The 72,089-nt window shown below is 42.8% G+C and overlaps 1 protein-coding gene across 1 annotated transcript; it reads right to left on the bottom strand.

Annotated features, from left to right (window-relative positions):
* Window positions 1-23,444: 23,444 nt before the first annotated feature.
* On the bottom strand, window positions 23,445-66,487 carry LOC130361492 (calcium-binding protein 39). Its single transcript, XM_056564550.1, has 10 exons — window positions 66,130-66,487; window positions 52,247-52,321; window positions 42,935-43,086; window positions 33,092-33,256; window positions 32,639-32,757; window positions 31,652-31,820; window positions 29,833-29,892; window positions 27,832-27,897; window positions 26,066-26,209; window positions 23,445-25,409 (listed from the first exon to the last, which is right to left on the bottom strand). The coding sequence occupies exons 3-10, from the start codon at window positions 43,046-43,048 to the stop codon at window positions 25,221-25,223; spliced, it is 1,026 nt and encodes a 341-aa protein (XP_056420525.1). The 5' UTR covers window positions 43,049-43,086; window positions 52,247-52,321; window positions 66,130-66,487; the 3' UTR covers window positions 23,445-25,220.
* Window positions 66,488-72,089: the final 5,602 nt, after the last annotated feature.

Below are 72,089 nucleotides of genomic sequence, written 5' to 3'. Positions count from 1 at the left end.
CCTTGGCTTTCCTATCCAGGATCGTACGGATGTGGCCACAATCGGTGTACATGTTGTACGGTGATGCATGTGACCAAAACTTTTACATCTTATGCTAACAATAACAGTTCCTTGATAAAACAATATATCAATTGTAATACCACCTATGTGGTTTATCTGGTCTCATGCACCTCCTGCCGATTACAGTATGTGGGCTGTACGACTAACCCCCTGAAGGTGAGGTTACGCAAACACCTCTCTGATATTGCCCATTTTTCTACAAAAAAATGACTCTGCAGTTTCCAAACACTGTGCAGAAAAACATCAAGGTATTTTTGCTTCTCTTCAATTTTCTGCTATTGAGAGAGTTAATCCATCTAAAAGGGGAGGTGATCACAGACGTAAACTCTTGAACCGAGAAATATTTTGGATCTTGAAACTTTCTACACGTATACCTTCTGGTCTTAATAGAAGACAAGATGTCATATTACACTACTGATAATCATGGATTTATGTGTCAGGGTACAGACCTATTGTGATTTGGTCATTTATATTAATAGTATTTATATTTATCTTACTTATTTATCATGTACCTTGACACATATTCCCTACATATTCATATTATTTCAGTCTAGTTTTTGATATCCTTCTATACATATATTGGGATATGCTTTTTCCAACTTGTATTTTTTGTCTTGCATCCCCTATAATACATATATATTTATTCTATTTTGTATGTACATATCTATTTAGTATTCAAGGGTATGCTGATATGTCTCCATATTTGTTCTGTTTTTATATTTATTTTACTTTATTCTTTCACATTTTCTGGCTTTTTATGTGTCAGTTTAGTATGCTTTTTATACCACCTTATGTTGTGAAAACATATAAGGGGTTAATCCCACCTGACCATAGCACCTGTGCTTGAGTGGGATTGCTTCACCTTTATATACCTGTGTTTTCCCTGTACTTGTTGTATGACTAAGAGCGATTGGCGCTTGAAACGCGTAAACTCTGCTGTTCCTCGTATGTCCTTTGAATAAAGACGGTTTTATTGCTATTGAAGCTGGATCCAACTCTGCATTCTTTTCTATATTCTCGGTGTTGTCCAGCACCTGGATGCGTGCTACGGTTGTCCAGGCGGGGTGAGCTGGTTGGACTTTTCTTCACACCTACTTAGTCTGAACATTGTGATAAACTTATAGAATATTAAATACACATTGTCACCTGTAACCTTATCTATTGAGCCTATTTAGATAAAGGATATCCGCACACTTCTATAAAGAACAGACCGTGCAAAATTCTCTAAGTGCCTTATCCTAATGAAAGACCAATATCTCTTATAAGTTCCCAACCATATTCATGTGACCCATATAATATATATTCCAAACCTATGTATAAGGTAAGAGACATAGTATCCAAACATATAAATAAGGTAAGGAACACAGTATCCAATATAGATATAATCACAAATAAATATATCAAATGCCTATCTGTCCATTTCGCGTCAGTATCCTAGGGAACTATAGTCACCACCTGCATTCCTATCCAATCCACATCAGTTATTTTATACACATTGACAGGGGATCTCTTGAGGGGCCACAAAAACAATGAACTTTAGGAAAGCAAAGTTTGATCAACTCAGAGAAGTCCTTAACAATATAAAATGGGATAATGTCAACAAGAATACTGACACTAAATGGGAGACTTTTAAAAATATCTTAAACCCTCACAGTAAGATGTATATACCTTATGGGAATAAAAGGGTCAGAAATAAAAGAAAACCAATATGGATGAATAAAAACGTTAAGGGGGCAATAAATGACAAAAATAAAGCATTTAAAGTACTAAATGAGGACGGAAGTGAAGAAGCATTAAAAAGCTATAGAGAAAAATTTTAAATATGTAAAAAAAAACAGATAAAAGCCGCAAAAATAGGCACAAAAAGACTCATTGCCAAAGAGAGTAAAACTAACCCCAAAATGTTCTTTAACTATATAAATAGCAAAAAGGTAAAAAATGAAAGTGTAGGCCCTTTAAAAAACGATAAAGAAGAAATTATAAACGGGGATCAGGAAAAAGCAAATAAATTAAACAAATTCTTCTCCACTGCATTCACCGAGGAAAATGAAATGCCAGGTGAAATACAGCGAGATAAGGTAAACTCCCCAGTACAGGTCACCTGTCTAACCCAGGAAGAAGTACAGCACCGCCTACAAAAAATCTAAATAGACAAATCATCAGGTCCAGAGGGCATTCACCCCCGCGTTCTAAAGGAATTAAGTAATGTAATAGACAGACCCCTATTTTTAATATTCATGGACTCTATAGTGACAGGGACTGTTCCCCAGGACTGGTACATGGCAAATGTGGTACCAATATTTAATAAGGGGACAAAAGGTGACCCTAGGAATTATAGGCCTGTTAGTTTAACCGCTGTTGTATGTAAATTGTTTGAGGGTTTTCTCAGAGATGCTATTTTGGAATATCTTTATAAAAATAGATGTATGACACCATATCAGCATCGCTTTATGAGGGATCGGTCCTGTCATACCAACCTGATCAGGTTTTATGAGGTGAGCTCTAGACTGGACCAGGGGGAATCGCTGGATGTCACATATATGGATTTTTCCAAAGCATTTGATACATTGCCACATAAACGGTTGGAAATGAAGTTAAAATTTAACTTTTATTATTTCTTTTTTTTAAAGTGTATTTTTACTTATTAGCCACAAGGTGGCAGTGGTGCTTTAAAATTACTCAGCACTGTGCACAATATGTTTCATGTATTGAAACATGTTTTAGCGTCTGCATCCAGACTACGTATTGTACAGTTATGATAGTCTCTGGTGCTTTACTGCAGCTCAACAACAGGAACGCTCTAACTACATGGAACTGTAGCACAGTGTGAAATTAAAACATTTCACCTCTCCTCTTTAACGTTTCGCCATATTAAAATGGCTTTCTCAAAAAATGAGGCATGTCAGTATCGCAGGCTTGTTGAATATTTATAGACTTATTCATTTAATTGAAGGATTGCTTGGAGTGCTTTACAGCCAATGGGCTGTCGTAGTTGGTATAACGTCATTTCCCTTCATGAGATGGCTCCTCCACCTATCAGCTTCCAAGTACAGCGCATGTACTTGGACTTTGTGCATTCCGACACTTCAGCTGGCTGGTGCGCATGCGCCCGATATCGCACAAGTCTCTGTATTCAGACCCTTCATCTAGCTGGTGCGCATGCGTCCGATACTGCGCAGGTCAGTGAACTTAAAAGAATACCGGCATCCCTCATCTCTACCGCGCATGTGTCCAATTCATGCGTAGATTCAAGTCCTGTTTCATATACCTCCTGCTTCCAAGGTATGTGTGCACCGAGTGGAGAACCTTGAATTAGGGATATATTAGGTTTTATTTACGTATGTCCAAAAGAAAGCTGCGTATATCTTTATACTTGAGATTTAGTGTTTATCGTTTACAACCTTGGGACTAATACATAGTTATACTCATATAGGTCTAGATGGGGAATTAACATATTCTAGGATTTTATTTTATTTATTTTACTTTGTTATTGCTATAGGCAGCACATAAGTACATAATCTATGAAATATAATATTATGTCACGCATAAATACATAATTCATTAATTTTGATATTATACATATCTAATATACATGTGTCTTGGTTCATACTTACACTGTACGATCCTTATGTGCATATTTGATGTGTGCCTCCTGTCATTATATTATAGATTACATCCCTTTCCATACCACATCAGATAATCCAGGACTCACTTCACTTGGTAAGTATTTTTTTTTTTTTATATATTTTCATTTTTATTTATTATTTGTCATAGTAACCCCCTGTTTACTGCAAGTAACTGTGATTAATCCAACTAGAAGGCCTTAGCACGTTAGTGATTAGCAATTATCTTAGCACTAGGAGTAGGCACTTTAATAGGCACAATTCCTTTGTTATCCAGCTATTATTATTTGTACTTACACACAATTACTTTTTGTTCCGTGGCACCTTTTATCACCAGGTAAAAGGGACTGCCATGGGTACGATTTGTGCACCCACGTATGCTAACCTTTTTTTGGGGGGGTGGGAGAGCACTATTGTTTTTGGTGAGGTTTTGAGTTTGTTCACTAAGCACATTTTATTTTGGGGAAGGTACATAGATGACATTTTAATTTTTTTGGACGGGTCACTTTCTTTGTTTTCTGAATTTGTCAATAGGTTGAATGACAACACAGTTGCCATGAAATTTACATCTGAAATTGGTAGTAGGACATTGATTTTTTTAGATATCACCAAATACATAGACGCAAGCAATAAAATCCAGACTAATATATATCGGAAGCCAACAACAACTAACAATTTTTTACATTGGGAGAGCTGGAATCCAGCAGCTCTCCGTAGGAACATTCCAGTCAGACAATAACTCTGAGCACGTCGAAACTGCTCTGAGGAGTCTAAATTCACTGCAGAAAGTAACAATCTGATGTCAAAATTTAAACAGAGAGGGTACCCCGCAAATATATGCGACAGGCATTTAATAGAGCAAAGAGCACTAACCGAGTTGACCTGCTGGCCAGAGAGGGTACCCCCCCGAAATATATGCGACAGGCATTTAAGAGAGCAAAGAGCACTAACCGAGTTGACCTGCTGGCCAGCAGACAAGTCGTACATACAAAGAGGGATAATACAATCAGATGTATAGGGACATTCGATGCATGCTCAGCTAACATCTATGAGATATTAAAGAAGCATTGGAATGTCCTAATGTTGGATCCTGAAATTAAAGATAAGGTAGGTCCAAGACTAAGCCTTACTTATCGTAGGGGACAAAATTTATGTGATTTACTCATAGATAGCCACCAGAAAAGTGACGTGAGAAGCTCTACAACATGGCTCCCCTCTCAACCACAGGGTTCATACCCCTGTGGGAGGTGTACGAACTGTAGATTTTTGCCAAAAAACTGAGATTTTGTACATCCCAGTGATCATAAAAAATATGAGATCTGGGATTTTGTGAATTGTGGGTCAAAAAACGTTACATATGCTGCTCAATGTCCCTGCCCTAAACTATATGTTGGGAAAATGATTCAAGAATTTCGGAAAAGGGTGAGCAAGCATATAAGTACTATACATACGGGAGCCGATACTCCATTGGCAAAACATATGCGAACTAGACACACGGAAAATCCATTTGCCATAAAATTCTGGGGGCTCAGAAAGATGAAAATCAGTGAAAGAAAAGGAAATTTTGATAAAATGTTATTGAAGGAAGAAAGGCGATGGATCTACAGGCTGGCTAGCCGTAGCCCAAATGGATTAAACAAAGATTTTTCTTTTTCAGCATTCTTAGTGACAATATTATTCTTAGTAATGGACACTTAGTTAAAAATAGGCAGTGGACCTATGATCAGTACGAGCAGGCTTTAATAATTATTAGTATCAGGCATCTAGTAATTTGAAAATAATATTCTTTATTATCATGTATATTTAGAATTGCTAGGTGTATTAGTTAAGTGGAAATCGGATAGTCAGTTGGACTTATAGTGAACATTGGTGAAACACGGGTATATAAATAAGAAGTTGTATTAATCGCAGTTACTTGCAGTAAACAGGGGGTTACTATGACAAATAATAAATAAAAATGAAAATATATAAAAATAATAAAAAATAAAAATACTAACCAAGTGAAGTGAGTCCTTGATTATCTGACGTGGAATGGAAAGCGATGTAATCCCAGAATATGTTAATTCCCCATTTAGATCTATGTAAGTATAACTATGTAACTATATATTAAAATTAATAAACTGTGTACTCGTGTACTGCCAATAGTAATAATAAAGTTAATTCCCCATCTAGACCTATATGAGTATAACTATGTATTAGTCCCAAGGTTGTAAATGATAAACACTAAATCTCAAGTATAAAGATATACGCAGCTTTCTTTTGGACATACGTAAATAAAACCTAATATATTCCTAATTCAAGGTTCTCCACTTGGTGCGCACATACCTTGGAAGCAGGAGGTATATGAAACAGGACCTGAATCTAAGTATGAATTGAACACATGCGGTAGAGATGAGGGATGCCGGTATTCTTTTAAGTTCACTGACCTGCGCAGTATCGGACGCATGCGCACCAGCTAGATGAAGGGTCTGAATACACAGAGACTTGTGCAATATCGGGCACATGCGCACCAGCCAGATGAAGTGCCGGAATGCACAGAGTCCAAGTACATGCGCTGTACTTGGAAGCTGATAGGTGGAGGAGCCATCACATGAAGGGAAATGACGTTATACCAACTACGACAAGTTCAATTCCTATAGGTCACCTAAGTGACCCAAAAGTAACCCAATTTCCCATATATTCCCAAAACTTTATTATTAATTCTTAATTAAGCACACATTTAATTTAAAAGATACAGTGTTTTTCCGCTCCTAAGGTATTAGCTGCTATATAGCACTCTCCGTATTTATGATCGGTGTGCAGTGTGTACAACCAATATAGGAGCTAACACTGATGTTTAAAATCAAAGATCAGCCCCCCTCAACATGTTTCGCTGCTGGACGCAGCTTTGTCAAGAGGTTAATGGGCACTGAGGTTAGCACGCCATAGTCAGGGTTTATAAAAACTCCCCTTGATGACATCATTGAATTAGAAGCTAGTTGCTGATTGATTGACACGCCATCAGTCCTATCCGCTTGCTGTCATGTTGTTTGACAGCCCTTTCATCCTATAGTTATGATCGTTCATCAGCAAATCAAATTCCCTGATGCAATGTCCACTTGTGAATGGTTAATTCCTTTATGACGTATGTGCGCAGAGAATCCTGCGCCGACACATAGCGCACAGGCGCTCAGAGATTCATTACCTGCGCACTAGATCCTGCGCGAATACTTTGTAAGTTTTTCATGCCGGCATTCCGTCACATATGTATCACTGCGCACAAGAAACTGCGCGAACACTTAGTCATACACATGTCGCGCCATCATACATATCACTGCGCACAAGGAGCTGCGCGAACACTTGTTCATATGCATATCACCCCACTACATGTGAATTTCTGTGCACAGAGGCTGCGCGAACACTTAGTTCTTATCCGTTGTGTCTAGACAATTCTTACAGGTAAGTATAGTGCATCACTTCTTATTAGGATACTAGGACATACCCCAATTTAAATTTATTAATAGGTGATAGGAATCATAATCTTCAGTTTATTCATATACTAGAGGACATAATGATGATAGTATATGTGACCATAATATCGCAGATAGATATAACAGATGGTTTGTCTAGGTATATTATTAATACTGATGTCAATATATCTGCTATTATATGGAGATAGCCTGTAACCCCATCCTCCAGATAATAATCAGATTCACTTAATTGAGTTATATAGATTGCTGTTCGATCCAATATTCTGAGAATTATCTATATTCAATGTGCCCTATCTAATTACCATCTTCTCCTTTTACAGTTCTCTAGGATGCCATGTTTACTGTAATCATATGAGGTAAGTATCCTATCTAGTAACATAAAGGTCCTCTCTTTCTTATTGTCTAGTTGTCCATCTTATTAATATGGTTCAGTTATACTATATCACTTATTATATGTCTGTAGTTACTGACTAATAGGTGAATAAGACTATTTATTGTCCATCACAATTTAATGCAGTACATCGGTATGTAAACATGTAGAATAGCTTCTATTTCATGTCCATCTTAGATTGGCCATGTGCTTCCAAGTTTAGAACAATATATTATTTTATGGTATTGCAGGTAATATCATATAAAAGGTGCGAAGGTAAATCCTTCATTTAGTCCTAATGGGCTCAAGCTTTTCAAGCGCTGAATCCATTTCGCTTCCTCTCTTAGTAACTTTTTATCCAGGTTCCCTCTTCTAGGGCCTAAGGTCACTTTCATCAATCCCCAGAATTTGAGGGTAGTGACCTCCCCACCATGACAGTCGCGGATGTGTCTAGCTAACGGTGTGTCCTCTCCAGTGCGGATTGTGCTTAGATGTTTGGATATTCGTCTTCTAAGCTGTTGTGTGGTTTTTCCCACATATATCTTAGTACATCCGCACTGAGCTATATACACTATCCCAGCCGTTTGTCAGTTGATAAAATCCCTAATTACATATCTGCGACTGTCAATCGGATTTATAAATTCTTTAACTCCACAAAAAGAACAATTGCCACATGGGTATGATCCCTTTATAGTGGACCGTAGCCACGTTCCCTCCCGTTTGTCCTGATACAGACTGTGAACCAGATGTTCACATATGTTTCTCCCCCTCCTATATGTGACAGCTGGATATGGAGGGATCACCTCCTTAAGATCATTATCAGCTAAAAGTATTGGCCAAAATTGGCGTAATACAGCCATCACTTGTCTGTTGTTGCCATCATATGTTGCAATACATCTCACTGTTTTTGTTTGTGAGGTTGAAGGGATTTTATCTCTCAATAGTTCCTGTCGAGGGGTGTCTCTTGCCCTAGCGAATGCCCGGTGAAGTACTTTTTTAGGGTACCCCCTCCTAATAAATCGCTGATATAATAATCGGCTTTCTTGTAGGAATGTTTCATCATCAGAACAATTCCATTTGGCCCTGAGATATTGTCCAACAGGTATTCCTCTTTTTAATGGGGTTGGATCATAGCTACCCCATTCGAGGAAGCTGTTGGTGGAGGTGGGTTTCCTATATATCCGGGTTTTGACACTACCTCCAAGGTCCAGGGCAATTTCCAAATCCAAAAAGTTAATAGTGTTTTCATGTATTTCATAGGTAAACATCATCCCTATAGTGTTCTTGTTTAGAGTTGAGACAAATTCGTGAAAAACTGCAATAGTACCATCCCAAAATAATAAAACATCATCTATAAAACACTGTATCTTTTAAATTAAATGTGTGCTTAATTAAGAATTAATAATAAAGTTTTGGGAACATATGGGAAATTGGGTTACTTTTGGGTCACTTAGGTGACCTATAGGAATTGAACTTGAGTATCAACCCGCCATATATTGGTCTACATATGGCCAATACCAACTACGACAGCCCATTGGCTGTTAAGCACGCCAAGCAATCCTACAATTAAATTAATAAGTCCATAAATATTCAGCAAGCCTGCGGTACTGACATGCCTCATTTTTTGAGAAAGCCATTTTAATATGGCGAAACGTTAAAAAGGAGAGGTGAAATGTTTTAATTTCACACTGTGCTACAGTTCCATGTAGTTAGAGCGTTCCTGTTGCTGAGCTGCAGTAAAGCACCAGAGACTATCATAACTGTTCAATACGTAGTCTGGATGCAGACACTAAAACATGTTTCAATACATGGAACATATTGTGCACAGTGCTGAGTAATTTTAAAGCACCAGTGCCACCTTGTGGCTAACAAGTAAAAATACATTAAAAAAAAAAAAAGAAATAATAAAAGTTACATTTTAACTTAATTTTTACAGGGGTTCTTTAGTCAGGGTTTCCCTGAGGGGATTTATTCTCCACTTGGTTGTTGTATATTGAGTTGGCCCAGAGACCCCTGGGGGAGTTTTTTTGTGGTATACATAAACGAGAAGGATTGGGCTGGGGGAGAATGTGTGTAAGTGGGTAAGTAACTGGCTCAGTGATAGAAAACAGAGGGTGGTTATTAATGGTACTTATTCTGATTGGGTGACTGTTACTTGTGGGGTACCACAGGGGTCAGTCTTGGGTCCTGTTCTATTTAATATATTCATTAATGACCTTGTAGAGGGGTTGAAAAGTAAAGTAGCAATCTTTGCAGATGATACTAAACTCTGTAAAGCGGTAAACACAATAGAGGACAGGGCACTGTTACGAATGGATCTGGATAGGTTGGAGGCTTGCGCTGGGAAGTGGCAGATGAGGTTCAACATTGATAAATGTAAGGTAATGCACATGGGGAGGAAAAATCCAGGCTGGGATTATGTATTAAATGGGAGCACACTTGGGACAACTGACGTGGAAAAGGACTTAGGAGTCTTAGTTAACAGTAAATTTAGCTGTAGTGACCAGTGTTGGGCAGCTGCTGCCAAGGCAAATAAAATCATGGGGTGCATCAATAGGGGCATAGATGCCCACGACAAGGAAATAATTCTACTGCTGTACAAATCACTGTGTACAATACAATACTGTGTACAGTACTGGGCACCAGTGTACAAGAACGATATAGTGGAGCTGGAGAGGGTTCAAAGACGGGCAACCAGGGAAATACGGGCAATGGGAGAACTACAGTACAAAGAAAGATTATCAGAAATAGGATTATTTAGTTTAGAAAAAAGAAGGCTTAGGGGAGACCTAATAACTATGTATAAATATATCAGGGGGCAGTACAGAGATCTCTCCCATGATTTATTTATACCCAGGACTGTATCTATAACAAGGGGGCATCCTCAACGTTTAGAAGAAAGAAAGATTCTACACAAGCACAGACGGGGGTTCTTTACTGTAAGAGCAGTGAGACTGTGGAATTCTCTCCCGGAGGATTAACTCAGTAGGGAATCATTAAGGTTATAGGGTGAACTTGATGGACTCTGGTCTTTTTTCAACCTTATGAACTATGTTACTATATATGGTCACAATTGCCTTACAGGTGCCGATATAAATATATCACCATATTATCTTATCTTATCCATACTATAATTGTCACAAAATACTTATACCACCATCTTATTGAGATTCCCAAAGGTGATCGGCACCTTGTGTCCTTAACCTTATAACTATATATATATACATATTAGCTTAGCTTATCTTATCGTATTCTCACCACCTTAAAGTCGTACTCTCATAGCCATAGATATAAGCCTAATATGCCACCATAAGAATACATATTGAACCTTAATACTCCCATAATCCACATTAAAGTGCATATACAACCTAATTACGCCCTTGATCCTCATTAAAGTGGATATTCACATAGAACGTAAGCCCCAATACATATATCCCAATGATACCGTGTGTTAGCCATACCCACAGATCGTATTAATTCATAACTTAATAACCAAGGCCACACACGTGTGGTCAAATAGGTTATGTACATGTGGTGTCCAGGTACTGTATTGCATACCGTACCTTGGTTGGGGGGTCCCCAAAGTCAGAGTTCCTAGGAACTGTGGGGGTCCACTTCCCTAGTCATCCCCTAGTCCCCCCCTCATCTAGTTAATATGGTGTTAATTTAAGTGTGTAAATACTGTATATAATATGTTATCACCTGCATAGCGTCGCAGGGCCTTCGGGTCATGTGACGGGGCTTCAGAACTCTATGGTAAGTAAAAGGACCTTTGGTGGTTCATGGGTCATGTGATTTCCCATAACACTTTGTAACGGTGAATGAAAGATGGTATGGATCAATCATAAAATGGCCAGCCCCTGCCCATATTAGGGAGCTGCGTCCAATAATCGCTCTTTTTCCTCATGGGCTGCTGATGAGAAAAGATCTGCGCATCTGTCATCGGCAATTACTGGGCCAAAGCCTGCCGGCCTCGGTCTGAATAAAACAGTGAGTTCTTACAAATTCCCCACAAATGCTTGCCGGATCACTGGACCTAAACAAACCCCTAAATCCAGCGGATCTGTGCTTACAAAATCATACTAAGCTAAAGAACTTACAAAAGTCCCAACCATACGTCAATCTCAGCTAAGCTGTATATAGACTTTGTTATAAGGACTGTTCCTGTTATCCCATGTTACAGAAAATCTTCAGTAAAGTTTCCGAAAGTTTTTAGCAAAGCTCTGGTTGTGGACATTCCGTTATACTACATCTCCCTATCGCTTTTAGGAAGGGTGGAGATAGGCCAAGCTATACAGTATTTAACCTCATCCCCTGGCGTCACGACTGACAAGAGTTAATTACACCCTTGATATACCGCATAGCAACACCCCAACCGCCATAATACACCACTTCCACCCCCCCCCCCCCCCCCCCAAGGCACCACAAAGCCTTTTTGGCGTCTCACGAACAGGATACAGGTGTGTGCCTGCTGCTGTTGTCACCAGTGAAAGTGTACTCCCCCCTATATGAGACTGTATTCATGTGCTGCAAACCACGTTTTCATGTACAAGAGCAGTGCGTGTGGTGAACGATACAAAGGGGCCACGTGAAAAGTAAGGGGGGAGGCGAAGAGTACAATGGAGCTGCAATCCGCATTGGAAACAGTTAAAACTAGCGCAGGGCCTTCCCACGCGTGGGATCCTGAAACTCTGCCAACCGAAGCCTTCGGTGCAGCAGCAGCCATTTTGCCGGAGCCCAAACCCAGGAACCTGCTACAGAACACAGTTCGCAGTGTGAAAAAACATAGAGTGCTACAGCGGACTGAAACTCTACGCACTCAAGTTCTAGATTAGAGAGCAACTGCACATCTCCTTGGGACCTGCGAACCCGAGATTCATTTAAAGGGCCAGCGCACCCAATAGAAGAATGTCAGAGCCTGCAGGACCATCATCGCCACCTGACCAACAGGATGGTGTTGTTCCTGTGACCCCACCAATGAGGTCCCCACCACAAGTCAGAAGGATGCTGCCACTTTCACCGATGCCACCTGCTCTACAAAGACAGGGTCTTCCTGTGTCCCTGGCAGGACCCTCACTACGGGTAAGACAGGATCTGCCTAGCCCGTCTCCAGTTTCTCCCTACATGGTTGAAGCCCCTGTTGCTGCACCTGTTTTTCTGGGAAACCCCGTTCTTCCCTTATAACAGTGATCCCTTCACATTGAGAGACTATAAGGAGAAGTTTTACAGGCTCTTCGGGCTCTTCCTCCTCATCAACAGGTACAGCTGCTCATGGGACAGCTCCAAGGGCCTGCCTTGGAGGAGCTCCGCACCTGGCTAGTGGACGACAAGGCCACCGTAGAAAAGATCTTCGAGGGGCTCTCTCAACTATTTGAGTCTCATTCCCCCTCTGAGGTACGCCTGAGACTGTATGAGCGACGTCAGAAACCAGGTGAGACTCTCTGGGCATATGCAGTAGCCTTGCAGAATGCATTAGAGGCAGTGCAGAAGTTGGATGGCATCACACCCGACCAGGGTAATAGAGTACTGATGGACCGGTTCATAGAGGGGGCACAGAATAAGTGGGACAAAACGCCCAACTTAGGATGCTAGCGGTGCAAAATCCCGATATGAATTTCCCAGCTTTTAAAAGACTAGCAGTTAAAGTTATTGAGTCGGGGTCCCAGGTAGAGGAAGCTAGTGCCCCTGCTGCAGAACCCTTAGGGGCCTCACCCCAGCCCTCGGCCCCTGCTCAGCCTGTCCTTGCTTCACAGCCTTCTAGTCCATGGACTGCTAATTTACAAGATATTAAACAGGACATTGAACAGCTAGCCAAGGCATTTAAAGAGCCAATAGCAGCGATCCTGGGGGGGGGGTGGCGAAATCGCCACCTCCCCATAGATACAGTGGGTCATAGGGGGTGTATCATACACCCCCGATCACCTTGTATCTCCGGGTCAGCGGGTCACACGTGACCCGCATCCCCGGAATAGCCGCAAATCGCATGTGTGAATTCACATGCGATTTGCAGCGATCGCCGACATGGGGGGGGGGGGTCTAATGACCCCCCCCTGGGCATTTGCACGGGATGCCTGCTGAATGATTTCAGCAGGCATCCCGGTCCGATCCCCGCCCAGCGCACGGCGGGGACCAGAACTGCCCATGACGTAACTGTACGTCCTTGGTCCTTAAGACCCAGGGTGTCGGGATGTAACGTTACATCATGGGTCCTGTAGGGGTTAAGTGGTTAACCCTTGACAAAGCCGTTTTTATGCAATAAAACTTCGGAGCGGTACTTTGTATACATTTTAAAAGTAGAATGTAGACCGTGGGTGAGTTATATAGGGAGACTAGTGGTTTAGATATGAGCTATAGGTAGGAAGTAAAGTGTGACCTGATGAACTGGGAATCTGGTGCCTTTCAGTCAAGTGTTCTACAAACACCCTTTTGTTTGAAACACAAGGGATATTTTAATTGGATTTAAATAAAAAATAGTGGGGTCCCTAAGTTCAAAAGGGATTTAGTCCTTTGGTGGGCTTTTTTGAATGTCTTACTTAACACAAGTCATGATGATAATAGAAAAAAAAAAAACAAGCAAAAATTCCAAGAGAATCAGAGAACCCAGCCTGTGAAGTCTAGTGACAGATGCCTAAAACTTTTAGGTGTCAAAATAATAGGTTCCGAATGGCTTTATTTACCATTAGAGCTTCTATAAACTGTGCAGTCCTAACAGGTCATGCCCTTGTCACTGCATTTATATGAAATAACCAGACAATGAAGTGTATTTACATTACTGTACAATATACTAAGAGTATAAAAGAGAGTCATGTTAAGTGTCAGCACACCCCTCATAATAATACTGTAAACATTACTAGTAGGCTGACTATAAAACTGAAAAGGTTCAAGAAGTCAAGATATACATGACTTCCACACACACTGCTGAGTTGGAATAGCTGTACCTTACTTACAAATATTTCTACCACATACAGTAAATTCCATAGTTAGATAAGTGCACTGAGCCAGGGAACCAGGGAATGCCACATTGCTTCTAGGTGATTGAATTTCAGAAGGCGGCCATATTAACACAGCAGAATGTCTGTGCGAAATTCCGCATGAATATTCCACACAGACATTCCGAAGCAGAATTCATTTCAACGGGATTCTGCTGCACAGTTCACACAGCAGAATTTCTGCACCAGGTGTTTCTGCTGCAGAAATTCTGATTCCAGCCTCCGCAGAAAGAATCGTCACGTCTATTCTTTCTGAAGAGTGCGCAAGGAAATGCATTACCGAATGGTAGGCATGTCCAGGCATGCTGGAAGTTGTAGTTTTGCAACACCTAGAGGCACCCTAGTTGGGAAACACTGGTCTATTGGCTCATTCATGTCTGTATTAGGAACTCTGTTAAAGAGTCCCTTCAGGGGTTAAAAAAAAAAACTGAGCTGAGCAGTCAGATGCATGACATACCCCAATGGGTCAGGCAAACTGGCAGTGCTCCTCCTTGCACAAAGGTGGCGGTAGCGGTCCTGCTGCTGGGTTGTTGGCCTCCTCCACGTCTCCAGATGTACTGGCCTGTCTCCTGGTAGTGCCTCCATGCTCTGGACACTATGCCAATAGACACAGCAAACCTTCTTGCCACAGCTCGCATTGATGTGCCATCCTGGATGAACTGCACTACCTGAGCCACTTGTGTGGGTTGTAGACTCCATCTCATGCTACCACTAGAGTGAAAGCACCGCCAGCATTCAAAAGTGAACAAAACATCAGCCAGGAAGCATAGTAACTGAGAAGTGGTCTGTGGTCACCACCTGCAGAACCACTCCTTTATTGGGGGTGTCTTTCTAATTGCCTATAATTTCCACCTGTTGTCTGTTCCATTTGCACAACAGCATGTGAAATTGATTGTCAATTAGTGTTGCTTTCTGAGTGGACACAGTGTGATTTCACAGAAGGGTGATTGACTTGGAGTTACATTGTGTTGTTTAAGTGTTCCCTTTATTTATTTTTGAGCAGTGTACATTTTCACAGCACCTTCATCGCCCAAACCTACATCGATCAGGGTGCGGATGCAGTGGAAGTCCCATGTAAGTCCCAGTAGTCTCAGGCTACAAAAGGTGCCATGAAAATGCAAACAGATATTCTGCCACTAGACCATGACTGCAGTTTCTCTTTCAATAGACCCAACTATTCCTGTATGGTGTCTCCATGAAGCCTATGTTCTAAGAAAAGAATAGCACTCTAATATCTTATTGGCTGGAACATGGCACTATTTTTTCGGATTCTATGCACCAAAAAAAATCAGATAGACATGGAAGCTATTTATGGGCACCGTATTATAGACACCTAATACAGCAACATTCAAGCACCATATAGAGTGTGTGTTGTGCTAAACAGTCATGAGAAATGATTAGAAGACATCTATTTGGTTGCTATGGGCAACTGCTACACTTTCCCTCTGCACAGCTTTCGATTAATCTCCCCCTCTGTCCATTTTAGGAACTGTCCAGAGCAGCATATGTTTGCTATGTGGATTTTCTCCTACTCTGGAAAGTTCCTAAAATGGACAGAGGTGTCAGCAGAGAGCACTGTGCTCGTGCTGTCAGCAGAGAGCTCTGTGTTCCAGAAAGAAAATAATCTTTCCAGTACTTATTAGCTGCTGAATACTACAGAGGAAATTAAGATTTTTTGGCAGAAGTAATTTACAAATCTCTAACTTTCTGGCACCAGTTGATTTAAAAAAAGAAAAAAAAAAAGTTTTCCACCAGAGTAACCCCCTTTAACCACTTAAGGAGCAAGGGCATACAGGTACGCCTTTGCTCCCTGGTACTTAACCCCTTAAGGACCACGGACGTATGAGTACGTCCCTGCGCCCTGGATCTTAAGGAGCAGGGACGTACTCATACGTCCGTGGGAATTCCAGCCCCTGCCGCGCGCCGGGCCGGGGTGACAGCTGATATCTATCAGCAGGCACCCCGCGCAAATGCCCAGGGGGGTCATCAGACCACGAACGAACGAACGCACGCGATTTGCGGCTATTCCGAGTCATACGGGTCTATAGTGACCCGGTGACCCAGAAAATAAAGGGGATCGCGGATGTCCTAGACACCCACGATCCCCTTGAAGCAATAGGAGTGAGGTGGCAGAGGTGCCACCCCTGCTATCTCTGCTATTGGTGGTCTAGACGCAACCACCAATAGCAGATCGGGGGCGGAGGGGTTTACTTTCGGTTTCCCCGTTCTGCCCTCCCACAATAGGCGGGGCAGGATGGGGCAACCAACAGGGACCGGCGCCGAAGATCCACTTACCCATCGGCGACGGCAGCAGGCGACGATCGGCGGAAGAAGAGGACGGCGACGCAGCTCCCTGGATCCAACGGAAGCTGGTGAATTACTTAGCAACATCTGGAGGGCTACAGTCTGAGACCACTATAGTGGTTTCTAAACTGTAACCCTCCAGATGTTGCAAAACTACAACTCCCAGCATGCTCAGAGAGCTGTTTAGGCATGCTGGGAGTTGCAGTTTTGCAACAGCTGGAGGTCTACAGTTTGAGACCACTGCACAATGATCTCTATACTGTGCACCTCCAGATCTTGCACAACTACAACTCCCAGCATGCCCACATAGCAGTTTGCTGTCTGGGCATGCTGGGAGTTGCAGTTTTGCAACATCTGGAGGTCCACAGTTTGGAGACCACTATGCAGTGGTCTCTAAACTATAGCTCTCCAGATGTTGAAAACTGCAACTCCCAGCATGCCTAAAAAGCAAACAGCTGTCTCTGCATGCTGGGAGTTGTAGTTGTGTACCTCCAGCTGTTGCATAACTACATCTCCCAGCATGCCTTTTGGCGATCAGTACATGCTGGGAGTTGAAGTTTTGCAACAGCTGGAGGCACACTGGTTGGAAAATACTGAGTTAGGTAACAGAACCTAACTGAAGGTTTTCCAACCAGTGTGCCTCCAGCTGTTGCAAAAGTACAACTCCCAGCATGCACGGTCTGTCAGTACATGCTGGGAGTTGTAGTTTTGAAAAAGCTGGAGCTTTGTCCCCCCCCCCATGTGAACGTACAGGGTACATTCACACTGGCGGGTTTACAGTAAGTTTACTACTTCAAGTATGAGCTGAGGACAATTTTTCGCCGCAGCGCAAACTCCTAGCGGTAAATTCACTGTAAACATCCGCCAGTGTGAACGTACCCTAAAAACACTACACTACCACAAAATAAAGGGTAAAACACTACATATACACCCCCTTACACTGTCCCCCCAATGAAAATAAAAAACGTATTGTACGGCAGTGTTTCCAAAACAGAGCCACCAGCTGTTGCAAAACAACAAAAAAAAATTTTTACACTAACATGCTGGTGTTGTCCTTTACTTTTTATTTTCATGAGAGGTAAAAGGAAAAAAAGACCCCCAAAATTTGTAACGCAATTTCTTCTGAGTACAGAAATATCCCCATATGTGGGCGTAAAATGTTCTGCGGACGCACAACAAGGCTCAGGAGTGAGAGCGCACTATGTACATTTGAGGCCTAAATTGGTGATTTGCACAGGGGTGGCTGATTTTACAGCGGTTCTGACATAAACCCAAAAAAATAAATACCCACATGTGACCCCATTTTGGAAACGACACCCCTCACGGAATGTAACAAGGGGTATAGTGAGCCTAAACACCCCACAGGTGTTTGACAAATTTTCATTAAAGTTGGATGGGAAAATGAAAAACAAAATTTTTTTTCACTAAAATGCTGGTGTCACCCTAAATTTTTCATTTTCACAAGGGAAAATAGGAAAAAAAAAGCCCCCCAAAATTTGTAACCCCATTTCTTCTGAGTAAGAACATACCCCATATGTGGATGTAAAGTGCTCTATGGGTGCACTACAATGCTCAGAAGAGAAGGAGCGCAATTGGGATTTTGAAGAGAAAATTTGTCCGGAATTTAAGGCCACTTGTGTTTACAAAGCCCCCATGGTACCAGAACAATGGACCCCCCCCCCCACATGTGACCCCATTTTGGAAACTACACCCCTCATGTAATGTAATAAGGGGTACAGTGAGCATTTACGCCCCACAGGTGTCTGACAGATTTATGGTACAGTGGTCCATGAAAATGAAAAATTTAATTTTCCATTTGCACAGCCCACTGTTCCAAAGATCTGTCAAACGCCAGTGGGGTGTAAATGCTCACTGCACCACTTATTAAATTCTGTGAGGGGTGTAGTTTCCAAAATAGGGTCACATGTGGGGGGTCCACTGTTCTGGCACCACGGGAGGGCTTTGTAAATGCACATGGCCCCTGACTACCATTCCAAACGAATTCTCTTTCCAAAAGCTCAATGGTGCTCCTCCTGTTCTGAGCATTGTAGTTCGCCCGTAGTGCACTTCAGGTCAACTTATGGGGTACCTCCATACTCAGAAGACATGGGGTTACAATTTTTTTTTTTTACATATGCAAAAGTCGTGAAACACCTGTGGAGTATTAAGGCTCACATTATTCCTTGTTACGTTCCCCAAGGGGTCTAGTTTCCAAAATGGTATGCCATGTGTTTTTTTTTTTTGCTGTTCTGGCACCATAGGGGCTTCCTAAATGCGACATGCCCCCCGAGTAAAATTTGCTCTCAAAAAGCCAAATATCACTCCTCTTCTGAGCATTGTAGTTCGCCCGTAGTGCACTTCAGGCAAACTTATGGGGTACCTCCATACTCAGAAGACATGGGGTTACAAATTTTGGGGGGTATTTTCTGCTATTAACCCTTGCAAAAATGTGAAATTTGGGGGGGAAACACATTTTAGTGAAGAAAAAAAATTTTTTTTTACATATGCAAAAGTCGTGAAACACCTGTGGGGTATTAAGGCTCACATTATTCCTTGTTACGTTCCCCAAGGGGTCTAGTTTCCAAAATGGTATGTCATGTGTTTTTTTTTGCTGTTCTGGCACCATAGGGGCTTCCTAAATGCAACATGCCCCCCAAAAACCATTTCTGAAAAACGTACTCTCCAAAATCCCCTTGTCGCTCCTTCGCTTCTGAGCCCTCTACTGCGCCCGTCGAACCATTTACATAGACATATGAGGTATGTCCTTATTCGAAAGAAATTGGGCTACAAATATAAGTATACATTTTCTCCTTTTACCCCTTATAAAAATTAAAAAATTGGGTTTACAAGATCATGTGAGTGTAAAAAATGAAGCTTGTGAATTTTCTCCTTCACTTTGCTGCTATTCCTGTGAAACACCTAAAGGGTTAAAACACCTACTAAATTTCATTTTGAATACTTTGGGGGGTGCAGTTTTTATAATTGTGTCATTTGTGGGGTATTTCTAATATGAAGACCCTTCAAAACCACTTCAAACCTGAACTGGTCCCTGAAAAATTGTGAGTTTGAAAATTTTGTGAAAAATTGGAAAATTGCTGCTGAACTTTGAAGCCCTCTGGTGTCTTCCAAAAGTAAAAACATGTCAATTTTCTGATTCAAACATAAAGTGGACATATTGGAAATGTGAATAAAAAAAATATATATATTTTGACTATCCATTTTCCTTACAAGCAGAGAGCTTCAAAGTTAGAAAAATGCTAAATTTTCTAATTTTTCATCAAATTTGGGGATTTTTCACCAAGAAAGGATGCAAGTTACCACAAAATTTTACCACTATGTTAAAATAGAATATGTCACGAAAAAACAGTCTCGGAATCAGAATGATAACTAAAAGCATTCCAGAGTTATTAATGTTTAAAGTGACAGTGGTCAGATGTGCAAAAAAACGCTCTGGTCCTAAGGTGTAAAATGGCCTGGTCCTTAAGAGGTTAAAACACTAATACATTAGATCTAGTATTAGAAGGGAAGTTATTTCCCCCTCTTTGTCTGAATTAGCTAATTTAACAATACACATTAAGACAAGACACATATCACATTCAATCAGTTACAGTTGACAGTTTTGTCAATCACATGGTGGAGCAGACAAATCTGTACGCCCAGCAGTTCATCGCCCACCACCCTGATTCTGTTTTGGCCAGGCCCAATGAATGGTGCGCCATTGATGCAGCAGAAATTAGGACATTTTTGGGCCTCGTGCTGCATATGGGCCTGGTCAAAAAACCAAGTGTCGGGCACTACTGGAGCGGGGACATCCTATACAAGACCCCGCTTTATAGTATGGTCATGGCACGTAGGCAGTTCAAGGCCATGAAACTGCCCTTACCCATGAAACCCTGTTGCTGGTCAGGTATAAGGATAAGAGGGATGTCCTTATGCTGAACACAATTCATGGTAATGGCAGCTCACCTGTCCCTGTGCGAGGTACCACAACACCTCAAACCCGATTGTATTCTGGACTACAATCGGTATATGGGGGGAGTTGATCTTTATGATCAAGTCCTAAAGCCATACAACGCCATGCGGAAAACACGGGTATGGTACAAAAAAGTTGCGGTCTATTTGGTACAGGTTACCATGTACAACTTTTTTGTACTGTCCCAGTATGCTGGCAACAAAGGGACATACCTTCAGTTCCAAGATGAATTCCTAAAGGCCCTGATCTTTGGCGACCGAGAAAGAGCAGGCCGGACTTCCCAAGGAACTGAAGTTATAGGTGTCAGGATCGTCCCAGGCCAGCACTTTCCAGGTGAAGTCCCCTACACTAGAAAGAAGGGACGATCTGCAGTGTCTTACAAGAGGGGGATATGGAAGGACACCACCACTCAATGTGACACTTGCCCCGTTCATCCGGGCCTCTGCATTAAAAACTGCTTCAGGGAGTATCACACTTCCATGCAGTACAAAATTTTCCCTTTTCATTTAAATTTTCCATAATTTGCCCCTATGTACCAAGTCCAGACTACATTCCAAATTTTAACACCATAAAACCACTAAAATGCCCCAAAAAACTCTTCATCTAAAAAAAAAACCTGATAAGACCTATGGGGGTATTTTCTTCTCTGGGTCATGGGTCACTGAGTCACTATCATCTGGGACTTTTTATGTTGCCTTAAATGTGCAGTGCGCTCTCTCCCCCTGAGCGGGTGCGCATTTGAGGCAACAGGTTAGGGACGGCCACACACATCACATTCCCAGAATGATGATTCAGAGCATAGGGTTTGGGGTGGGCATATTTTTTTAGTTTTGGCTATGCTCTGGGTCATCATTCTGGGAAGATAACTAGAGGTGAGCGAACTTACAGTAAATTCGATTCATCACGAACTTCTCGGCTCGGCAGTTGATGACTTTTCCTGCATAAATTAGTTCAGCTTTCCGATGCTCCGGTGGGCTGGAAAAGGTGGATACAGTCCTAGGAGACTCTTTCCTAGGAATGTATCCACCTTTTCCAGCCCACCGGAGCACCTGAAGGCTGAACTAATTTACGCAGGAAAAGTCATCAACTGCCGAGCTGAGAAGTTTGTGATGAATCGAATTTACTGTAAGTTCGCTCATCTCTAAAGATAACCTATTTTATGTCCCACTGTACCCCATTTTAGTTAGTGTACCCCATGTAATGCCCCTTGAGGGGGGGTCCCACTGTTCTGGCTCCATAGGCAGCAATGCAGAAGCTCAAGGCCCCTGAATGCGCTCCGGCTCCTCCGAGATCGGTGAGCACCTGCAGAGCTGTTTACGCCCACATGAAATGTATTTAAAAATTTACAATGACATTTTCCCCATTTACCACTTGTGAAAATGAAAAGTTTGGGGTAACCCCAGCATTTTAGTGTAAAAAATATTTTGTTTCCAAAATATTATGTCATGTGTTTTTTTTTTTCTGTCCTGGCACCACAGGGCCCTAAACCGCACGGTCAATGGCGTCCGTGCATAAAAATGCCAAAGTTCAAAATAGCGTATTTTTGGTCACTTTTTATATGATGATCAGACTTATTGATCGCTTTTTGTTCATTTTTTCATTACAAAATGGTTACCCTAAAAACGTCAGATCATGGCGCAAAAAATTAGCCCTCAAACCGCCCTGTATGTGGAAAAATAAAACAGTTATAGGGGTAAGAACTACGACAAAATCAAACCTATATAAGTAGTGTATGATTTTAATCGTATGGACCTACAGAATAAAGATAAGGTGTCATTTTTACCGAAAAATGTACTGCGTAGAAAAGGAAGCCCCCAAGTTACAAAACGGTGTTTTTTCTTCAATTTAGTTTTCTGTTTCGAATTTGTGGCACAAAAAATAAGCCATCATATGGATTTTAAGGTGCAAAATTGAAAGAGTTAAGTTTTTTTCCTCCTTACCTTTAAAAAACCATAAGTGCAAAAACTGAAAAACCCCGGCCATGAAGAGGTTAACCAACATGCTTTTATAATTATATTTTATGTAAATTTTTACAATTGGAACGTTTGAAAATGTGACAGACCTGCAGGAGTTCTACATAATAGTCATAGACTACAACTTTCCAAACAGAATCACTATTGTTCTTGTGGTGTCTGGCACTGAAGCTGTTGGTGGTTTGTATGCTGAGATCTGCAGTTCTAACTTATGGAGACCCCTGCATTAAAGATAGAGCTGTAAATATACAAAACATAGAAAATATCAAAGATTGAGCGTCTTTCGTAGATGGGCTGTGACCCAAATGGGTGCCTACACTGTCTGAGTCACATTCATACCAGTATTGGCTTACATTGAGCAAGGTATGGGATGGTCTATAAGGAAGTAATCTGGCAGTAGACTGCAGAAGCTTGACTACAAGAAACATGAGTACACTCCTTTGCTGTACAGTTTATTTATTTTTTTTCTTTACGAATAAGAGGCCAAAAACGTATGTACACAGAGAATCCAAAAGTAACCCAAAGCAAATCTGCATGAAGCGAGTGTTTACCCCTTCACCCGAGGCTTTGGTTTCAGCATAGTCCAGGGGAGATGTGGGGGCATTAATAGAACCACATTGGCCGTGGCTCTTTAAATGAAATAAAAATGTCATGCACTGTATCAGCTGCATGCATCAGGCAGAAAATCCTGTGTGTAATAAATAACGTAAAAAAAAAAAAAATGGATGTTTGCACAGGTCTCTTTCTTCAGAAACTCAGTTAAAGCAATATGTAAGATTGATATGTTATTTTTTTTACCCTAATAGTTTACAATGCAAGCTTAAAGGACACGATTACCCTTACGTACCCTGCTCATTCCACTACGCAGGTATTCTGCAATACCATTCATAGCTAGCATAGTAGCAATTCACAACCAGCCATTCTTCACAATGGTGAATTTCAAGAGAGACCAGAATATCGTCAAACCACCGCCAACCATGCTCTGCAGCCACAATCCACATGGCTAACATAAACAGGTATGCTGTCCGAATAAAACCAGCAGTGTGTTGTTGGCAACAGTGGCTGTATTAGGAGTGGTGTTGTGGTGAATGGTGGAAACTCTGCTGAATTTTGGTTTCTCAGGGTGAAGCAATAAACCACACAAGGCATCAAACCCACTTGCCTACCCCCCCCCCCCCCCCCCCATGTACTAAGAACCCTCAGGAGGGATAGATAGATAAATGTCATATCAACCACCCATGTGGATGATTAAAGCAGCATGTTATGTTCAAGAGCAAAGATGTGGTTAACCATGCCTGTCCGAGCATGGCCCCACTATAGATGGCAACCAGTGCTGCTCCTCTAATATCTACGAGCTGATAACCCCCACTTTATGTCTCATCACTTTAACAGAGACAGGTGTAGGTAGTGTTATTTGGCAAAAGGCTGTTCTACATACATATGAAGAGACGTGCCATTATTATTTTCTATGCAATACTTGGCTTGCAGAATGATGCACTCAATGATATGTTCACCAAGGACATAAGATGCTGCTTGTCCTTTCTACCTCCTTATACACCTAGTAAAACAAGAATCACACTGCTAAGGAATAAGATGAGAAAAAAAAAAAAGCAATAGAAAGGCATATATAATGAATGTACACTCCTCTTTACATAACCCCATCTGTAATAAGCATCTCCCAACCCACACTTAAAATATGTATGCGTTTACCAATCATCCATTCCTAGTCACCCTCGGCAGAGCGGGCCACCCCACTCCACGGCATACAAAAAAGCACTGCGCTGTTGCATTTTATTGGTTTTTCAGTTTGAAATCAAGGCATATTGTTATTTTAAAACTAAAAAGGTACCAGCTATGCACAGATCCGATTTTGTGCTCAATTTCTCTTCTAACAAGTTTATGTGCAAATATGCTGATGGAAACCAGATTTTGTGTTGACTTTTTTCAGGTTTTGCTGCAAGCATGCAATGCATTGCAATAAAAAATAAAGAAAATTATAAACTAAGTGTATGTCATCTTATCCAAAACCCAGACTAGGAACTACACACTCGTTCGAGACTCTAAGACCTCTTTTTTTTTTTTCTTTTGATTTCACTTTTGCACCCTGATACTGTGATAACCAGCGAGTCTCAATCCCGTGTTGATGCAACATAAAGGATAGAAGGGAGAGGAATTCCATCTTGCTCAGTAAAGGTGTAAGGGAGAAAAGAAAGAACATAAGGTAGTTATGCATTCATCTTCTATTCATTAACCCCCCCTGAGCTGCAGAAGAATAGCGCAGCATCTGGGTTCTTTCATCAGAGAAGGGGTTACACTTGGACTAAAACTTCAAATGCAATGGAATAAGATAAAACTGTTCAGGGTAGAAGTGAGGATGTTGCTCTCAAAGTCCACGGGATACTGAATACTCTCGCAGCAAGCACTGGGTTTGGGCTCCTCCCTCCCCCCGCCCTCCACTTCAGGCCTCTTGCTGTGCAGGTCTTTTCAGGTCCCGGATCTGTTTCACTAGGTAGGTTTTCTCATCATTAAACTGCTCGTCCTCAGTGCGGTCATTCTGAAACTTGCTGAGGAATTCAATCAGCTTGCTCTGGTTCTTAAGGAGGATATCCAGGACAGGCTGTGTTTTGTTCGGGTTTGCTACAAATACCTTGAAGTTCAAGGAGAAAGAAATAACATTAGTATCAACATTAGGTAGCAGCCTCAATGTATCTTACATGGTGCCATTTCTAAAGTCCTTTCATACATTTTGTGAATGGGAGAATTCACACACACGGGATATGCTTCCTAGCTGAAGTTGTAAAATCTGCTGTAGCGCATCCCCAAATGTGGATTTTGCATGGCAATGTTTTTATATTTTTGACTGATTTGTAAAATCTACTGCAGATCTGCAATAGCAAACGCTGTTTGTGTAAACACACAGACATATTTTTGACCAACTACCACTGTTCTTAATGAAATTTTTAGAAACAGCTGTCGTCTTTATGGGGGAGATTTATCAAAACCTGTCCAGAGGAAAAGTTGCCCATAGCAACCAATCCGATTGCTTCTTTCATTTTTAACAAGGCCTCTGAAAAATGAAAGAAGCGATCTGATTGGTTGCTATGGGCAACTGGGTAACTTTTCCTCTGGACAGGTTTTGATAAATCTCCCCCTATATCCCCGAATATAGCATCTCCTAGCCTAATATGCTGTTGTCAGACAGGGCAGCCCAGTGAACACTTTTTTTTTTTTTTTTTTTTTTTTTTTTTACACAGATGACATGAAGCCTTCACACAAAAAATGCTATGGTCACTGGTGCGGCACCTTAAACACGTGGAAAGCTTCAAATTGGATGTTGCGGCTCTTGTCACGTAGCAGATTCATCATCAGCTTGAGGTTTTCAGGTTTACTGATATACTTTGTCATAATGGTGAAATTGTGCCGATCCAAAAGAAGTTCACCGAGTAGCTATACAAAAATATAAGAAGGGAGAAAGAGTCAAAATCAAAAATGGCAAAATGGCATAAAATAGTAGAAAGCTTTAAAGTGATTGGATATGGTAATATACAAAAATATATATTTATATTTTTACTTTGATTTACAATGTGTAAGAATACAAATTAGAACAAAAGAAAATAAAGCATAACTAAACGTAAATGCCTATTTTCCATTTTTGACAAGAAAATAATAGTAAACTTCTACAAGAAAAACATGACACTGATACTAGCAACAATAGATATGCTAAGTAACTGAAAGCTGGTTGTGAGACAAGTTGCATTAACTAAGAACGTTTGCTCCATGAGAAACGCGTGTTCAAATTCTTGTAGAAGTCCTTATATAATGTTCCTTTCCGATTACTTTTTAGATTAAGCCTGTGTGTATACATGAAGAGGCATTTTTCTGCAGTCCTCCCCCTCTGCATTCTCCATCTTTAATTGTCAGTTTTTCCTATGCTCAAATTCACAGCGGGTAGAAACTAGCTGCTATGGTGTCTCCCATACAACTGCATATAAAAGAGGCACCTGCATCCCTATCTCTTACATACATACACTTAGAAGCAGCAGGACATTACAGAGCAACACTGAGCAGAACAAGTTGGATGAAGAACTCACACCAATTTCTGCATCCAAATCAGCATGATCTCCCATTGACTTAAAATATTAAAATTCTACACCAAGGTGAATGTGTGGATAGGTGTTAGCCAGTGAAGCTTAGAGGAAAAAACAATACAATCCATGCAGTAGATCACAGGAGTACACTAAATTTGTAAAGCGGAAAAACAACTTCTTGGCCAGTGTATTAAATTGTATTTTCAGAGAGAGTACCTAGACCTTTAGCCCCTCGCCGCAAATGACGTTCATTAACGTCCATTTGCGGCTCCCGAGGTATGACACGCGCTCAGCAGGTGAGTGCGCATCATACCCGGTGGGTCCCGGTTGCTATAAGCAATCAGGACTCACGGCTAATGCCGTTCATTGCCGGTCGAGCTGATGTCCGGCATTAAAAATTGCAGGTTAGCTCAGTGGTGCTGTTCGGGGTCGCCGCGGTGAAATCGCAGCATCCTAAACAGCTTGCAGGAAGCGAGGAGGCTACCTACCTGCCTCCTCGCTGTCCGAGGACGTATTTATTTTGGTGCATGTATTTTGTATGTTTTTTAGTAGTAAAATAAAATCAAACCTATATAAATTGGATATCTTTGCGACCATATAGACCTACTGAATAAATATAAGGAGCAATTTTTAACGAAAACTGCACTACGCAGAAACGGAAGCTGCTAAAAATTACAAAATGTTTTTTTCTTGAATTTTGCCACACAAATAATATTTTTCTGGTTTCACCGTAGATTTTGTGGTAAAATTATTAATGATATATTAAGTTATGATTTTTAGAAGGTGAGGAGGAAAAATCTAAAGTGGAAAAATCTTAAGTGGAAAAATCGGCAAGGAGGAAAGGGGTTAATGTATGGACAGCAGCTGTTAAACTTCTTACATAGCAGTGAATTTTTATATTTTATCTAAATTAGCCTCAACTTATATAAAAGGAGAAACTGAGTATTAATTAGCAAAACTATATTTAGTTTGCAAACATACCTTCAATGACTGCCTCTTTGTCACATAGTTTTCTGAGTGCAACAATTTCTCATATTCACTGAAGAACTGGAAAAAAATAAAATAAATAAAACATTGTAAGCATCAAGTAGGTAGTATGTATTGCATATATACACTGCTCAAAAAAATAAAGGGAACACTAAGATAACACATGTGAATGAATGAACTAATCGTATGAAATACTTTCGTCTTTAGATACTTGAATGTGCTGACAACAAAATCACACAAAAATTTGCAATGGAAATAAAATTTATCAACCCATGGAGGTCTGGATATGGAGTCACACTCAAAATCAAAGTGGAAAACCACACTACAGGCTGATCCAACTTTGATGTAATGTCCTTAAAACAAGTCAAAATGAGGCTCAGAATTGTGTGTGGCCTCCACGTGCCGGTATGACCTCCCTACAATGCCTGGGCATGCTCCCAGGTGGCGGATGGTCTCCTGAGGGATGTCCTCCCAGACCTGGACTAAAGCATCTGCCAACTCCTGGAGAGTCTGTGGTGCAACATGGAGCGAGACAGGACGTCCCAGATGTGTTCAATCGGATTCAGGTCTGGGGAACGGACGGGCACACTCCAGCCACATGAGATCTAGCATCGTCTTGCATTAGGAGAAACCCAGGGCCAACCGCACCAGCATATGGTCTCACAAGAGGTCTGAGGATCTCATCTTGGAACCTAAAGGCAGTCAGGCTACCTCTGGCAAGCAAATAGAGGACTGTGCAGCTGCCCAAAGAAATGCCACCCCACACCATCACTGACCCACCGCCAAACCAGTCATGCTGGAGGATGTTGCAGGCAGCAGAACATTCTCCCCAGCGTCTCCAGACTCTGTCACATGTGCTCAGTGTGAACCTGCTTTCATCTGTTAAAAAACACAGGGCGCCAGTGGCGAATTTGCCAATTTTGGTGTTCTCTGGCAAATGCCAAACGTCCTGCACGGTGTTGGGCTGTAAGCAGAATCCCCACCTGTGGACGTTGGGTTCTCATAACACCCTCATGGAGTCTGTTTCTGACCGTTTGAGTGGACACATGCACATTTGTGGCCTGCTGGAGGTTATTTTGCAGGGCCCTGGCAGTGCTCCTCCTTGCACAAAGGCGGAGATAGCGGTCCTGCTGCTGGGTTGTTGCCCTCCTAAGGCCTCCTCCACGTCTCCTAATGTACTGGCTTGTCTCCTGGTAGCACATCCATGCTCTGGACACTACGCTGACAGACACAGCAAACCTTCTTGCCACAGCTCGCATTGATGTGCCATCTTGGATGAGCTGCACTACCTGAGCCACTTGTGTGGGTTGTGGACTCTGTCTCATACTACCACTAGAGTGAAAGCACCGCCAGCATTCAAAAGTGACCAAAACATCAGCCAGAAAGCATAGGAACTGACAAGTGGTTTATGGTCACCACCTGCAGAACCACTCCTTTATTGGGGGTGTCTTGCTAATTGCCTATAATTTCCACCTATTGTCTGTTCCATTTGCACAACAGCATGTGAAATTGATTGTCAATCAGTGTTGCTTTCTGAGTGGACAGTGCGATTTCACAGAAGTGTGATTGACTTGGAGTTACATTGTGTTGTTTACACTTTCCCTTTATTTTTTTGAGCAGTGTATATATGAAGAAACACCCGTCGGCGTGAAACTGTGCGTTGTCCAGGTGAATAGCTCCTGCTGCTCCAGCTCTGTTTGGTCTAGGGGTGTCGGGATGTTGGATCAGAATCTACTGAAATAAACCACTTCAAGCAAGTCAAACAGGTGTGTGCTCCAATGTTTTCATTTTTTTTCTGCATATATATATATATATATATATATATATATATATATATATATACATATATATATACATACACACACACACACACACACACACACACACACGCATACATAGATCTAGATATATATATATATATATATATATATATATATATATATATATATATCTATATCTAGGAAAAGAAGGGAAACAAACATCTATGCATCTTACCCGGTCATAATGCTGTTCCAAAAACTCGGCACTCAGGAGTTTATGTCTAGTCAATAGATCCTGTCAAAGAAAAATAGCATAAGGAGTCACATCAATAAGGCAAGACCTACAATTGCTAGAATTCTGTGCCTTAAATAGGCCCAGCAGAATCAAAAACCTTTTTATATGTTGTACATCTTCACGAAACATTAACCTTATAAATACAAGTCATAAAAAAATCAGGTCTTTATGAAAAAGACCACTAGAGATCCCCATAACATCCAGAACACAATCATGTCTGGCTGCAGCATCATCTTTGTCCTAGTTGAAGCACAGTCCAGGAGGTGAGGGCGGGACTAGCACTCCTCTGTGCTCACTCCCATCCTATCAGACTGCAGCTATACAGATAAGGAGACTCCGCACAGCAGACTCCGGTAGGAAGTGAATGCATGGTGAGTGAAAGCGGGCTCAATGATTGCCTCGGACATGCCCCTTGCTGAGTAGTGGGTGTCAGAATGACTAAGCAGCAGAACAGAGGCATCTGTGAGCCAAATAGAGAAGCTAGACACATAAAAAAATATATGTGGAGCATCTGGATGACCTAGTGAGTAACATAAGCATTATTTTTTCTGTGATATGCCTGGTACAACTAGAGAATCAGATCCATACTATCTTCCTCTCCAGAGTGTGGAAAAGCAAGGCATGCTGGAGGATACATTTGTCATGGCAACTGTACGACTCTGATTCTGAGAGCCCATCTTATGGGCGCTGTCAGATAGAAAAACTTCTTCTATGTTTTACATCTTGACAAAACATAAACATGTCTAATATACTTCATAAGAAAATGTAATTTCCTTTTTATAGAAATCATGGCTTATAAAATCATGAAGTATCTTAGAAAGGTTAATGTTTTGCCAAGGTGTACAACATATAAAAGATTTTGATCTGACAGTGCCCATTTTCATCCGACAGTGCCCATTTAAGTCCCAGAAACCTCTGTCTGTCAGGTACCTACTTAAATCACCTTATGGTGGATAACTCCTTTAAAAGCGGTTGCCCGGTTTAGAAGACCTATTTCCACATATCCTATTCAGGAACTCTTATTAGTGGCAGTGCTCTGTTAAGGATCCTGTTCTCTCAGTAAAAAAACTGTTTCAAAGAACTTCAACGCTAGAGGAGCCCTCCTGTATTACACAAACAGTCTACTGATGGATAGGCAAAGGAGGGGAGGAAGCCAGAAAGTAAAAACATTTAACTTAATTTAAGAGTACCCTTCATCAAACCATATCTTCTAAACTAACTCAGATTATATTCCCCTAACACCCCTCATACCCTTAAAATTTTTCCAAGCTTTAAAAAGCTCTGTATCATACCTTTCCCCTTGCTCACATTGTGTGAGCTCCCGGCAAGGGAAAGAAGGCTTTCCACAGCAGGTGCGGCGTCACCGAAGCCTGCGAGAGCTGTGCCTCGTCATGCCCCACACTCACTTCCTGAGTTTGGTTTCCTGCGAGGCCAGGAGGAGACCAAACTAACTGTTTTACTTACGGCAGGGAACAGAACAGAGCCACTACTGGCCTTTTTTCAATCACATTAAAAAAATAAAATAAAAAAGGTTGACAATTTTAACAGCAAGTAAATAGAAAAGTGTCTTATAATTACATAAGGAACAATATATTAAAAGTTTAATTTGGTAACAGGTACTCTTTAAGGCCCCCAAGACTACAAAGTGATCCCTTGTTAGAGAGGAATTTCCATCTCAACTAACATGTTAATTTAGCAAATAATGTACACCATTAATTAATTAATTAAATAAATAAATAATAATAAAAAAAAGTCTTACCTTAAATGTAGCAAAGGCATCAGAAGCAATATCAAAAGTTGACATCTCTACATATCGGAAGAAATCGTAAAACTGCTCAGACCACAAAATAATTTTGGCAAGTGGCTCGTGTCTAATACACTCTCGCAACATGATTCCACAATTCAAAGCAATTTCTGGAGACTCATACCTATTTAAAGAGAAAATCAAAACAATATGATAAAGATAACGGAGCATACACCTAAAATACTGCAAACTATTCCAAACTAGTCAACCGAATCCTGCACTGGCTATTTGCTCGGGTTACACAGTTACATTAAACATGATCAATTCTGTACCATTTCCCTCTCTACTAAATGTCTTGTCCACACCTAGTTGTGACACCAATCATACACTTCATTACTGATCCATGTTTAAGTAAAGCATCAAACTAAAGCCCACCCTAGAAGCCCCTTCTGCACTACAAGAGATGCAGGAAAACATCCAACAGTAATGTATAAGACAGGAGTCCAGCACAGAGATGTGCAGTAAAGAGATAGGGTATGTTCACAGCTTAGAAAACTGTGCACAATGACCCCCTGAAAACCCAGGTGTACATTTCGCACATTTTCCCGATCTTGCAGGAGCTAGGACCTCTCAGGAATGCACCATCTCAGACAGCAAGTCTATTCTTTCTGCAGATACCGGAATCGGAATTTCTGTGGCAGAAACATCTGGCGTGGAAATTCTGCCTTGTGAATAGTGTAGCAGGATCCTATTAAAATCAATTGGACTCTGCTGTTGCAGAATGTCCATCTCGGATATTTCATGCTGAAATTCCACACAAATTCTGCAGTGTAAACCCAACCATACTTTTCATGCCATATTACCTGGACACAAACCGGCACCTGTTCTTGTGGCCAGGTAATATAGAATAAAAAGTATCTAATCTCTGTGCTGCCCTCCTCTGTTATCTGATACAAGTTATACTTAAATATATGCAATTTATGTGCCCTTAATAGGTCATACCCTTTCAACAGCATGAAGAGAATATTCTGCTGGGTGCATATATATTCCACTGTCGGGGTGCGTGTTCCAATCTGCCTTCGTAATATATTGTTGAAGATCTGAGCAACATCCTTCTTGCCCTGGAAAGAACACGTTGTAAGCTTTAGGACAAACAACATCAGAAGATGTAAGGTGCATTGTGATCAAACTATATGTCTCTTATGCACCAGTCACATGAGGTGCAGAGATTTATCAAAATCTGTACAAAGAAAAAGCTGACCCTTTGCCCATAGAAAGAAGCAATCTGATTGTTTGCTATAGGCAACTGGAAACTTTTCCTCTGCACAAATGTAATATAATTCTCCCCCATGGTTTTTCCACAATACAGGAGAACAAAAACTCAATGGTAAAATGTATATTTTTTATGTGAATATTTTGATGTGTGAATTAAACATTATCAGCATTCTCTAGCACCTCAAAGTCTATGAGCTGGAGATCGGCCACTAAAGTTCCAAGGAGACCGCTGTTGTACAGTTCCTGAGCTAGCTGAGCCACGGCTTCGGTCTGAGGTTCCTTCTCATTTGTCCCATAAAGGATCTCCTTCATAGCCACCAGGTTTTTAGACACTTCTTCAGTTGCCTGGGAAAAACAGAACAGGAACATGACGCCACTTACACTAAACACCTTCAAATTTAACATATTTTTTTAGGCCAAAGATGTATGTTCATCTTAGACTAGGTTGAGACTATGGAATTTCCGCCTGCAATTTCACTTTGAAAATGCAGGCGGAAATTCCGCTTGCTAAAATATATAGTGTAGTGAATGGGTTTCCGTTCACAAATTCACACTTCGGAATTTGTGAACGGAAAATCCGCTTGAAAATTTCCGCCTGAAGAATGTAGTTGCTCTTTCTTCAGGTGGAAATACTGGCGGAACACATTGCAGTCTATTGAAGACTGCAATGTCCGCGCGGTCCTAGCGCCAACTGATTCAGTCAGCGTTGGCCGCCATCAGAATCTCCGGGCGGAAATTTTCTGCCCGGAGATTCCGTAGTCTGAACCTAGTCTTAGACACAGCTGTCACCCAGCACCATATGTTTCACCTAGACTCCCCTTCTGTAGAAACACCATGCAGACTAACACACATTATTACACAAATAAGACAACTTCTTGAGTGCGAAGATCCTGTGGATTGGGTTATAAGAAGAACTTGCTAACAATAGGAACAACATAAATAAGAAGAATGTGTGTTAGTATTCCAAACAACACAAGGTTACAATGTTACATCAACTAAAAACACAGAAATGGCAGCAGCACTGCGGTTTACTATAAAAAAAAAACTGCATGTACTATAAACACACCGAATAAGTGTCAAAATGCTTGTCACCCTGAAAATATACACTGTACCTCATTTTAACACAAGCAGATAAGGAATACAGAAAAATATTTTTCAATTACATTAAAGCAGTGTTTCCCAAACAGAGTGCCTCCAGGTGTTGCAAAACTACAACTTCTATACTTGATAGGTTAATTATATTTCCTTACTATAAAAATCATGGCTTATAAAAAATAAAAAAGGTCCAGTAAGTGGGACTAGCACTGCTCTATGTTTACTCCTGTGCTATCAGACTTCTGTCTGATAACAGAGAGGAGGGGGTTACAGAGCAGCCTGCTGTGACTGGATGAAGATGTCCAGCACAGCAGACTCAGGGAGGAAGGAAGAAAGTCATGCAGAGTGAGGGACATGCCCCCTCCAAATCACAGGATGACAAATATGGGTGGAACAAAGTCACCAATAGAGAATACTCAGTCTACTGAAATCAAGGGATTAAGCATGGGCACCCTGTTGTATACACTGATATACTGTTCTGCCAGCATACAGATGTATAGCTGGAACATATGGTCCTATAGATGTGAAAGTAACCTTACTCCGCTTTAGAGTGGGCAGAGGACTAGCTGCTATGAGGTTTCCTATACACTGCATACAAAAAAGAAGTCTCTCTCTCTCTCTCTCTCTGTCTGTGTGTGTGTGTGTGTTTCTCTCTCTGTGCCTCTCTGTGTCTCGCTCTGTGTCTCTCTCTCTCTGTGTCTCTCTCTCTCTCTCTCTCACTCACTCACTTAGGAGAACCAAACGCAGTCTCTGTATGTCTGCTCCTCCCTCCACAGCTGCTCCCTCCTTCTCCCCTCTCTATAGACTTCTATTGGCAACAAGTGTAATTGATCTTTCAGTAAGCTGATCCCCTAAAGATGAATTTTACCAAATAATTCCAAATGATCAGTGCCTGATGTTGGGCTGGGTGGACAACTTGTGGCCGTACTAATAAATATACTGTAAACTTTAAGAACTAATAAATATACTATAAAATGTATGCTGATCTTCACAGCAAACAGAACACCTATACCTAAGATACTAATGAATAAATGACAAAGAACTGGAAAAAAAAACCTTGAAGAAATGCAAATACATTAAAGATGAAAGGATAGGAGAGTCCGGGCAGAGTCGGGGTCCCGAGCACGATCAGACCCTTATCCCCTACCCTGTGGATAGGGGATAAGTTGTTATGGCTGCATATTTCCTTTAACTATTAGTCACCTTACCAGCCTCAATTGATAGATCTCCTTGGTTTAGGTACAGAGAGAGATCTATCATTCAAGACTAATGGAGCAAAAAAATAATAATAAAACACCAGAGAGTGCCCAGATGACTTGTGGTTCAAGAAGCATGAAAATGTTTGGTTCGCTTTAAAGGGAACCTGTCATCACTTTTATGCTGCCTGCACCACATCAGGGCAGTCACTGGTGGCGTCTCCGAGCTCCACCAGATTTGATGGATAGATGTCAATATCTTTTATCTACATGGAGACATCTATCAATATAGTGGGGCAGGGAAAAGCCATGAGGGACTGCCCCAATGACTGGAAATCAAGGCATGTCTGTATTATACTGGTGTGTAATAAAAAAAATTTTGATGTCTATATATGCTTAAAGGGGTACTCCGCTGCTCAGCGTTTGGAAAAAAACTCTTCCGAACGCTGGAGCAGGCGCTGGCAGCTTGACGTCACGGGCCCCACCCCCTCAACGTCACGAGGGGGGCGGGGCTATGAACTCACAAGCTGCCAGCACCGGCTCCAGCGTTCGGAACAGTTTGTTCCAAACACTGAGCAGAGGAGTACCCCTTTAAGGTGTGCACTTTTGATTCAGTGGTTGCTTTCTTTTAATGTGTTGTACATTATTTTCACTGTGTGTAGCACTGTAACCCCATTTCAGGGTTGAGCCCCCTTTTTCTCTATAAATATCATGAAGATAATGACATGTTCCCAAAAAAATAATACTGCGAATAAACTGGTTATTTACGTAAACTGCTGCAAGCCATTTCTGTGTTTTAAGCTTCATTACAATGGACACCTCTCAGATAAAGACACGAGGACCCCATATGAATACCAACATATTCTCTCAATACTACACAACGTATTCAGACACAAAGGTGGCATTAGTTGATTGTCCAGTTGAGAGGTTAGTGACTCCATCACAGTGAGGATGTCCTCCACCAGAAGATCCTACAAAGAAAACCTAGTGACAATTCACACATATTAACCGATAAAACTGCAGTTCTGTCCATCTTCTGCTTGCCAAATGAGTTCCTTTTGGTTTTGGGCCATGGCACTTTCTTTGGATCCTTGGTCCTGCTGCTAATATGCAAATCATCGGCGGCGTATGTAGTAAGTGAGATGTTTGAGCCGGACGTGGGACGGTTAATAGAATTGGTTTGGAGGTTAGGGGAGCTGAATGTGTGAGGTAATAGCGGCTGGAAAAGCAAACAGCACATGAAAGCAATATATAAAATGCGCAGGTACAGCCATATAAGAGCATATTCTAGTAAAATGTCACATACATTCCTATCACACACCAATAGTGAATCGTGTAGCGCTGTCAGTTTTCAAATTTCAATATTGGCGCCTAAATCTCCTCCATTGTCCTCCTCTCCATAACAGCCGTTCTCCAGCAACCAAAGAATCACATTACATAGTATCTCATGCTGGAGACTGCAGTTATGGAGCAAGAAGCGCTCTCATAATGGATGGAGATATGTGGCAGAAGGAGGGAGAATGGCACCTCATTTGGGCATTTAGGTTCTGAATCTGAAATGCCTCCTATTTAGATGAAAAGACTATTGTGCACAGTGCTGCACACAGTACACTTAAAGGAGTACTCCAGCACAAAATAACTTATCCCCTATCCAAAGGATAGGGGATAAGTTATAGCTCGCGGGGGGTCTGAGCGCTGGGGCCCCCCCCCTGGAATCTCCTGGACGGGGCCGCGGCAGTCTGCAGGAAATGAAGTTTCATCCCCAGCAGAAAGCCACGGCAGACACGCCCCCTCCATGTACCTCTATGGGTACATGGAGGGGGCGTGTCGGCCACCGCGTCAAGCGGGGATGGAACGCCCCCTTTCCTGTACATTGCCACGGCCCCGTACCGGAGATTGCGGGGGGCAATTCGGATAGGGCATAAGTTATTTTGCACTATAGATGTCCTTTAAAGCTACTCCTTAAGGGTAGGGTCACACACAGAGCATCCACAGCATACTGCACCAACGGCGGTCCCAGAACGACGGCAGTGAGAGCTCCCTGCTGCCAGGTAGATATGCGTGCCTGCTCATATCGGGCTAGGGGAAAGACTGGGACTGCCGTCAGTGCATCCGCAGTGTGAAATATACTGCAGGTGAGGCGATGTGGAAGCGCCGTGTGTGTGACCCTTCCCTCAAGGTATTTCACGCTGCGAATGCACCAACGGCAGCCACAAAAGCAAACTCCCTGCTGCAGCTGGGTAGCCATGTGCGGTGGATTTCCAGATGAAGACACCGTGCCTGCTCAGACACACAGAGCTATCCAGCCGCAGTAGGGAGCTCACTCTTATGGCTGCCGTTGGCACATCTGCAGCAGGAAATACGCTTAAATACTTATATTTAAAAAAAATAAAAATAAATTTACATGCCAACTGCCTACCAGACTTTATCATTCAATATCACTGCTTGAGGCCACAAATTGTTGTTATTTATATTTTCCTTTAGGTAACAGGCACAAATTCCTACAGACACACTCCAAAACCTTGAGGAAAACCTTCACAGAAAAGTGAAGACTATTTAAGCCGCAATAGGGGGTGTGAGGTTTAGGAGTTTTATATACTTTTGGTCATAGAGTACAAGTAGGATACATCCGCCAGAACAGAAAAGAAAAGTACAGCGAGATGTGGAGAATTCGGGGAGTGAAACATTACATAGCTATCAGAAGGCGTGTATAATTACAATGGGACATTGTGCAGACTGGACAAGTCAGTCGCCTACTGACTACATAAAACAGATTGTGACAAAACAGGTTTGCACTACCTAGGTGTGATTTATCTTTGGTTACAATTAATGACTTCTGGAATTAGAAATGAATCACTTCCTGAGTTCTCACACCCAACTGAGCCGAGATGTGAGCACGGAAAATCCAGTAACCTGGAGAAATGGTTCGCGCAACAGCAGAAGGATAAGTGATTGTTTTAAAATCACATTTAGCGGGAAAAAACATTGTGTTTTTTTATTTTGGGAATACAACATATGATGCATCACAATGACTGCTTAGCAGATAACTCTAGTGCAGTGTTTCCCAACCAAGGTGCCTCCAACTGTTGCAAAACTACAACTTCCAGCATGCCCGGACAGCCAACGGCTTTCCGGTCATGCTGGGAGTCGTACACTGCTCAAAAAAAATAAAGGGGACACTAAGATAACACATCCTAGATCTGAATGAATGAACTAAATCGTATGAAATACTTTCGTCTTTACATAGTTGAATGTGCTGACAACAAAATCACACAAAAATTATCAATGGAAATCAAATTTATCAACCCATGGAGGTCTGGATATGGAGTCACACTGAAAATCAAAGTGGAAAACCACACTACAGGCTGATCCAACTTTATGTAATGTGCTTAAAAAAAGTCAAAATGAGGCTCAGTAGTGTGTGTGGCCTCCACGTGCCCGTACGACCTCCCTACAACGCCTGGGCATGCTCCCAGGTGGCGGATGGTCTCCTGAGGGATGTCCTCCCAGACCTGGACTAAAGCATCCGCCAACTCCTGGACAGTCTGTGGTGCTGACACACTCCAGCCACATGAGGTCTAGCATTGTCTTGCATTAGGAGGAACCCAGGGCCAACCGCACCAGCATATGGTCTCACAAGGGGTCTGAGGATCTTATCTCGGTACCTAATGGCAGTCAGGCTACCTCTGGCAAGAACATGGAGGGCTGTGTGGCCCCCCAAAGAAATGCCACCCCACACCATTACTGACCCACCGCCAAACTGGTCATGCTGGAGGATGTTGCAGGCAGCAGAACGTTCTCCATGTCATCTCCAGACTCTATGCTCAGTGTGAACCTGCTTTCATCTGTGAAGAGTACAGGGCGCCAGTGGTGAATTTGCCAATCTTGGTGTTCTCTGGCAAATGCCAAACGTCCTGCACGGTGTTGGGCTGTAAGAATCCCCACCTGTGGACGTCGGGCCCTCATACCACCCTCATGGAGTCTGTTTCTGACCGTTTGAGTGGACGCATGCACATTTGTGGCCTGCTGGAGGTCATTTTGCAGGGCTCTGGCAGTGCTCCTCCTGCTCCTCCTTGCATAAAAGCAGAGGTAGCGGTCCTGCTGCCGGGTTTTTGCCCTGCTACGGCCTCCTCCACATCTCCTGATGGACCGGCCTGTCTCCTGGTAGCACCTCCATGCTCTGGACACTACGCTGACAGACACAACAAACCACCTTGCCGCAGCTCGCATTGATGGGACATCCTGGATGAGCTGCTCTACCTGAGCCACTTGTGTGGGTTGTAGACTCCGTCTCATGCTACCACTAGAGTGAAAGCACCGTCAGCATTCAAAAGTGACCAAAACATCAGCCAGGAAGTATAGGAACTGAGAAGTGGTCTGTGGTCACCACCTGCAGAAGCACTCCTTTATTTGGGATGTCTTGCTAATTGCCTATAATTTCCACCTGTTGTCTGTTCCATTTGCACAACAACATGTGAAATTGATTGTCAATCAGTGTTGCTTCCTGAGTGGACAGTGTGATTTCACAGAAGTGGGATTGACTTGGAGTTACATTGTGTTGTTTAAGTGTTCCCTTTATTTTTTGAACAGTGTAATTTTGCAACAGCAGGAGGCACCCTGGTTGGGAAACACTGCTCTAGCAAAATAAAACTCAATACATGACCTTAATATCTATGAAATGGAGCTAAGTCGCATGATAATGGATTATCAGAGTAGATAAAGCTAGTAGACATCAAAATTGGGTAAATATATATATAACAGCAGAGTTTGCTGGATAAAAAAAATGTTATAAAAAAATCTATTTTATAAACAAAGATGTCTTACAGCAAAATGTTACGTGTGATTAGCAAAAATCCTAGGCGGAGACCAAATTGAGTCAGGGAAAGCTGAAGATATTTGTTGACCAGTATCGTGAAAACTGCCCTTATGTTTGTTATACATGATATTTATACTTTTGCGCAATAGTATGCATCTCGGCGTGATGGCGCCTGGCTTCTATGCCCCGCAACTACAGCTTGATGAAAGGCATCAGGTCAAAATATTGCGACCATGACAAAGCAAGTAGAATTATCATATATAAACGAGTGGATGAATAAATATCAGTCCTGCAATGTCACTGGTGGAGTGCTGGCATTTAAGTTGGTCTCAGCGCTATTACCCTGGTGGCAGTGGAGTCTAGCATCCAACCTAACTACAGAATTTGCTGCAATGGCCTAGTACTTCCAAATATATAACAGGAGCGCAGTGGGGGGGACTATTGGTTGGAGTAATACTCTGCAGAAAACCTCTGAGTTATCAACTATAATATACATAGAATTCTGCAGAATATTACTCCAACCAATAGTCCCACACAGCGCTCCGTTTATATATTTAATTTACTTTGCTATAATTGAGTGGCAAACAGGGTTCCACTCTATTAAAAAAAGATGTCCAGCAAAACAAAATGTAACCCCTATAAGCAGGATAGGGGATAAGTGTCTGATTGTGTGGGGTCCGACTGTTTGGACCCTCCTGTACAGGCCCGGCACTGCTCCAGGAAATGACATTACGCACCCAGCACGTCAGCTGGTCGAAACACAACCCCTCCATTCATCTTTAAGAGAGAGGTGGAGATACACAAACGCTGTGTCTCCGCCTCTGTCAGAGATGACTGGAGGGGCGGGTTTATACCAGAGGATGTGCTGGGTATGAAACGCGCATTAGCAGAGCAGATATCGCGGGGGGTCCCTGTTGCCAGACCCTCCCAAGATCAGACACTTATCCCCTCTCATGCGGATAGGAGATACATTTGATTCCATTGTTCATCTTCTTTAACATGTAGCTGCAGTGTGGCCACCACCAACTAATAACACCTACACTTGCCAGAAGTACATCTTTAAGCGCCAGTGTCTGTAACCTGTATGTAAGTTTTAGATTTGCTGAATTAACCATTTACCATATTGGAGGTCCTTTGATCCACAGTAGTGCTCAAAACAAATGCTTCACCTGAATCTAGCTATACACCATATAAAAAAAACTAGAGATTGCAAAGAGAAATGATATTCACCCTTTAATTAGGGTTTGTTCACACCTGCACCATATTTAACACCAAGTATCACTGCATGCAGCGCCATTATTTTTTATTCATCAGAATGATAGGACCTTGGCAGAACCAGTCAGTCCACTTTATAAGTCAATAGAGTGCACTGAGCATCGCTGGTGTGGCATGGCTTCTAGAAGTGACAATGCAGATGTGAACAGAGTCTCATGTTAGGGCTGGGCGGTATGACCAAATATGTGTGTATGACAGTATTTTTGTAAACTTATTCGGCTCCCCCCCCCCCAAATAATGTGACCCGCCAGTACTGTTCTGCTCCCCCCAATTAATGATCAGCCCAGTGGGGTACTACTCACATATGTCACCTTCAAGCACTGCCCTCCTCCTCTTTGTTGGGGGCCGCTGGCGCTGGAACTCTATACTGTACGTCAGTGGTCTCCAACCTGCGGACCTCCAGTTGTTGCAAAACTACAACTCCCAGCATGCCCGGATAGCCAATGGCTGTCCGGGCATGCTGGGAGTTGTTTTGCAACAGCTGGAGGTCCGCAGGTTGGAGACCACTGCTGTATGCTGTATACCTATGCCTGGGCTGCAAAAGATACAGAAAATACATTTTAACTTACCTATGTCGGCCTCACGCTGTTCCTTGGAACGGGAACGTCGAACAGCCGTCAGCCTATCACCGGCCGCAGCGATGTCCCGCCCCGGTCAGTGATAGGTTGAGCCCACTGTCATGCAAGGAGCTCCGGCTTCTTACATGACAGTGCGCTCAGCCTATCACTGGCCGGGGCGGGACATCGCTGCGGCCGGTGATAGGCTGACGGCTGTTCGACGTTCCCGTCCCCAGCGTGTGGCCGACGTAGGTGAGTTACAGTTTATTTTCTTTATCTTTTGCAGCCCGGGCATAGGGATACAGCGTACAGCAGTGGTCTCAAACCTGTGGCCCTCCAGCTGTTGCAAAACTACAACTCCCAGCATGCTGGGATTTGTAGTTTTGCAACATCTGGAGGTCTGCAGGTTGAAAACCACTTGCGTACATTATAGAGTTCCAGCGCCCGGCGGCCCCCCAACAAAGAGGAGAAGGGCAGTGCTTGCGGGTGACATATGTGAGTAGTACCCCGCTGGGCTGATCATTAATTGGGGAGGGGGGGGGGGGCAGAACAGTGCTGGCGGGTAACATAGGATTAGTTCCCCGATGTGGGGACAACGCTGATAATACATTCCCGAGGGGGAGGGGCCCAACCGGTATTGCGGTATGGGGGGAAATTCATATCGTGCAGCCAAAAAAATTTTTGTATTCGGTATGAACTGGTATACTGCCCAGCCCTAACTCATGTAATCTCTTCAGCTTTTTTTTTTGCTCTTAGCAGTTTCTCTATAATCCACAAAGCGGCCTTGGGAAATATAAATAAATAAAAAATATAAGTACGTAGACCTCCAATGTGTGAGTGGACCCCCATTGAACACATATTTACAATGTTCTGAGAATAAAGCAATGATAACTTGGCATAGGCAATGTCACAGTCTAATATACACTTAGAGGACTTTTAGACTATTTCTGGCATGCACCAACATAAAACTAAAACAATGTTAATATATGATAGCACAAATGGAAATCAAATGAAAAGGGGGAAAAAACAGATGAGAATGTATTTCAGGACATGTATAGAGTATAAATCATGAGATTTATTGTACCTTCTCTGCTTTCTTGTCCGAGATGTCCTGCTTCTCCAGTACTGCTATGCTTTCCTTCAGGTTCTTCACTATGTCTGCAGGAGACTTGTGGGACTTCCCAAAGGGAAATGGCATGTTTGCTAGGATAACACTGCTTTACAGTCCCGCACCTCCTGTGAGGGTAAATTCAAAGATGTACTTAGCAGCTGCTCTGTGCAAAGAACATGAAAATAATATTGTGTTTTTCTACACTGTATATTTATCATACCTAGAAGGGTGACATCCAAAATGCTCACTTTGCAAACCATTTTTTTTAAGTTTATAGGTTCCTCTCTGGTAGGCTCTAAACCAACCTAAAGCATGGCCATAAATGTTGGCACTCGAGAAATTTTTCTAGAAAATTAAGTATTTCTCACAGAAAAGAATTGCATTAACACATGTTTATTCCCTTTGTGTGTATTGGAAATAAACAAAAAAAGGGAAGAAAAAAAAAAAAAAAAAAGAGTAAAAATGGACATAAATACACACCAAACTCCAAAAATGGGCTGGACAAAATTATTGGCACCCTTTCAAAATTGTGGATCAATAAGATTGTTTCAAGCATGTGATGCTCCTTTAAACTCACCTGGGGCAAGTAACCAGTGTGAGCAATATAAAAATCACATCTGAAAGCAGATAAAAAGGAGAGAAGTTCACTTAGACTTTGCATTGTGCGTCTGTGTGTGCCACACTAAGCATGGACAACAGAAAGAGAAGAGAACAAAATTGTGGGAAAATATCAACAATCTGAAGGTTACAAGTCCATCTCCAGAGATCTAGATTTGCCTTTGTCCACAGTGCGCAACATTATCTAGAAGTTTGCAACCCATGGCACTGTAGATAATCTCCCTGGGCGTGGACGGAAGAGAAAAATTGATGAAAGATGTCAACGCAGGATAGTCCGGATGGTGGATAAGCAGCCCCAAACAAGTTCCAAAGATATTCAAGCTGTCCTGCAGGCTCAGGGAGCATCAGTGTCAGCGTGAACTATCCGTCGACATTTAAATGAAATGAAACGCTATGGCAGGAGACCCAGGAGGACCAAACTGCTGACACAGAGACATAAAAAAGCAAGACTACATTTTGCCAAAATGAACTGGGAAAACTTCTTGTGGACAGATGAGACCAAGATAGAGCTTTTTGGTAAAGCACATCATTCTACTGTTTACCAAAAACGGAATGAGGCCTACAAACAAAAGAACACAGTACCTACAGTGAAATATGGTGGAGGTTCAATGATGTTTTGGGGTTGTTTTGCTGCCTCTGGCACTGGGTGCCTTGAATGTGTACAAGGCATCATGAAATCTGAGGATTACCAATGGATTTTGGGTCACACTGTACAGCCCAGTGTCAGAAAGCTGGGTTTGCTTCCGAGATCTTGGGTCTTCCAGCAGGACAATGACCCCAAACATACGTCAAAAAGCCCCCAGAAATGGATGGCAACAAAGCTCTGGAGAGTTCTGAAGTGGCAGCAATGAGTCCAGATCTAAATCCCATTGAACACCTGTGGAGAGATCTTAAAATTGCTCTTGGGAAAAGGCGCCTTCCAATAAGAGAGACCTGGAGCAGATTGCAAAGGAAGAGTGGTCCAACATTCCGGCTGAGAGGTGTAAGAAGCTTATTGATGATTAGAAGAAGTAACTGGTTTCAGTTATTTTTTCCAAAGGGCATAAAACCAAATATTAAGTTAAGGGTGCCAATAATTTTATCCAGGCCATTTTTGAAGTTTGGTGTGACATTATGGCCCTCATTTACTAAGAGTGGAGGTCTCTTTGTGGGTTTTAATTCTCTACAATTTATTTTCCATGGTATTTACTAAGGTTTCCCTACATTTTCCACTTTCCCTACACTTTGTTTTCACATGATCTGATCAGTAGGGTTTTCCTCGGCTCAAATCCACCACATTTTATGTGGAAACCTTAGTAAATATGTTGGGTTTTTGTGAAAATGTCGGGAACGCACCCCTTTTCTGAGACCACGCCCCCTTTTCCCAGCAGCGACGCACCTTTTTTCAGGTTTTCTTAGCAAAATGGAGAGCTAGTCGGGGTTTTTTTTTCAATTCTGGCGCAATATCTGGCGCAGCCAGAATTTCTGGCGCAATGCGACAGATTCTGGCGCACAACCCGACAAAACAGGTCGGGTTTTCAATAGTAAAGGAGGGCCTATGTCTAATTTGCTTTTTTTCCTCCTTTTTTGGTTTAGTTCCAATACACACAATGGGAATAAACGTGTGTACAGCAAAATACGTGTTACTGCAATCCATTTCTGTGAGAAATACTTCATATTCTTGAAAAACTTCAGGGGTGCCAACATTTACGGCCATGACTGTATAATACAGGGCAAGGTTAACCCTGTTTTTAAAAAACCTAGCAAGTTATTTGCAATGAATTAAGTGTACCTGTCACAGAGCTGTCAAAAGGTTTTGTTGGTTGGGACCCAAACTGATCAGGAACTGAGATAAGTCCCTGGTAGCATGCTTTACTTCCTAGCTCTTAGGATCTATTCACAGAGCAGAATTTCCTCTAGTGGAATTCCACTTGCAGAATTCCGCCTCCAATTAAAGCCCATAGACTTCGATTCCGCACTCCAATTCTACCTTCTGAAATCCTGCACAGATTCTGCACCAATTCCACAAGAGGAAATTCAGAAGTGTAAGTGGTAGCGTGGAATCCCATAGAAGTGTATGGGCTTTAATTTGAGGCGGAAATTCTGCTGTATGAATAGACCCTTCGAGATCTTTGTCTTGCTGAGAGCAGAAGTGTAAAGTGCACTACCAGGCAGATATCCTAGCTTGTTATCCCGATCCTTTGTTGGTATATCAAATGAACCACTTATGAGCTGGTATGTAAAAAATTGTGCCAAACGGCATGAAAATCTGTAAAACTGACGAAATACAATCCATTTTTGCAGTTGAAAATATATTAAATGTGTGGATAAGGCAAAGTGGTCGCATAGAGGCGTAGCTAGAGATGAGCGAACTTACAGTAAATTTGATTCGTCATGAACTTCTCGGCTCGGCAGTTGATGACTTATCCTGCATAAATTAGTTCAGCTTTCCGATGCTCCGGCGGGCTGGAAAAGGTGGATACAGTCCTAGGAAAGAGTCTCCTAGGACTGTATCCACCTTTTCCAGCCCACGGGAGCACCTGAAAGCTGAACTAATTTATGCAGGAAAAGTCATCAACTGCCGAGCCGAGAAGTTCGTGACGAATCAAATTTACTGTAAGTTCGCTCATCTCTAGGCGTAGCTCACACAGCGCAGGTATGATGCCGTATTTATGCTTTTTGGAGGAATGAAGAACATGGCTCAGCTCTTTTGTGCTCTTAAAAAAAATGAAAATAAATCTAATGCTAATCTCATCCTAGTCTAGTGTTTTCCAACCAGAGCGCCTCCTGATGTTGCAAAACTACAACTCCAAGCATGCCCGGACAGCCAACGGCTGTCCGGGCATGCTGGGAGTTGTAGTTTTGCAACAGCTGGAGGCGCTCTGGTTGGGAAACACTGGACTGAACTCATAACACAGCACAGATAGATGTTCACAAAATAATGCCACAAGCCCATTCATTACCAAACTTGCTAAGTGTACACCCAAATTGTTCAGCAGATGACCGGACACTATCTACGGCAGTTAATTGTAAAATCCATGTTCAGTCTTTCAGAGTCCGGAATTAGAATTTTCACAGTGGAAATTCTGCAGTGAGCTTGGTGCAGCAGAACCCCATTAAGCTCAGCTTAGTTTACACATCAGAAGTTTCTTACCAGAACTTCCGACAAGGAATTGGATTCTGGCAGAAGACTGAACATTTTGGATCTTTTATACGAAGAAAAGTTTTGTCTGCCAAAGGAACAGCGCTTATGTCCTTATGAACATAACCAGTGAATGCAGATAATTTCTGCTCCATACAGAAGATTGCAAATCCACACAGCAAATTCCACAAGGAATTACCTAGCTGAACTTCCTCAGTGTGAATGAAACCCTAAGGGTCTCAATTACATGGCAGAATATCCACCCAAACATTCTGTGTGCGGCAGTCGGTACAAGGATTGCTTTGACCTGCGCTGTTTCCATTTACGTCAGATTCGGCGGTAAGAGTGGACATATTCATTTTTTCTAGGGAGTCTGGTCTCTGAATTTCTTCAGCAGAACTTTTCCTCTCAGAAATTCTGCCATGTGGGGGGCTGCTGCACAAGAATTTTCATGCAGAATTTTTAAGCTAGATATCACTCAAATTCTGCAGTGAAAATGCGCCCTTAGGGTATGCTTACATTACGGAATCTTCACACAGAGATTTTGTATGCTTTTAGGATCGCTCAGTCATGCATCGTCTCTATAGACGCTAAAGCATATCAGAGCTGATTTTGCCAAAAGTAACATGATCATTATTCTGCAGATCGGAAATTTTACTTTCCATGCTGGAAATTCAGCAGTGTGCACAGTCCAGCAGAATCCCAAATGGAATTTATGCTGTTACCCTAAGGCTATGTTCACATGCTGGAAGGTTTGCACCTAAAATCTCCAGCATAATATGCACTAGAACCGCGCGGGAATGCGCTGTCTTATGCATTCAGTCCGAAATCCGCAGACAAAAAATGAAAGTGTTTATTCTTTCTGCTGACATGGAAAACGGAATTTCTGTGCCAGAAACATCTGGCACCGAAATTCCTCCGTGTAATTAGCGCAGCAGAATCCCATTGAAATCAATGAGACTCTGGTGTGGTGGAATTTTTTCCCCGAAATTCTGCATGGAAATTCCGACGCGTGAATAAGGTTCCTCAATCTTTGAAGATGGGTTAATGGGGTCCTTGCATCTCATCGACATTCATAAATCAGCAATACTATTCCTACTGGACAGAATCTACAGAAATATTCTAGTTTCTTGTATTTGGAGAGATGCAGATTGCTTTGCAGTTATGTAACTTAACCTTTTGCTCTCCTCTCAGCTTGGTTCAGCCATGGATGGCCAGAAAGAAAATTAAAAGCTGCTCAGTGGATTAAATTGGTGGATGACTTTTTATAAAACTGATCCATGATCACAGAGGCTGCCAGATTCTAAAAATATGACATCACTGGTGTGAATGCCAGGAGACAACGGCATAGTTTTCTTACTATGCTAGCAGAAAACTTAGCACAGGGCATCCCTATGATCATCCTATAAAATAGAAGGGGCCCAAACATTACAGTTTTCTTATCAATACTCAAGAGCCATAGCAAAACCACAATCACTATCACTAAAAGCAAACCCGAGATCAAGCAAGCTAAAAACGTACAACTATTGCTGGGAGTCCTCTACTCTAAAACTTTAACTTAAGTGATATTAAATAAATCAACCAAGTAAAGTCGTACTACAATGAAAATCACAAATGTCCCTGGCCACCATGGTGCATCCATACGAAAAACAACCTGCTTCTTTTTAGTGGTGCAGTGTTACTGTCCAAATGTGAATTGCGTTAGAGGCATCTTGCTTCACAGGGGTCGACAACCCCTGGCACGCATGGGGTGCTTCTGAGTGTGAAGTGCCCCGCCGGAGAGGGACCCGTCTGGCACCGGCGCTTGCTACTGGGGAATCCAGGACACTTGTCCCAGATCCCCAGGCAAGCGAGCACCACTTTCAGCTGCATGCGCATATAGCTGAAAGCTTCCTCTCAGTGTAAGTCACAGGACCTGTGGCTTCACTGAGAGGAGACTGGCGACCGATGACATCACTCATAGCCGCCCTGCACTATAGAGGGAGATGAACGCGCCCAGTATGAGCAGATCACTGCATGCCAAATTAGGCGAGCAAAATGTTTTTTGGGGTTTTTTTTGGGGAGGAAACGGGGGTTGTAGCAGATGTGGAGGAGCACAGGTTACCAACCTACCTACCCTAATTACCTACCTGGCTACCTACCCAATTAGTTTCCTGGCTTCACAGTGCAAGCAGTTTAAGCTTTCCAAGTAGTCTTGAAATAGAGTACACTGTTAGGGTCTTCGGTACTAAAGACAAATGAACAATCCTGCACTCACCGCTCGGCTCCAGACTCGATGATCCTCTAATGGGATAAACCGGGCACACCTGACTGCAGAATGTGTGTGCTCAGAGGCTAACGACCGGTGGTTTTCGTGCAAACTTCGAGGCTGGAAGAAGTGCAAGTTTGCGCTAAACCCCCGGTCGTTAGCCTCTGAGCGCACACATTCTGCAGTCCGGTGTCCCCGGTTTATCCCGTTAGAGGATCATCGAGTCTAGAGCAGAGCGGTGAGTGCAGGATTGTCCACTTATCTTAATTACTGAATTCTTGCTGAAGCCTGTTTTTCACACATCCTAGCACCTCCACTACAGACTCATTTACTTTATGCTGGGTGACTACATAGTCGCTATCTGTGTCTCCGTACCTTGGTACGGAAAACAAGATGTTGGTAGTGTCATCTTTCCTCTCCCTACTTACACTGTTAGGGTCTATTCACATGTACAATATCCTGCACATATTTGAAGCTGTATTTAATCATTTACTTTACATTGAACTCTGCGGACTAAAATTCTGCACATCAAATATGCGCAATATATGTATGTGTAAATACATCCTTTAAAAAGGTCTTTTAAATGGGGTGATTATCAAATTATTGCCCTGTGTAAGAGGCACAGCGATCAGCCAATGAACAAGCAAACACTTGTTCCTCAGCTGATGGCATGGATCATGCCGGACTATATTTTTCCATTTGACGGCAGCACAAATTCCCCTGAACACTGGATGTGCTGCCAACTATGATGGAAGTAAACAACGACACAAACAAACAATCTAGTGACCATTTATGCAGCCATTCATTTATACATAGTCAATGGGCAATCCTATCCTGCAGCTGGATGATACTGGATGAGAGTTGAGGAACAGAAGAACACATTGCGCTTTTTTGGTTTTAGAAGAGATAAAAGAATTACGAAATCAAATAATGTTTCATGACTAACCTTTCCTTTTAGTAAGTTTTTTGAAGGAAACTACCAGTAAACTTTGAGGTTAAAATTGATAAGAAAGGAAAACAGAAGTAAAAGAATCCATTGTATACAAAATACCTTTGCTTAAGCTAAACAAATAGCATCCCCCCCAAAGTATCAGTGATAGCTTTATTGTGAGGTTAATCAGCTACACTTTTAATGGATGGTAAAGCTGACCGAACACAGCATTTCACACAGCAGTTCCCCCCCCCCCCCCCCAAAAAAAAAAACTTTGTATTTGCCTTCTTGTACGACAATGCCATAAAGGGACAATGCCATAAAGGGACTAAGTCTAGTGAATGATTGATTACCTGACCACGTACACAGAAAGAGAACTGGTGATTCTGAGGAAATATGTCAGAATGTGGAAAAAAAAAAAAAGTGCTACTGTCTAAGCAGGGATCAGCTATATAAAAAAAAAAAAGGGGGGGGGGGGAGGGGCTGATATACTACTCATTTTGGTATACAATAAAACTGTATTTAACCAAGTTATGGCCAAAAAGATTACAGATTCAGTTCTGAAATGGAAAGTGTGTGAAGTGAATGCCATTTATGATGTATATGTGTATATAAATATATATGTATATATTATGACGCTCTAACCACTTCCTCTTTAGAGATTGTTGCTCAACCTAAATAGAATGATTTAATATTATGTCCTGTATGTCAAGATACCAAAGCAGATGAGAACAAAGGAAATCTGTTGGATGGTAATTTACCTACTTTGCTTCTGCTTAGAGCAATGTTTTCCAACCAGTGTGATTCCTGCTGTTTTGCAACAGCTAGTTTAGTTTTGCAACAGCTGGAGGCACACTGGTTGGGAAACACTAGCTTAGAGTAAGGGACAACTGAAGAGTGAGGAATAACCTCGATGGACTATTAACCCCTTCATGACCGGGGTTTTTTCAATTTTTGCACTTTCGTTTTTTCCTCCTTACCTTTAAAAAACCATAACTCTCAATTTTGCACCTAAAAATCCATATGATGGCTTATTTTTTGCGCCACCTATTCTACTTTGTAATGACGTCAGTCATTTTACCCAAAAATCTACAGAGAAACGGAAAAAAATTCATTGTGCGACAAAATTGAAGAAAAAACACAATTTTGTAACTTTTGGGGGCTTCCGTTTCTACGCAGTACATATTTCGGTAAAAATGACACCTTATCTTTATTCTGTAGGTCCATACGGTTAAAATGATATCCTACTTATATAGGTTTGATTTTATTGTACTTCTGGAAAAAATCATAACTACATGCAGAAAAATGTATACGTTTAAAATTGTCATCTTCTGACCCCTATGACTTTTAAATTTTTCTGCGTATGGGACGGTATGAGGGCTCATTTTCTGAAGTTTTTAGCGGTACCATTTTTGTAATGATCGGACTTTTTGATCCCTTTTTATTCATTTTTTCATGATATAAAAAGTGACCAAAAATACGCTTTTTTGGACTTTGGAATTTTTTTGCGTGTACGCCATTGACCGTACGGTTTAATTAATGATATATTTTTATAATTCGGACATTTCCACACGCGAAGATACCACATTTGTTTATTTCTATTTTTATTTACACAGGTTTTTTTTTAAATAGGAAAAGGGGGGTGATTCAAACTTTTATTAGGGAAGGGGTTAAATGATCTTTATTCACTTTTTTTTTTTTTTTTGCAGTGTTATAGCTCCCATAGGGACCTATAACACTGCACACACTGATCACTGGTTTCTCATAGGAAACCAGTGATCAATGATTCTGCCGCTTGACTGCTCATGCCTGGATCTCAGGCACTGAGCAGTCATTCGGCGATCGGACAGCATGGAGGCAGGTAGGGATCCTCCGGCTGTCATGTAAGCTGTTCGGGTTGCCGCGATTTTGCCGCGGCGATCCCGAGCAGCTCCCTGAGCTAACCGCCATTAGTTTACTTTCACTTTAGAGGCGGCATTCAACTTTGAACGCTGTGCCGTTGCTAGGTGCCGGGCCCGACCCGCTATGACGAGGGGCCACGCCGTGGCCCCACGTTATAGAATGGGAGCCGACCCATGACATACATGTATGTCATGGGTCGGGAAGGGGTTAATATCTGCTGAGTACACTGCACTGAGGGTGGGGGGGGGCCCCTTTATATGTTTCCTAGAGATAGTATAAAAACGAACACAAGCAACACTAAATAGCTATTGGGTTTCAAAGTAACTTCATTTTTGCTAGAGAAAACCTTCCCTTTTTAGAAAATACGCTTTAGGATTAAGTTCTAATCTTTTATCGCTTAAACTACACTAAGTGCAATTTGTGCACAATGAGAATGTAAAAAGCAAAGAATGTTCTGTTTATTACCTGTAGTTAGATATCCCCCAATAACTGGGTGGGCAGCCAGCCTCTACAGACCTCAAAAGGAACTTAGCAGTGAGCCTGTAGAACATAAAAGAATGAACAAAAAATATAAATAAATATACACACACACAGATAGATATGTTTATACAGAACAAACATAGATATTAGCAAACACAAAATGCTGCATTCCTACATTCTGGGGAACACATGCAGCGAAATTGGCTATGCAATTTGCTTATTTTGTTTAAAGGGCTACTCCGCCCCTAGATATCTTATCTCTTATCTAAAGGATAGGGGATAAGATATCTGATCATGGGGGTCCCGGTGCTGGGGACCCCGCGATCTCTGCTGCGCACCCCAGGCATCTGGTGCACAGAGCGAACTTTGCTCCGTGCCGGATGACTGCCGATGCGAGCAAAAGATCATGACGTCACGGTGGGGTGGGGGAGTGATGTCAGTCTAGACAGTGGGGACCCCTGCCATCTCCCTGCTGCACCCAGCCTTCTTTTAGAGCGTTGGGTGCAGTGGCCGACACTCTTGATGTCGACCACACCCCCTCAATGCAAGTCTATGAGAGGGGGCGTGGCCGTGACATCACGAGTGTCCAGCACTGCTCCCGATGCTATAAACGAACTGCGGGTGCAGCGGGGGTCTCCACCGGCAGGATTACCACGATCAGACATCCTATCCCCTATCCTTTAGAAAGGGGATAAGATGTCCAGGAGCGGAGTACCCTTTAAGCAGGCAGCCTGTGCACAATTATTTTTTTTTTTTTATAAAACACTTTTCGCTGGAGTACCCTTTTAAAAGTGTCTGTCATATATATATATATATATATATATATATATATATATATATATATATATATATATATATATATGTGTGTGTGTTGACATGCCACAGAGACATCAGCCTGACCAAGCCCCGGAGGCGAAAGTGCGTTGGTGTGTCTGGTTGCTAATTTGCTGTAATTCAACCTGCTTACTGTTCTAATTCCTGTTTACATAGAATATACTTTTGTGATGTTATGCTGCTGCTGTATAGGACTGCATTTGTCAGTCATTTAAATTTACATTTTACATTCCTTGCAATTACCCCTATTCAGCTCCTGTCCCTAGGTGCCATGGTTTATAACATTGTTTTCTGTATTAATTTTTAAAATCCTTGTTTAATACAATAAAGATTTACTTATTTTCGTATATTACTTTGTGGTGTGCAATTTTCAATGGAGTAAATGCTACAGAGACATGTCAAGTGTTAATCGCTCAGGGAGTTGAGACCCCCACCGATCGCTAGAACAAAGGCACACAAGAGCTTCCACATGAGTGTAAGGCCAATTGCACATCTGTGACCACAGCACCAGTATTCATTGCTGTTCTAATGAATTTATATGAGATTACAAAAGGGAACTATAATAAAGCAGGAGTCATGGTCATGTGAACATCATCGTGTGAACATGCTCTAAGAGATCAGTGTCAATGTTTATGATACAGTAATCAACGATAATGTATGTGTACAGACACCAAAACAATCCCACAAAAGGCTACACCTATATATAGTTATCAGTAGAAATAAACAGCAGCCTTACCCCAGGAAGAACACATATGTATTCATTATTTTGGGAGGGTTATACAATAAGCAAGTGTTTGCCAACCAGGGTGCCTACGGCTGTTACAAAACTATCACTCCCAGCATGCCCGGACAGCCGAAGGCTGGTATTTGTCGTTCTGCAACAGCTGGAGGCACCCTGGTTGGGAAATACTGCAGTAAGCAGTATATTGTTTTATAAAGGGGGATTACAGTTTAAAATCCTCGTCTATCTCCCATGAACATATAAGAGTATTGGTAACTGGTCCAACAGAAAACCCTGAAGTACAAGAACTCCCAGCATAAATAAAATGGAGGAAAAACTATTGGAAACAGTGCAATAGAGTGGGGAGTGGCTATAATAAAACGTAACTTTTAAATATATACCTATAAAAAGTATAACAAACGTGCCAAGTGATATAAATGGCTTATAAGACGCAAGCTGCAGTCTCAAGCTATCGCTGGATCAATAACAATATACCCTATTCCCAATGTAGGAATACTAGATAACAAAATCATGGAGAGTGAAAACTACTGCACAATAGTTAAGCTTGATGCATAGATAAGAGATATTGATATGAATGTCAGATCATGACCACAGATGTCAGTGTATCCTCCATCACAGGGCCATGACACAAGGTATCCATAAAAATATCCTATAATGTTGAAGTATACATAAAGGTTTCCGGCGCGTTTCTGCCGGGGTAATACAGCGTCCTCAGGGGTCACCCAATTATTTACAAGTATTCAAAAACAGTGATATGTCAAGAACACACTACCAATGATGGTTCACTGCACCCAACATATGCATCTAATTTAGAAAGAATTGTCCTATATTATGGGAATAGACACCAATTTCAAAAAGCTCAAAAAGGGACAGAAACTCATGATGTAGTGTTTGCACAATAAGACATCCCAGGCTTTATGTAAGAATATTGCCTGCCGCAAGACTCCTGGTACCTGTAAAGAAAAGAGGGCAGGGGGAGACAAAGTATGCACCATGCAACTACAATCATTGTATTTGTTGTGAGTAAAGATGAAATGGGACAATGTTATTTATTTTTCTACACAGGGACAACATCTAAATACTCTGTGCATACTTTGTATGACCCCTGAGAACGCTGTATAAACCTGGCAGAAACGCGTCAGAACCCTTATCTATACTTCAACATTATAGGGTAATTTTATGGATGAGTCATGGCCCTGTGATGGAGGATACATTGACATCTGTGGTCATGATCTGACATTCATATCTATACCTCTTATCTATGCATCAAGTCTAACTATTGTGCAGTAGTTTTCACTCTGCATCATTTTGTTGTTATCTAGTATTCCTATATTGGGAATAGAGTATTTTGTTATTGATCCGGCGATAGCCTGAGACTGCCTGCGTCTCATAGGCCTTTTATTTCACTTGGCACTAGAGATGAGCGAACTTAAAGTAAATTTGATTTGTCACGAACTTCTCGGCTCGGCAGTTGATGACTTTTCCTGCATAAATTAGTTCAGCTTTCCAATGCTCCGGTGGGCTGGAAAAGGTGGATACAGTCCTAGGAGACTCTTTCCTAGGAATGTATCATCCTTTTCCAGCCCACCGGAGCACCTGAAGGCTGAATTAATTTACGCAGGGTAAGTCATCAACTGCCGAGCCGAGAAGTTCGTCACAAATCGAATTTACTTTAAGTTCGCTCATCTCTACACAACATCTCTATGTCCCATGAAATAACCATTCTGGGGCATAATTTCTTAGAACCCCATGTCATACATAGTTCATAGCTTATAACAGTGGTCTTAAACTGTGGCCCTCCAGATGTTGCAAAACTACAATTCCCAGAATGCCCGGACAGCCGTTGGCTGTCCGAGCATGCTGGGAGTTGTAGTTTTGCAACATCTGGAGGGCCACAGTTTGAAGAACGCTGGATTATAAGGTTGAAAAAAGTCCATCAAGTTCAACCTAGACCCTATTGTGTTGATTCAGAGGAAGGCAAAAAAAAAAAAAACACATGAGGCTGATGCCAATTGTCCCATGAAAGGAAAAATTCCTTCCTATATGGCATCAGAATAAATCCCTGGATCAATGTCCTATCCCCCCCCCCCCCTCCCACCCTCTCTCTATCCCTCTCGATACATCCCATGACTTAATTAGCCTTGGCAGCAGCTGCCTGGCACTGGTCACTCAAGTTGAGTTTACTGTCAATCCGTATCCCCAAATCCTTTTTGGTAGTATTTTTACCTAATGTTTTTTATTTAACACATAATTGTACATGTTTTTTAGGGCCCAAGTGCATGTCCTTACATTTGTCCACATTGAATGGGCACTATCAGATTCTAAAAAAAATAACATTTTATATGTTATACATCTTAGCAAAACATTAACTTTTCAAATATACTTCATAAATTATTGCTTATAAAATCATGGCTTTGTACAAGCTGAAGCGCAGGCATGGACAAAGTCCAGTAAGTGAGGGTGGGCTAGTGCTCCTCTGTGCTCTCTCCTGGCCCCAGATCCCTCTATAATATGTCTAGGGCTGGGCGGTATACTGGTTCATACCGAATACCTACATTTTTGTGCTGCACGATATGAATTTTAACCCATACCGCAATACCGGTTTGGCCCCTCCCCCTCGGGAATGAATGAATTACCAGCCCAGCGCTGCGCTGTCCCCACATCGAGGAACTAATCATATGTGACCCGCGAGCGCTGTTCTGCCCCCCAACTTAATTATCAGCCCAGCGCTGCGCTGTCCCCATCGGGGTAAATACTCACATATCACCCGCAAGCGCTGCGCTCCTCATCCTCCTGTTTGTTGCGGCCGCCGGTATCCCTATGCCCTGGCTGCAGAAAATAAACAAAATAAAATTTAACTCACCTCCCGTTGGTCCGGTACCGGCCTCACCTGCTTCTTGGGGATGCTCTTCCTGGGGACGGGAACGTCGGAGAGCCGTCAGCCTATCACCGGCCGCAGCGATGTTCCGGCTCGGCCGGTGATAGGTTGAGCCCACTGTCATGTAAGAAGCCAGGCTTCTTACATGACAGTGGGCTCAGCCTATCACCGGCCAAGGCGGAACATCGCTGCGGCCGGTGATGGGCTGATGGCTCTCCGACGTTCCCGTCCCCAGGAAGAGCATAAGGCCGATGTCAGAACGTGCGTTAAAGTTTATTTTGTTTACCTTTTGCAGCCCGGGCATAGGGATACCGCACAGTTTAGAATGTCAGTGCCGGCAGCCCGCAACAAACAGGAGGACGAGGAGGGCAGAGCTTGTGGGTGATATGTGAGTATTTACCCCAATAGGGACAGCGCAGCGCTGGGCTGATAATTTGGGGGGGAGGAAATACCGTTATATACCATGGAACCGCCAAAAATTAAAAAAAATACTGTGATACACACATTTGGTCATACCGCCCAGCCCTAATTAAGTCATTTGCAAATATTGAAATTCTACTCCGTAATCCTTCTACAAGGTCATTTATAAACATATTGAAAAGAAGTGGACCCAGTACTGACCCCTGTGGTCCCCACTAGTAACTGTCACCCAACCAGAATATATTCCATTGATCTCCACCCTCTGCTTCCTACCACTGAGCCAGTTCCCAACCCATTTACATATATCCTCCCCTAGTCCCAGCATCCTCATTATATGTACTTTTGTGCGGCACAGTATTAAATGCAATTCTTGTGTTGTTTGAAATGAATGAATAAATTGACAACTGGGCATTACCTTTCTCGGATTGACCAGTACAGACACTAACGCTTAGCTATTAAAGAATAAGAGAGCAATGGCGCAACACAGAAACCTAAGAAAAAGATGCTTCAGAATGGTCATCTTACAGTAAATACATTTGCTTCCCTAAAACAGACATGTCAGGAGAACTGGTGGGTCCCCATTCTGTAACTCCAAACTGGACAGTACCTTAAACCAGGGCAGAAGATGAAGATCACCAGGCACCTGCATGAAGAGTATAATCAGCTGCAGACGTCACTACTGTTGTGTCTGCCACATTCATGTTTATTCACCGATGAGTGTACAGCAAGGAACGGTTCAGCCCAGTTCGTTACAGTAAACTCTTCCTATACTGTGACACTTCACCTGCTGTCAGATCTGGTAGAGGTTTATCAGTATGAGCTCAGCTGCTACTCACCACATAGTATAAAAATTTACCAGGATAAAAGTCTGTAGAGACTATGCTAATACAGAGTACCGGGTTAGTGGATAGGACGGTTGCCTAAGGCGGCCATATGCCTTTGATAGCTGTGGGCCAAGCACACAACAGCTATTCCCACTGTTCTCCGAGAAGATAATATACCAAACGCATTGAGACTGGAGGGTTCATCTTACTTTGTTGTAATGTGCATGGGCGCTTTAACACCAGGGTTGTACACATCCAAGAAAGCAGACAGCTCAGCGTTTCCCCACCAGTGTGCCTCCAGCTATTGAAAAACTACAACTCCCAGCATGCCCGGACAGCCGAAGGCTGTCCGGGCATGCTGGGAGTTGTAGTTTTGCAACAGCTGAAGGCACACTGGTCCGGTGATAGCTTTTATTTAAACTAATGTGCCCAGGCTGCCCAATAAAAGCTTTAAAGGAGTACTGCGGTGGAAAACATTTTATTTATTTATTTATTTTTTAAATCAACTGGTGCCAGGAAGTTAAACAGATTTGTAAATCTTTACCCTTCTAGTACCTTTTAGCAGCTGTATGCTACAGAGGAAATTCTTTTCTTTTTGAATTTCTTTTTGTCTTGTCCACAGTGCTTTCTGCTGACACGCAGTCAGGAGCTGTCCAGGGCAGTATAGGTGGCAATGGCAATTTTCTCCCGCTCTGGACAGTTCCTGATAAAGACAGAGGTGTCAGCAGAGAGTAGTGTGGACAAGACAAATAAGAAAAGAATTTCCTCTGTAGCATACAGCTGCTAAAAAGTACTGGAAGGGTAAAGATTTTTTTTAATAGAAGTCATTTACAAATCTGTCTAACTTTCTGGCACCAGTTGATTTATAAAAAAAATGTAATAAAAATAGAAATGTTTTCCACCGGAGTACCCCTTTAAGGCTGGGTTCACACCACGTTTTGTTAAATACGGTTCCCGTATACGGCTGGGAGGAGGGGGGGCGGGGCTTAATCGCGGCACCTGAACTCAGCCGTATTCGGGAACCGTATTTAATGCATGTCTATGAGCCGACCAGAGTGAACCGCAGCCTCCGGTCGCTTTGTTTTCGACCGTATGCGGTTTCCCGACCGTAGGCAAAAACGCGGTCGACAACGTTTTTGCCTGCGGTCGGGAAACCGCATACGGTCGAAAACAAAGCAGACCGGAGGCTGCGGTTCACTCTGGTCGGCTCATAGACATGCATTAAATACGGTTCCCGAATACGGCTGAGTGCGGGCGCCGCTATTAAGCCCCGCCCCTCCTCCCAGCCGTATACGGGAACCGTATTTAACAAAACGTGGTGTGAACCCAGCCTAACCTACCTTCGTGGCTCTCTTATATCCTCTGATATCAGGGCGCCCCATATGGGTCCAGTGACACAGATTTTAAAAAAAAGCTGCAGAGCATTGCGTCTTCAACTGAGGTAACTGACAGCGCCAATATGACAAATGAATGGCAGAGCGGCACAGTGATATCTATAACTGTGGGAAACAGACCATAAGAGATGACCTGGTGAAGTTATTATTTGCAGGGTATCTGTTATCTGTATCACCCACATGAATCCGTTTGTACATGCTTGTAGTGTAGGTGACATAGATAAAAAATAAAAAAAAATGGTACTTGTCGTTCAGCTATCTGTGGCTCCGCTTGTCTGTTATGCCCAGTTTTCATTATATGCTAATTTGCAGGCTTGGTGCACAAGGATTGCTTTTGTTGACTACTGCGCATGCACCGTTTTCATGTGTACTCTGAAAGTGGTGCATGCGCAGTAGTCGACGAAAGCAACCCATGTGCGCCAAGCCTGCAAATTAGCATACAATGAAACCTAGGCATAACGGACGAAGCATACAGAAGGAGGGTTATAAATATGCATAAGGCAGGACGGAGGATGAAATGGGCTTGAAGTCAGCATGCACTTGGGAACGCCCAGAGTGCACCAACCATAATAATTAGCATATAACCAAAACTGAGTCCCAAACGGCAAGTACCATTTCTATCAGTGTCACCCCCAAACTATAAGCCTGTACCAACAGGTTATTGCAGGTGATACTGATGACAGATTCGCTTTAATATCCTGACTCTTGGAACACGCAATCTAGCCTTATTTCTGTTGTGGTTCTTGAGTGGTTGCCATTGTCTCTCTAAGATCCGCTATACAATAATAATAATAATAATTTTATTTATATAGCACCTACAGATTCCGCAGCGCTTACAATTATGGGGTACAAACAAAGACAAGTATCAGACATAATATTACACAACTATTCAAACAAGAGGTCTGGGGATATGTTGGGGATATGTTGGGGATATGTTGGGGATATGTTAAGGCCAATTAGACACTGTTGTAGGCCTGTCTGAAGAGATGTGTTTTCAGGCCACTTTTGAAACTATGGATGTTGTTGTTGAGTCTGAGGGATTGAGGGATAGCATTCCAGAGAACCGGTGCAGCACGAGTGAAGTCTTGGAGACGGGAGTGAGAAGTTTGGATTATAGAAGATGTTAGTGTGAGATCATTACCAGATCGGAGAGAACGTGTAGGATGGTAGACGGAGATGAGAGAGGAGATGTAGGGAGGTGCAGCATTGTGGAGAGCTTTGTGTGTGAGACTGAGGATTTTGTACTGTATTCTGGACTGAATTGGTAACCAGTAAAGTGACTGGCACAGGGAGGAGGCGTCGGTGTAGCGGCTGGAGAGGAAGATGAGTCTGGCTGCGGCATTAAGGATGGACTGGAGAGGAGAGAGTTTGGAGAAAGGAAGGCCTATTAGTAAAGAGTTACAGTAGTCGAGGCGGGAGTGAATCAAAGCAATAATGAGAAACGGGCGGATTCTGGAAATGTTTTTCAGATGCAGGTGACAAGAACGTGAAAGGGACTGAATACGGGGAGTGAAAGACAGATCAGAGTCAAGTATAACTCCAAGACAGCGAGCCTGCTGCCCGGGAGTTATGGTAGTACCACATACCGAGATGGAAATGTCAGGGTTAGGTACAGTATCAGTTGATGGAGAAAAGACAAGAAGTTCTGTTTTAGAAAGATTTAGTTTCAGATATAAAGAGGACATGATGTCTGAGACGGCAGAGAGATAGTCACTGGTATTCTGTAGGAGTGCAGGGGTGATGTTGGCGGAGGAGGTATTGAGTTGGGTGTCATCAGCATAGAGGTGGTACTGGAAACCAAATCTACCGATTGTTTTTCCAATGGGGGATGTGTAGAGTGAAAAGAGTAGAGGACCCAGGACTGATCCCTGGGGAACCTCGACAGCAAGGGGAAGAGGAGAAGAAGTAGAGCCAGAAAACGAGACGATAAAGGAGCGGCCAGAGAGATAGGAGGAAAACCAGGCGAGAGCAGAGTCCTTGAGACCGATGGAGCGGAGACTACTGAGGAGGAGTTGGTGATCCACAGTGTCAAAAGCCGCAGACAGGTCCAAGAGAATCAGTAAAGAGAAATTGCCAATTGATTTGGCCATCAGAAGATCATTAGTGACTTTGGTTAGGGTTGTTACTGTGGAGTGAAGGGAGCGGAAACCAGGCTGTAAGGGGTCAAGGAGAGAGTTCTCGGAGAGATAGCAGATAAGGCAGGAGTAGACCAAGCGTTCCAGGAGTTTTGAGATAAAGGGGAGATTTGAGACAGGTCGATAGTTGGCTGCACAGGACGGGTCCAGAGATGTTTTTTTTAATAGTGGGGTTATGATAGAGTGTTTGAAGGAGTAGGGAAAGACCCCAGAAGTGAGGGAGGGGTTAAAGATTTTAGTTAGGTGACAGCTGATAGCAGGAGAGAGAGACTGGATGAGGTGTGAAGGCATGGGGTCACTAGAGCAGGTAGTGGGGCGGGCGGAGGAGAGGAGCCTGGAAACCTCATCCTCCATTACAGGCTCAAAAACAGAGAGTGATGAAGAGGAGACGTGGCTGGGAATTGGATCAGAACTTTTAGGGGACTGGGAGAGGATTTCATCACGAATGTCATCGATTTTAGTTTTGAAGTATTTGGCCAGGTCTTCAGCACAGAGATCAGTGATTGGGGTCTGTACATTAGGCCAAAGGAGAGAGTTGAATGTGTCAAAAAAGGCGTTTTGGGTTGTTAGAGAGGAGATGAGGGAGGTAAAATATGTTTGTTTGGCGAGATGAAGAGCGGAGTAATAGGATTTAAGCATAAATTTATAGTGCAGATAGTCTGAAGAAGTCTTAGTTTTCCTCCACAGACGTTCAGCACACCTAGAGCATCGCCTGAGAAAGCGGGTTGTTAGCCAGGGTTGCTGCCGTCTGTGTCGGGAGGTTCATGTTTTAGGGGGTGCCATTTGATCCAGGGTAGACTTACCTATCTATATCTATATAGAGCTAAAAGAAACAGTCACATCTACCTGGCAACAGAACATCACTGCTCCGCCAGATCAGCTGAGACATATTTACTATAATGTATGGCTAATGAAAGGAGGACAAACTTTTATAATAGGATATGATATCAAAGGTCCCTTGGGTACAATTTACTCCATCCCACCTGAGCAACTATTATCTGGATTCATGCAAGGCAGCTTTGGCACTAGGATTTTATGCTTGGCTTTCCAGTGTAATTGATATTGATCTCATGACCTATTCCAATAGTTTCCATAGACTTTAGTGCATTGCTTAGACCTAATTTACATCAGCATCCGTTAGAGCCGCTGATAACAGGACAGACTTTGAATGGGGTACGTCGTGGTTCAGTTAGCTGTCCCGTCATTTTGCAAGAGTTTAGTAGAAAAAAAAAAAAACTGACATGCAGGATTTTTTATCCCCTAAAGTCCTGTCATTTTAGTGGAGTCAGCAAATGGATCACATAGCCTTACCAGTGATAAATATTAAAACACAATTCTACCCACAATTGCAGGCACAGCAGTATTCCCCAATCTGAAGGGAACCTGAACAAACAGTCAACGCAACATAAGCAAAGCAGTGTGAAGCTATATTACTGCAGGTATATGCATAATATACTAGATATGCAGAGAGCTGCGTGACGCGATGATGACTACCACATGAGCATCTGTCACCTGTACAAGTCACAGATATCTCAACAAAATTTTAAATGCAGTCATACAAGGGGACAATTAATGGGTTATTATTTCTAGCCAAGGATTTATTTTAGTATATGCTTGCAGTGTGGTCCAGCATGTCTAAGCACAACATGCAGACTTTTTTAAAAGTGAACTTTTTTTTGCTTTGTACTAATTATAGTGCAAAAACGTTCTCTATAGGTCTTTACCCTTTAATAAAATAAAAAAAAGTATACTTAATTTTGTTCTTACAGCATCTACTGTGTTCTGTGCAAGCTCGATTTTCTCTCTTTACTTACACAGCCTACATGATTCTCCCATGTACACAGCCTTGAATTTCTATCTACAGTATGAGTGAGCTGTTCTCCAAGGTTTCTCTCCACCTGTCTTCTATCTGAGCTGGTGAGTAAGGCTAGGTTCACACTACAGAATTTCCGCCTGCAATTCCACTTTGAAATTGCCGGCAGAAATTCCGCTTACTAAAGTGTACTGTATAGTGATTGTGTTTCCATTCACAAATTCACACTTCAGAATTTGTGAAGCATAATTTGTGAACGGAAAATCCGCTTTAAAATTTCTGCCTGAAGAATGGCGTTGCTCATTCTTCAGGCGGAAATACTGGCGGAACAGATTGCAGTCTATTGGAGACTGCATGTCCACGTGGTCCTAGCGCCGATTGATTCAGTCAGCGCTGGCCGCACTCGGAATCTCTAGGCGGAAATTTTCTGCCGGGAGATTCCACAGTGTGAACCTAGCCTAAACATCATCTCTATCCCGCTGCTATCTTTGAGTTGCAGCTAAATGATAGGGAATTTTTTGTAAAGACTATTTTGAAAGTTCCTTTATTTAGCATTCAAGAAATACAATTATTAATTATAGGGTATGATCACATATGCTGTATTTTGCAGCTGCATATTTTCCTACCCACTGAAGTCAAAGGGTAGCAAAATCAGCCACAGTAAATACGCAGCAAAATATGGCATGGCTGACCCTACCCGGAAAAGAGAAAAAAAAGGGGGTACATTATCCTATCCTATACTATATGCAATGTGCGCGAAATATGTTGCTGTGTTACACAAAGACTGTACAACGGTACAAACTTCTGGGTAAAAGAGGAAATAATAGTGGTCTAATAAGGTGTAAATAAAACAGATCTATAAAACAGGAAGAGCCTTGCATTGCATAACAAGGAGTTACATCTATACTAACACATGGTCACCATCATAAGGGGCATCAAAGAAATACAATGTATAACACTTTCTCAACATTGTCTAATAGGAGTGTTATATTCATGCCTGTTGAGCTTCGGTCAGGTTCACATATATCCGGCGTCCGGGATTGTTACTAGCTGGGTCTTAGGCATCAGTTATCCCCAAGCTAACTTGGGGCACAGTACAAGACCTATGCATGACCCGGCAATTAGGATAATTGGTAACAAGCACTAAGTGTAATAAAGAAATATGTTACAATGTATAGTATCAAAAAAAAAAACTGCTAGACCATAGATCAGTTTTTTTTTTTTTTTTTTTTTTCAACAATGGTGCCTCCAGCTGTTGCAAAACTACAACTCTACAACTCCCAGCATGCCCAGACAGCCAAAGGCTGTCTGGGCATGCTGTGTGTTGTAGTTTTGCAACAGCTGGAGGCACAATTGTTGGAAAACTAGGGACTAGATTGGTGCACTGTGTCAGATCTATGGACCATCCTGCATAGTTTTACCAGATCGGAAAAAATATTTTAAAAACTCTGCATGTAAAATTTTTGTCATCTGGTTCCTACACGCCGAATGGCAACTATGCCAGATATAAGAGTTAAATAGGAACAAGTATAATGCACAGATATGTTACAATGTATAGCAGCAGGCATTAAAAAAAAAAAAAAATGCTAAAGCAAAAAACCATAGATGCCCACCAGACAGCAGAATGTATCCATTTCTCACTAGGCCTGATGTTTATGTATCTCCATCTGCAGAATACAATCTCAGGCTGGATTTATGATATTCATAGTCTTCATACTGGTGGACAGATAAAGCAAGAAAAAAAACGGTTGACGGAGGCGCTGCACAACTGTGATCATTAAGAGAGGACTCGAGCAGCACAGGATAATAAAACTTTTATTGGTACAATGGGGACAACGCGTTTTGGCATGTATTTATGCCTTCTTCAGGTCCACTTACAGTGCCCAAGTATTTGCTGGGTTTGGTACTGTAGAGCTGGTTTAGAGGTCCTGTTTTCCTCTGTGCTGCCTGTTGGGCACTGTAAGTGTCCCCATTGTACCAATAAAAGTTTTATTATCCTGTGCTGCTCGAGTCCTCTCTTCATGATCACAGTCGTGCAGCGCCTCCGTCAACCGTTTTTTTCTTGCTTTATCTGTCCTCCATTACTATCGGTTCCCAGCAGCCAACAATCGCAACCAACCCATTCGCGACGACCCCTGCTTACCCAGCCTACGGTTATACGAGGTGGATAACTCACTAAGGTGTGGTGAAGGGCACACACCAGTAGATACCCCTCATCAGGGAGCGCCCCCTGTGTTTTCTATCCCTTTTTAAGCATAGTTTTCATACTGTCACCGTTTAGTTGTTACAAGTCTCCAAACCCCATTATCACTTCACTGCTGGGACTTTTATTTTCAGTAACTAAAGCGCAACTGGTTGCAAGATGAGAAACCAGAGTAATCCCTTCCCAACCCTCACTGCTAAATTTCACACACACACACATGTAAAAGGCAACTACTGTAAGCATTTAAAATAAACCTGACAATTATTTAGCACTACAAGTCTCAGAATGCTGATCAGCTGACATAAATATCATTATTTAGGCCTAGACCATTTAGCAGGCACTAGAGGTATACCTGTGGCTGTTACATATGCTTATATACGTTACATATTCTTTGCACAGTGAAATGAAGCGAATCCATTGGTAACCATTCACACCACTTGAGGCACAAGCGGTCTTTGCGGTTCACAGGGTCAGATGATCAGGGTCACACAGCACAAGCACTGGCAGAACCCGGATCTGCATCAGCCAGCAGCTGCCCAGAGAGGAACACACGAGAAGAAACCGCACAGCCAGTGTACAGACCAGCAGATAACGCATGCATACCGCAGCCACCCAGGATACTCACAGATGACCTAGCGAGCACCAGACACAGGGACACACCCTCTGCCGGGCTCCCTGCCGTCAGTGTGGGGCTTCTCCCAGGCTTCAGTCTCTATGCTGACGGGTCACTACACGGGGTCCCTTCTTCACCGCTCCTTCCCAGGGCTTTTGTCCTCTCCAGTCACTTCCGGGGTGTCTAGAATTCCGTGACACTGTAGCGGTGCCGCTCCTTTCTCGTCACTCCCGGGTGTCTCTGTTACAGGGTCACTCCGGGGGGTCTCTATTCTCTCTCACGGGTCACTCCGGGCGGCTCCTCCCGTCTCTATGGTGTTCTCGGTCCCAGAGGAATCACTTCCGGCGCATGCAATGACGTCACTCGTTCAGCGACGCCCGTGGAACAGGAGAGCTAGCCGAGATGAGACTCTATGGTGTACAACGCTAGATCGGCTAGTGTAGTGTTAGTGCTGGCGTACAGGCTCCCCCTGGTGGTGCCGTGATGAATTACACCGTATGAGTGTTACAAATGGTGGTGGGTGTTGTCCTGTAATGTGACACATAGACTGGACCGGTGACTCCTGAGGGGGCAGGAGATCAGTGAGGACGTGGTGTGGGGAGGAGACCAATGGACACGTGTGAGGTGGCCATTGCCTGCACCAACACAATACAGAAAGTTGCATGCAAACATAACACCCCCAATGGAGGATGTCATGTAGTGTTGGGAAATATGGTATATATGGTGGACTTGTGGTCAAGGCGGTGGAGCAGACTTTTCATCACTCAGAACCTATTGATTTTTAATTGTATATTTATGGCAGCCATACATATTAGATGTACTGTATGTAGTCCACTAACCATAAACAGTGTGTCCCAACCAGGGCGCCTCCAGCTGTTGCAAAACTACAACTCCCAGCAAGCCCGGACAGCCAAAGGCTGTCCGGGCATGCTTGGAGTTGTAGTCTTGCAACAGCTGGAGGCGTCCTGGTTGGGAAACACTGATCCAAAGGACTAAGGGACAGCCCAATAGATCCTGGAAAAGGGAGACTCTAGATCTTTTATTTCCATATAAGATAAACTGTGCCAGAGGTGTCTGGGGCGGAGTACCCCTTTAAGGGGGTGAAAAAGGGGTTGAAAGTTTGTATGGAAGTCCGTCATTTTTAAAGCTAGAAGTAGAGATGAGCGAACTTACAGTAAATTTGATTCGTCACAAACTTCTCGGCTCGGCAGTTGATGACTTTTCCTGCATAAATTAGTTCAGCTTTCCGGTGGGCTGGAAAAGGTGGATACAGTCCTAGGAGACTCTTTCCTAGGAATGTATCCACCTTTTCCAGCCCACCGGAGCACCTGAAAGCTGAACTAATTTACGCAGGAAAAGTCATCAACTGCCGAGCCGAGAAGTTCGTGACGAATGGAATTTACTGTAAGTTCGCTCATCTCTAGCTAGAAGCATGAAACTTTGTTTTTAGACTAACAACGATAAAGAAACACATGTTTTAACGTTCTCTAAAATTTTACCCCTGAAGGGGTGAAACGGGGGTTCAAAGTTTGTATGAATCAACCCCTTGCCGCAGAACGCCGGGTATACCCGGCACTGTGGCACAGGAGGGTTATGAAGCGAGCTCAGGAGCTGATCTCACATCATACCCGCACGGTCTCGGCTGCTATCAGCAGCCTGGACCCGTGGCTAATTCCGTTCCGGCAGATGTCCAGCATTAACTCTTTAGACGCGGTGATCAAAGTTGAAAGAATTCGGGTTGTTTGGATCCCCGTAGACTTACCCAGAGCGGACTCATTATTATAGGATCGTAAAAAGTAGATCTAAAATTCAACGCGAGTGAAGCCGTGGGCAAAAGCTAGTATGGCAATATGACATTTTCCCCAAATTTCTGAAGCCTACAACTACACACTTTATAATCGGTGAAGTCCATTGGGGGCGTGGCCATTTGGTCTTTGACCAGAGAATCCTGGCCCCTAAGCCCCATAGAAGTGGTGTACTAGAAAAACTTCAATAACACTGTACAACTTCAAATTATTTAACCCCTTCAGGACACAGCCCATTTTGGGCTTGAGGACACAGCAAATTTTCATTTTTCATTTTAGTTTTTTCCCTCTTGCATTGAACAGTCATAACACTTTTACTTTTCCATCTTTAGAGCAATATAGGGGCTTGTTTTCTGCTTGACCAAATGTACTTTATAATGACACCTTTCATTTTACAAAAAAAAATGAATACATTTGTGGTGGATAATTGAAAAAAAAGAAAATAAATTTGCAACTTTTGAGGTTTTTGTTTTTACCCTGTACACTTTATGGTAACACTCATTATTAGGGTGCGTTCCCACATGGTGTATACGCAGCGTACTTGACGCTGCGCAAAATTAACGGCAGCAGCGGGAAATACGCTGCGTATTCCTTGCTCACTATACACACAGGGTTTTGCGGCGGCAGCCCTATGTGTGCAGTGAGTTTTGGAGGCGGGGCCGTGTGCCGGCGTGTCTGTGACGCGCGGCTCCGCCTTCAAAACTCAAATTTCACGCTGCGTATACGCCCTGTGGGAACGCACCCTGAGAGTGCGTTCACATTGAGGAATGCATGCTGAATCTCTGCTCACGAAATTCAGCGAGCGGAGATTCAGAGTGGCAACCAATGACACTATGCAGGGCTCGCAGAATTCCGCTCAAAGAGTGAACATGTTCTTTCTTTGAGCGGAACAATTTCAGAGGCAGAATTGTCCGCCGCTGAAATTGCTCAGTGTGAACAGGTCTCACGGAAGACCCATTCACACTGATGTTAAAGTTCACTATGCGTAATTTCGTTTGGGAATTGCATCATGTGACCGTACCCTTATGGTGTTCTCTTTATTTTGTGGGTCAATACGATTACAATAATACCCATAGTTACATGTTTTTCTATTACTGAACTGCTTTTAAACAAAGTCTAACTTTTTAAAAATTACCTAATTCTGATCCCCCTACAACTTTATTTTTCCATATACAGGGCTGTAAACGAGGGCAAATTGTTAGTAGTTTTGCCGTCATCTACGTTTATGCCGTTCATCGGACAGGATCATTAACAATATATTTGACTAGTTTGACATTACATTGCAGCACTACCAAATATTAAGATTTTAATTAATGATTTCTATAATAGAAAAAGGGGGCTGAGTGAAAAAAAAATGCAGTGAAACCGCCATAATTTGGATAAATACCGTGATATACATTTTTGGTCATACCGCCCAGCACACCCCAGAGGGATCCAGTGACCCCCCCAAGTGACCTATGGGCTCCTTGCACAGCCCCCCCATATAACCAGGGGAGGGGCTGCAATCTCTCTCTTAGCTCTTAGCTCATCTCTCTTAGCACATTGCTACTTCTGCTGAGGTCAAGTGCAGTCAAGTTGTTCCAATGTCTGTGTCCAGAGCATTGGAGGCCTAAAGTCCTGCAGCCACAAGTCGGTCATCAGTAAGTCAAGTCACTATCTCTGTCAAGTCAAGTCCATCTGTAGTCACCGTGGCCTGTACTAAAGTCAGTCTAACTACTGCAAGTCCCAGCAAGCCTGTGAGGTCCCCCTGTGTCACTGGTCACCTTCCTGGGATATTTGGCTGTACTGCAAAGACTATATCCCCTGTCTAGCCTCAGTAAAGCTGCCGTTATTCTTAATCTGGCGTTGGTGTCTTCATTGCCCTTGCCTAACCCAGGATCAGCGGTATTACCTTCTGGTGGTTAAGGCTAAACCACACCCTGGTGCCATGACAAGAAGGGGTTAATACCATCTGCCCCTTGGGCCATAAAATCTGCCCTGCATCTACCCTGCACCTCACACCCCCGGCACCACATTTATTTGTATACATTTTTAAGTCCCCACAGAGACTTTTTATAGAAATTTAAAAATGCAAATACTGTTCAGTGCTTTTTGGCAGATCAGTATAATCTGTGATCTACTTTGATGGTCTGCCAGAGGGCAGACCGTAGAAAAAGATCATCAATGCAGCCATGGAACTGGTGATTGGAGCTCTGGGCGCCATCTTGACTCATAAGACTTCCACGATTTCGCCGGTGGTCCGATGAGTCTCTCAAAGCCCCCTCATGTTTCAGATGCCTCTCGTGGCTGCCTGCAAACACTGTGGGCAGCCACAAGAGTGACTGACAGGGCGAGGAGCCACTGGGTCTTCCCTCTGTCAAACTCCTGAACCAAGCGCCGCAGCCGCCCTGCAGATGATGTGTCAGTGACACATCACCAGCAGGGGCCTGCTGGATGGACAACACTGCCCACCAGGCAAATGCCCAGTGTGCCCGATGGCCCTGCTCTCATCCAACATTAGTGTCTGATCTCACAAATCTTCTTCTGGGTGAATAAGTAAAAACCCCCACAGACACCTCCAGATTCTTGTAGAATGCTTACCCAGAAGAGTGGAATCCTTTATACCTGCAAATAGTGGACTTGCTCCATATTAGTACCTATAGATTTAGAATAGGACGTCTTTAAAGCTTCTGAAGTGTAATTTGTAGGGGTCCAGGGCCGTTTAAAGGAATTTGGGGGCCCCACGCAAAATGGACATGGAGCCCCCCCCCCCCCCCCCTTGATGTTCATGCACGTCACGCTCTAGGGCCAGCATCAGGACGTAGTAACGCCGGCCTTTGAATTCTGGGAGCGCGACGTGAGCGAACGTCGATACGAGGCCCCCACATTAGGTGCAGCACAGTTCCCCCCACATTAGGTGCAGCACAGTTCCCCCCACATTAGGTGCAGCACAGTTCCCCCCACATTAGGTACAGCACAGTTCCCTCCACATTAGGTGCAGCACAATTCCCCCCACGTTAGGTGCAGCACAGTTCCCCCCACGTTAGGTACAGCACAGTTCCCCCCACGTTAGGTGCAGCACAGTTCCCCCCACGTTTAGGTGCAGCACAGTTCCCCCCACGTTAGGTGCAGCAGAGTTCCCCCCACGTTAGGTGCAGCAGAGTTCCCCCCACATTAGGTGCAGCAGAATTCCCCCCCATGTTAGGTGCAGCAGAGTTCCCCCCATGTTAGGTGCAGCAGAGTTCCCCCCACGTTAGGTGCAGCAGAGTTCCCCCCACATTAGGTGCAGCAGAATCCCCCCCCCCCCCCCACCTTAGGTGCAGCAGAGTTCCCCCCCCCCTCCACATTAGGTGCAGTATAGTTCCCCCCACATTACATGCAGTATAGTTCCCCCCCACATTAGGTGCAGTATATTTCCCCCCACATTTGGTGCAGTATAGATCCCCCCACATTAGATGCAGTATAGTCCCCCACATTAGGTGCAGTACAGTTCCCCACAGGTGCAGTATATAGTCCCCCACATTACACGCAGTATAGTTCCCCACATTAGGTGCAGTATAGTTCCCCCATATTAGGTGCAGTATAGTTCCCCCACATTAGGTGCAGAACATAGTCCCCCACATTAGGTGCAGTATATAGTCCTCCACATTAGGTGCAGTACATAGTCCCCCACATTAGGTGCAGTACATAGTCCCCCACATTAGGTGCAGTATATAGTCCGCCACATTAGGTGCAGTACATAGTCCTCCACATTAGGTGCAGTATATAGTCCCCCACATTAGGCGCAGTATAGTTCCCCACATTAGGTGCAGTATAGTTCCCCCACATTAGGCGCAGTATAGTTCCCCAACATTAGGTGCAGTATAGTTCCCCCACATTGGGTGCAGAACATAGTCCCCCACATTAGGTGCAGTATATAGTCCCCCCCCCCCCACATTAGGTGCAGTACATAGTCCCCCACATTAGGTGCAGTATATAGTCCCCCACATTAGGTGCAGTATATAGTCCCCCACATTAGGTGCAGTACATAGTCCCCCACATTAGGTGCAGTACATAGTCCCCCACATTAGGTGCAGTACATAGTCCTCCACATTAGGTGCAGTACATAGTCCTCCACATTAGGTGCAGTACATAGTCCCCCACATTAGGTGCATGACTAGGGGATATTATAGCTGCTATGACCCCCAC

This window comes from Hyla sarda, chromosome 3 (assembly GCF_029499605.1).
Source record: "Hyla sarda isolate aHylSar1 chromosome 3, aHylSar1.hap1, whole genome shotgun sequence".
Classification (NCBI taxonomy): domain Eukaryota; kingdom Metazoa; phylum Chordata; class Amphibia; order Anura; family Hylidae; genus Hyla; species Hyla sarda.
The sequence above is the reverse complement of the archived record's forward strand: the minus strand, read 5'-3'. Positions and strand labels throughout refer to the sequence as shown.

Bases quoted from the DNA above. Each gene is read 5' to 3' on its own strand.
- LOC130361492 (XM_056564550.1), bottom strand. From the start codon at position 43,048: ATGCCATTTCCCTTTGGGAAGTCCCACAAGTCTCCTGCAGACATAGTG. The intron at 31,821-32,638 runs GTATGACCTATT...CTCTTTAAATAG, and splicing joins CTCTTCATGCTGTTGAAAGG to GTATGAGTCTCCAGAAATTG. The intron at 25,410-26,065 runs GTGCCGCACCAG...TTGAACTTCAAG, and splicing joins AAGCTTTCCACGTGTTTAAG to GTATTTGTAGCAAACCCGAA.